This window comes from Miniopterus schreibersii (assembly GCF_964146895.1).
Source record: "Miniopterus schreibersii genome assembly, chromosome: 21".
Taxonomy (NCBI): Eukaryota; Metazoa; Chordata; class Mammalia; order Chiroptera; family Miniopteridae; genus Miniopterus; species Miniopterus schreibersii.
In genome coordinates, this window is record NC_138123.1 from 12,673,470 (window position 1) to 12,742,348 (window position 68,879).

A 68,879-nucleotide genomic window follows, 5' to 3' on the forward strand; every position below is an offset into this window, starting at 1 on the left:
TTACAGGACTTTACAGAGGACATCAATTAAGTTCTATAAAGGCAAGAGCACACTTTAAAATTTAGTATTTCGTATCATGACACTTTGTCTCAAAAGCGATGTGCCATTTGTCCTCCCGCCAATATTAATATATAAATGTGTTTGTTTTCCTTACCCTTAGCAATATCGGGCGTTATCAAACTTAAAAATTTTTGTTAATCTGACAAGTGTAAATAATATTTTGTTTTAATTTGTGTTTCGATAATTAAGAGTGAAGGTGACTAAGCTGTCACTGTCCATTTACATCTCCTTTGCAGAGATCTACCTGGTTATATCTTGTGCCAATTTTTCTTAAATATTGATCATTTTATTTTTTAATTTACAAGAATTATTTTTATGGTAAAGTAAATTACTCTTTGTCACGTTTTAAAAATAATTGCTTTAAAAATAAAGCCTTGTGACTTTGTATATGTTTTTATTTTGTCAAAAAGAAATGCTTTAATATTGTCAGATATATTGATTGTACTGATGACCCCACCCTTTCCTCAACAATTTGGCATGCCGTCTGCAATATCTCATTGGTTATTCGATGCACATCTTTTTGACATTTTAACACCTTTGAAATCCAATTGTCTTAAAGTTGATAGCATTTTATTACTGCTGTCGGTGAGGTAAAAGAGTTGCCGTTGCTTGTCTAGGCACAAATTGTTCGTAGTTGTTAATATTTTCATCACGTCCACTGCCTCATGCTATAATTAAGGGAAAGAAATTCAGTGGAACTTGGTTCAGCCCAGCCAAGTTGACACATGGCAAAGCCACTCGCCACAGATCATATGCTTTTTACATACAAATCGGTGAACTACATTTACTGAATTCTTAATATTTGCATCATGCCCACAATGTACTCCACCTGCTATTTATGAACTATTTGTATGTATTCCTGGGCTCCAGTGAACATAATTTTATTTACAATTTTTGTAGTGACATTTATTAGTGAGATTGGCTGTAAGATTTTCTTTTTGTTGCTATCTTTATCAAGTTGTGATCTGATATAGCAATATTATGCTAATTTTATTAAAATATTGAAAGTATTCTGTCTTAAAAATTTTTAAAACAGGTCTTAAATAATTTATTTCATATATCTTTAAAATTTCTAATAAAAATGCTGAAGCCAAGGACATAAATAAAAGTGATGAAATAAGATGCATTTCTGAACTAGTAAATGTGGAAGATGTAGGTATATAAAATTTCTATTTATATTCAATGAATATTATGGTCATTCCAAGGATATGGAACAATTTAAACTCTCACAAAAGAGAAGTGGAATGCCATTCAGTTGACTCTCCAATTTCTAATTTTCAGAGTTCTGTGGGAGGTACATGAGATATTTAATCATATATATTAATCCAATATGTATATATATAACAGATTTTCTATATATGGAGATATACATGTTTGAGAGACAGAGAAAACATTTATATTTTATCTTTTCCTGGAAATCAGCACACAATATTAATAAATAAATGCCCATTAAGTGAATGTTATAACTTAATGGCTCATTGCAACTACCATGTAAGCATCTCTTATGTATGAGACACTTTCCATACATTATCTCAATTACCATCATATACAGGTGAGGAAACAGAGAGATGAAGTGCTGTGGCTGAGAGCATGAAGTTGTAACGTGGTGGCAGAGCCAGTGCTCAAACCCAGGCCCATTTGACTCCCCAAAGGGTGTTATTTTGCCCCACAGTGCTGCCTCTAAATATTGGACCCTATTGGTAGCTGAATAGATAAGAAAACAAGACTCGATTATATGCCACCTGCAAGAGACCCACCTCAGATCAAAAGACTCACACAGGCTGGAAAAAAACAAACTTCTGGAGGACTTTAAAGGAGAGATCGACAGCAACACAGATCTTCCAGACAAAAATCAACAAGGAAACAGTGACTCTAAATGACACACTCGATCAGATGGATTTAATTGACATTTACAGAACATTTCACCCCAAAGCTGCAGAATAGGCATTCTCTTCAAGTGCACATGGACATTCTCAACGATAGACCACATGTTAGGACTCAATACAAGTCTCTACAAATTCAAGAAGACTGAAATTGTATCAGGCACCTTCTCGGACATTTACACCATGGAATACTATGCAGCTGTAAAAACGAAGGGTCCCTTACCCTTGGAGACAGCATGGATGGACCCGGAGAGTATTATGTTAAGCGAGAAAAGCCAGTCAGAGAAAGACAAGTGTTACATGATCTCACTCACATGTGGAATCTAATGAACAAAATAAACCGATGAACAAAATAGATCCAGAAACATAGAAGCATGGAACAGACTGAGGGATCTCAGAGGGAAGGCGGGGTGGATGGGTGGGTGGGTGGGGAGAGATTAACCTAAAAACTTATATGCATATATGCATAACCCTTGGACACAGATAGCAGTGTGGTGAAGGCCTGGGGGGAGAGGTGCAGGGGAGAGGGGATCAATGGGGGAAAATAGGGGACATTTGTAATACTTTCAACAATAAAGATAAATTTAAAATAATAAATAAATAAATAAATAAATAAATAATAAAAGCCTTACTGCAGTCCAAGAACATACTTTGGCTGCCAGTAATAATCTCAAATATCAATAACTAGGTATAGATTTCTGAGACTATATGTGAAACATCAAAAGCCACAATATTCTTGTTATTTAGGTACCTACCCATCACTGAAAACCAAAATAATGCATTATGAAATACCAAGGGAGAGAAACTATGCTTTCAGTAAACATGAAAGCAACATGCATATGGCAGAAATGCCTACTTTCATGGGCTAAGCTAGGTACTTTCCAAAGAGTGCTGTTAAAAATGAAAGGTATACATTCATTTCTCTCTCACATGTCAGATAAGAGAGCATTTCTGTTTTCTGTCTCAGGGTTTCACCAGAACTAGAGGCAGGTTTCAGATTAAGATCAGATGCTCTCCAGGGAACATGAATGTGTCCATCATTCAGTTCTGAGTCAAATCATCAGCATATCACAGGCTCTTAAACTTGCGTGACCTCTGACGTGCACCGAGGCAGGTACAACTCTGCTCCCTGCAGTAGTGGGAGAAACCTTTAGACACTGGACATGTGTCATATTCATAGGAAAGCTGCGGGAGAAGTTTCTGCTTGGCTCCTGTTATATTCATTTGTTTTACCCAAACAAGTTGATTTATTTAGGGATTTACTAATTTTCCCTGGCCAAACATGTTGGTCAACCTTGATCTGAGCCAAACAGAAGTAGGCCATGCAGTTTACCAGGAACAGAGACAAAAGGAAAACTTACTTGAAGTCGGGTAGCTTGACTAATCACATAAGGAATTTGTTCTACACTTGCACACACCCTTCATCAGAAATTCTAGGCACTCAGACTTAAAATTAAGAAAAGAAAGGCAACACTTTCCATTATAGTTTAATCAGTTCATTGGAAAACATCTCATAATGAGAGCTAGATGTTCATCTAAATCAAGTCTACATATATTTATCAAGTGTCTATTATGTGTGTTTTTTTTTAAAAGGGAACCAAGTAAAAAGAAAGGAAATATGTCCTCTAGAGTGAAGAGTGGAGGTGTGTTTGGTCTTCTTTCCACGAAGCCCTGTTTCCAAGAGCCCACATCAGACTGAGCTTCAAATGACTGCATCTTCCAAAGTTCTGCTCACTAAAGAGATTCACTATGACAAACAAGTTTATCTTTAAAGCTAGAGAAGAGAAAAGGGCCTAGAAAATGTGGGTGGAGAGGAGACCCCTGGCTCCTGATCAGAGGGCAACCAGCACAGGTGCTGGCTCTGTCTCCCCAAGGACCCAACATAAAACTGTGAGAGACGCAGGTACAGATAGAGGATTCTCAGGTGTGTGTGAGGGAATGGACCACGCAGCCCGAGGGGATGGCCAGCGAGGCCTCAGCCTGGGGCCCAGAGAGCCAGACCAGAGCTGTCAAATCCTAACTTAGCTTCTGCCCCGCACCGCCTTGGGCAGATCACCATGGACGCACGAGCCAGGCAGCTGGGGTCTCAGGACAGGATTAGGCAGCGAGGAGCCCAGCTGGTCAGGCAAAGCAGGTGTTGAAAGCAGGTGTCAACCAACCCCTGCGCCCACTCCCACTCCAAACACCAGGGCTCCTGCACTCGAAGACGACTGCTTCTTCCCAGTGCTGCAGGGCCCCTAAGATTTTTAAAGAGCAAAGGAAAAATATATAAAATATAATCTCAGACAGAAGACGGGAAATGCAAGAAGGAACACAGAGCAATGAAAATGGTAAATATTTGAGTTAAACCAATCCATATTGATTTCCTAAACTAATAATAGTATCTTGTGGGTTTGAAACATATAGAAAATTTTAAAGAATGACAACAATACCATACAGATCAAAAGGAGGAAAATGCTACCTGCATTGTTTCGGAGGAAGACAAAAGTACCAAGTCACAGGCTCTGAGTGTAGGACGAATGCTGCAATCTCTAGGGAGCCGCTAATAACAGTATGATGGGACATGACCAGGAGGCTAAGAAATGGAAGGAGGGCTGGAGGGAAAGAATTTTTAAAAATTAAGTCAGTTGCCCAGCCAGGCGTGACTCAGCGGTGGAGCATCGCCCTAGGATCCAGGAGATTGGGGTTTGATTCCCAGTCAGGGGGCGTGCAGGAGGCAGCCAATCCATGACTCTCTCATCATTGATGTTTCTCTCTCTCTCCCTCTCCCTTCCTCTCTCTGAAATCAATAAAGATATATTAAAAAAAAGAAAAAAAAAGTGGGCAAGAGACTTCAACAGGCCCTTCATGTGAGAAGCTATCCAAATGATCACTGAACATATGAAAACATATTTCATCACTAGTGATCAGCAAAATGTAGATTAAAGTCATAATTCAGTACCATTACACACTTTGTGGGGTGATAAAAGAAAGAAATAAAAATACCAGGGAGCTGGTAAGGATGTGAAGCGCCAGGAAGGCTCATACATTGCTGGTCGGCATGTGAAGTGGTCTAAGCACTTGGAAAACGTTTAGGCCCTGTCTTTGGAAGTTGGATCTGTGCGTGCCTTATGACCCAGCAATTTTACTCTTGGCATATTCACGCACGAAGAATCTTATACAAGAATGTTCATAGCGGCACTACTTGCATGTAGCCAAAGACTCAAAATAACTGAAATTTCCTTTAATAGTACAACAGATAAGCAAATATTCAGCAATGAAAATGAACATCCACAGCTGCCACTCACATCAATGTGGCAGAATTTCACAACTATAATATTGAACAGAAGAAGCCATACATAAAAGAATAAATACTCTTTTATAGAAAGCTCAAAACAAAAAAAAAGACACTAAACAATAGTGTTAAGTTTGGCTTAGTGGTTACATTAGGTAGCAAGGAAAGACGCAGTCATTGGGAGAAGAATACCGTTTTTTGGTATTGTTAAGTATAGATATTAGAACTTCAAGAAAAGCCCCAAATAGATAGACATCTATATCTTCCAATCCAGTGAAGAAGAAAAAATAAGAAACAAACCCATAATAAAATTTCTAATAATGGAAGAAAAGAGAGAAAAAAATTAGAAAAAGTCAGAAAGATAGAAAACATAAAATAATTCAGCAGAAACAAATCAGATCAGTAATTATAATCAATGTAAATGTACTTAATTGTCAAAATGCACGAAAGAATGAGCAGGTATAAAGAGCGCCTGTATCATGACTTAATATATACTATATCATGGCAAAGAAGTTAATTCACCAAGAGGATATAATAGTTCCAATTTTTATGAACCTAATATCATACCTTCAAAACCAATAAAGTGAATTTTGGCAAAACTACAAAAATGATACAATGGTCATTCTATCATCACAGGGAAAGAGTCTCATGCACTTTTCCCAGTAACTGAAAGGTCAAACAATTGAACAAGCAAAAAGTAAGGAATAGAAGATTTAAACAACACAATTAATAAGCTATAATCCTGCACCCTGTACAGCCCTACACCCAACAGTTGTGAAAAAACAAGGCATTTATGAAAACAGATGATGTATTAATTATAAGTCTCAACCAGTTTTACCATTGGCCTGATAAAGACCACCTTTTCTGATCTGAACACAATTAAATTTAGAAAACAATAATAAAAGCTAAAATGAACAAAAAATAGCAATCATTTGGAAACTGAAAATAAATAGGTCAACGAAGAAATCACTGAAAAATTTTAAATGCTTAAACATAAAAAATGAAAAATTACTCATGAATATTTGGGGCATGTAACTAAAGTGGTCCTTACACAAGTAAAGTGCTGCTTACATGGATATTTGTGCCACTGAACTCACACATTATAAAAGAAGCGAGGCTGAACTTTGTGAGCTGAGCAGGTGGTTTCTTTAAAGAAAAAGAGTGGCTTGCTAAAAGAGGTTTAATCTTCTTTGAAAATCTTCAGGCCCTGCACTGTGATTTTCCTGCTGGGACTTGCAGCAGACTTCTTAGAGCATCCGAGTCGGCTCAGATTCTCTGAGCAGCTTGGAATCTGCTGAGGCACCGGACCAAGCACCAGAACTGTTTGCATTGCAGTTTGGACCAGCTGAAGAACCTTTTTGCTCTCGGCACAAATCAGAGCTGGCAGCTTTCTCAGCCGCTTGGCAAGTGTATTAGGGCAGAATAACAGGAAATTATAAATTTTACCTCCAGAATTCAAAGAGGCTCAGCAAGTATTGTACCACCTTCTCTGTCATTCTGGGCAAAAGATGGAATATCTTTCATGTGACTTGGGTGAAAATATATTGACACTCTAACCTACTAAAGGCATAACTTCTGTCATGTGGCAGGATCTTGTATTTTTGTAGATTTTTATTTTCATGTGCTATAAATATGTGCTGTAAATCCATAGCATCTTGGGTGCCTGCTATTCCCTGCTTTCTGGATCCTACTGGCATGTCATCATCAATGCAGTAAATTAATGTGCTGTCTTGAAGAGTAAGGCAGGCAGTCATGTGTGACCCAGAACACGAGCTAAACATCCTGAGCCAGGATAGTAAACATGAACTGCTGTCCCTATCAAATGCAAGCAAATGTGTCTACTATTTTCTTAAATTATTTACATCCATTATACACAACCACACTTTCCTTCATGATTCCAATTTTCTAGAAGTTTTATTTATTTTTTTAAATTTTATTTTTCAATTAGAGTTTACATTCAATATTATTTTATATTAGTTTCAGGTGTACAGCATGTGGTTAGACAATCATATACTATTTTTTTTAGATTTAAAAAAAATTTATCTTTACTGTTGAAAGTACAGCAGCATCTCGGTTTTTGAACGTCTCCATTGGTGAACATTTCGGTTTGTGAATGCTGTAAACCCAGAAAGAAATGCTTCGGTTTTCGAACACACCTCAGAAGTGGAACCTGCCACATGGCTTCCGCTGAGGGCTAGATCCTGAGGCCCAGCTGTCGGCTGTTGATCCCTCAGTTTTCTAACGTTTCAGAACTCCAACGGTCTTCCAGAACGAATGACATTCGAAAGCTGAGGTACCACTTTATTACAGATGTCCCCTTTTCCCCCCAATTGATCCCCTCCACCCCGCATCCACCCCTCCCCTATCACCACACTATTGCCTGTGTCCATGGGTTATGCATTTAAGTTCTTTGATTAATCTCTCCTCTCCCACTCCCCCACCTCCACCTTCCCTCTGAGATCCCTCACTCTGTTCCATGCTTCTATGTCTGATTCTACTTTGTTCATCAGTTTATTTTGTTCATTAGATTCCACATATGAGTGAGATCTTGTAAAACTGAATCAGAAAGAATCAGAAAACCAGAATAGTCCAACAGCAACCAATGAAATCAAAGCAGCAATAAAAAAACCCCAGCAAACAAAAGCCCTCGACTGGACAGCCCCACAGGGGAGCCTTACCAAGCATTCTGCTTCTGATTACAGCAGTCCCTTTAACATTTCCTGCAGTGCTGGTTTGGTGGTGATAAACTCCCTCAGCCTTTTTTTTTTTTTGTCTGGGAAGCTCTTTATTTCACCATCTATTTTGAATGATAGTCTTGCTGGATAGTCTTGGTTTCAGATCCTTGCTTTTCATTACCTTGAATCTTCATGCCATTCCCTTCTGGTCTGTAGAGTTTCTGATGAGAAATCAGCTGACAGCCTTATGCGGGCTCCTTTGTAGGTAACAAATTGCTTTTCTCTTGCTGCCTTTAAGATTCTCTCTTTGTCTTTAGTCTTTGGCATTTTAATTATGATGTGTCTGGGTGTGGGCCTCTGGATTTTTCTTGCTTGGGACTCGCCATGCCTCCTGAACTTGTGTGACTTTTTCCTTGACCAGGTTAGGGAAGTTTTCTGCCACTGGTCACTTTCTTCCCCTTCTGGCACTCCTATGATGTGAGTATTACTTTTCATGATGTCCCACAGTTCCTCCTGTTTTTTAATTGTTTTTTCTTAAACTCTCCTCCTGTTTTTTGTTTTCTTTTTGGATCTCTGATTGAATGCTTTTTTCTACCCTGTCTTCTAATTTGCTGATCCGATCCTCAGCTTCCTGTAATCTGCTGTTTATCCCTTCCAATGTAGTCTTTATTTCTGCTATGTTATTCTTAAGTTCCTTCATAGTTTTCATATCTCTTCTCATGCTGTTCAGGCTTACCCCTTGAACCTGTCTCCAAGCTCCCCTTTCTTTGACTTTTCAGTGAGCTAACAGGCTCTGTTCTTTTCTATAATGTTTCTAGAGAACCAAAGCAGAGCACTGCCTAGACTGTCTCATGTTAAAGTTCTTATGTAGAAAGCAGTGGAAACTGACATTAACTTAAGCAATATGAAAGAATTTATTTGAGATTCTGGAGAGCAGCCAACATTAAAATAAAAGATGAGCCTGGCTGGGTGTGACTCAGAGGTTGAGCATTGACCTAGGATCCAGAAGATCACAGTTCAACTCCTGGTCAGGGCACATCAAACCATGTTGTGGGCTCGATCCCCAGTCAGAGGCATGCAGGAGGCGACCAGTCAATGACTCTCTCATCATTGATGTTTCTCTCTCTCTCTCTCGCCCTCTCCCTTCCTCTCTATGAAATCAGTAAAGATATATATATATATGATGAACAACGAATCCTTGGAGAGGACAGAAACCAGTCCAGTTTCAGAGATCTTACCCTTGGGAAGCCATGGACTTGCAAATGACTCAGCTAGCATCACCTTTCCTCCTAGGGTGTTTCTTTCAAAATCAAATTCTGGGAAAGAAAATGGATTTATTTAGGAGTGCCTAAAGGAAGTGATACTGGGCAGGGCAAAACAACATATTGTATAATACAACAATATAATAACTTAATACATTCAAATACAAGCCCAGCCCTGGCCAGATAGCTCAGTTGGTTTAGAGCATGCTCCCAATATGCCAAGGTTGTTGGTTTGATCCCTGGTCAGGGCCACACACAAGAATCAACCAATGAATGCATAAATAAGTGGAACAATAAATCAATATTTCTCTCTCTCTCTCAAATCAATAAAACAACAACAAACACAATAAATACAGTACCATTTTTGGAAATATGAAAAGTCTAGAAAAATGGGAAGTTGGGAACCTACTATGTGTGTACGAAAAGGGGCCACATGCTAACTTGACAAGTTCACGGAAGGCCTGCATGGAGGCCTTGCAAACTCCGAGACCTAAAATAACCATAAAGGATGGTCTGAAATTAAAACTTGAAAAAAAAAAAATCCTCACCCAAGGATATCTTTTCCATTGCTTTTCAGAGAGAGTGGAAGGGAGAGAGAAACATCATTGTGAGAGAGACAAATCAATTGGTTGCCTCTGAATGTGCCCCAACGAGGGCTGGGTATGGAGCCTGCAACCTAGGTACATGCCCTTGGGCAGAATCGAACCATGGACCCTTCAGTCTGCAAGCTGACTCTCTAACCACTGAGCCAAACCGACTAGGGCTGAAATTAGAATTTTTTAAATAAAAGAAGTTTATGGCAAGTAGTCATGTCCTAGGCAAAAACCTTCCTTGACAAAAGTCAATTTTTACTTTAACTAACCCAGTCTATTCTCTTTTGCATCTATGATAACATTCCTTTGAAATGTCAAGGTGACTCTCCTTTTTCCAGACCCCTCAGGGCACAACCAATGCACCAGGCTGAGACCATAAATCTCATTGTTATTGTTATTATGTTAATTGTTGACTGTTAACAATCTTTTTTTTTTTTTTTTAAATATGTCTTTATTGATTTCAGAGAGAGGAAGGGAGAGGGAGAGAGAGAGGTAGAAACATCAATGATGAGAGAATCATCAATCAGCTGCCTAGCCCGCAACCCAGGCATGTGTCCTGATCAGAAATCAAACCCTGATCGCCTGGATCCTAGGTCGATGCTTAACCCTGAGCCACGCCCGGCCGGGCTGTTAACAATCTTGTACCCACTTATGTAAAAGATTTGTCTATCATTTTACTTTCATCCAATCTCAGAAGTTTCCCTGCTTTGTTTCTCCCACCTCCCTAATCTATCACCAAAGGATTTCATGTAACCCCTTTATGCCTCCTTTGATTGTAATGTATAAAATAAGGTGCAAAACTGACATTTTCTGGACCATTTTCTCAATCCCTTGAGATTTTGCTTCCTGGTAATTGCTGTCAGTTTCACTCAAATGAACTCATAAAAATTCTTACAGGTTTGAGTATTTCTGACATCCACAGACTTTTATTTTAAATAATTAATTAGATAGATTCTTCTTTATTGGAAATGTGGTAGGCAGTTAGACAGATATGAGCAGGGCAAGGAGGATGGGCCAGGTACAGAAGGTCACCAGGGCGAAAAGCCCTGGGTGCCTAGCAAAGGAAAAATGTAGGGTGGCACCTCACCCCCAGGGTGACCTTTCCTCCCTTAGCCTATTCTTGTTTGGTCTTGCAGTTTGGACCCCCTGACCTTTCCTCCCTAGAGATAACATCTAGGCCTCAGTTGTATTTCAGCTCCACACCCAGAAAAGCAACAAAACCAGACTCGGTCGGGGTGCATGCGAGAGGGAACTGATCTATGTTCCTCTCTCACATCAATGTTTCTCTCTCTCCCCCTCCCTTCCTTCCTTTCCCTAAAACCAATAAAAACATTTAGATAAATAAATTTAAGCCATATTGCTTGATGCTTTCCCTAGGAACACTGAAGTGTGTGTGTGTGTGTGTGTGTGTGTATTTACAGGACTTGAAAAGACTGTTTCCCATCACTCTTTTAAAATATTTTTGACAGCTTTATTGAGATATAATTCACTTATTTATAATTCATTCATTTAAAGTGACCAATCCAATAGTTTTTAGTATACTCAGATATGTGCACGTATAATCACAATTTTAAAACATCTTCACCACCTCAAAAAGAAATCCCAGGTTTTTCTTTTTTTTAGCTATCACCCTTCCATTCCCTCTCCCATGTCCCTCAGCCCTAAGCAACTGTGAATCTTTCCATCCATACACATTTGCCATTCTAGACATTTCAAAAAAAACAACATGGAATCAGATACGCTATTTTGTCACTGGTTTCTTTAACTTAGAATAATGTTTCCAAGGTTGACCCATATTGTAGCACAGATAGTATTTCATTCCTTTTTATTGCTACATAATATTCCACTGTATGAACATACCATATTTTAACCACTCATCCATTGACAGACATTTGGGTGGTTTCCATCTTTTAATTATTGTGGTTGTGCTGCTATGAACATTTGTGTACAAGGTACAGGCCTAGGAGTGGAATTACTGGCCATATGGTAATTCTAGCTTTAAACCTTTGCAACCGCCAAACTGTCTTCTACAGTGGCTGCAAGGTTTTACAGTGTTCCTACCAGCAATGTAGGAGAGTTCCAATTTCTCCCCACCCCCACTAGCACTTACTTTTTATTATTGCCACCCTAGTGGATGGGAAGTGATATCTCATTGTGGTTTTGCCTATCCCTTTGTACTTTCTCAAATACCACCTTCCCTCTCCAGTGAAGACTGAACATCATTTTCTCCTGCATCCTAGCAGTGGTTGAAAAATAGATCTGTGAACTGGAATGTGTACACTTCACAGTACCACTCTGGACCCTACAGGTATCTTTTAAATATTATAATACCCCATGGAAACATGTCTGCTTCCCCCCTCCAGGGTTTCTGTAATAACTACATAATAAAGTAAATGTGAAAACAATCTCTTTAGGACCTATATTTCTTCTCTTTATTATATAATTTTTCGATACTCCAAACCAATTTTTTCTTAAAGACTTTTTTTTTTTTTTTTTTAATAGAGATAGAGGAAAGGAGAGGGAGAGAAAGAAACATCGATGTAAGAAAGAAACATTAATCAGCTGCCTCCTGCATGCTGACTACTGGGGATCATGCCAGCAACCCGGGTGTGTGCCCTGACTGGGCATCAAACCAGCAACCTTTAGGTTCATGGGATGATGCCCCACCATCTGAGCCATACTGGTTGGGGCCCCTCAAACCAATTTTGGTATGTGATTTTTTTTTTTTTCCTGTAAAAGTGACAAACACTTATAAACGGAATAAAAAACAGGTGGATCTGAAAGGCTTAGAGATTTATTCGGAGTCACGTGTGAGCAACTGGAATGCAACAACAGGAGGGGTGAAGAACACCACTCCAGGGGTAAGGTCTTACTGGAAATCTTTACCTTCCTCTCCCTGCCTTGGGGTGGTAGTATTCCTTTAAAGATAACAAAAACATGTTTTGCCAAATACCAAAACTATGTGTATACATCTAAAACAAGAAAACAAGGAGACCGCCAGGGGTGGAGATGCGTTTTGCAGGTTTTCACTAACGTGGAAAGGTATTTCCTGACAAAGGAGTGGCTACAGTTGGGACACCTGGAATATGTGCATATATGGATAAATGCATATGCAAATCGGTGCTGGGAAAGTGTTCCTGGGACTCACCTCCAGTCAGTACTCTGAGAAGTCATTGCAGGTTATGAAGCTGAGTCTTCTAGTCGTTACATTTAAGGGAAGCAGCAAAAAGCAGTGCAAGTAACACAGCGGTAGCTGAATGAGTGAACAGGCGCGGTGGCCAGAGAAAGAAAAGAAATATGGCTGATCCAGGGTTTGGAAAGTTGAGGTCTCGGAAACTGCTGTTCCAGCAGAGTTAGGAAAAACACCCTTCTCCCAGACTATGGTAAAATAAGCGTTTGCTCTAAAAATGTTCATAACTACTGGCTTCCTTGGATCTAGAGGGAGTCACGTTAAAATGATTACATTTACAGCACAGCTGTCTTCCCCCCCCCCCCATGGTCTAGTCATCTCCAACAGAAGAGTGGGTGGGCGGGGGATACTGTCGATTATGTCAGGAGGGTCAGACCTCACACACGCTGAAAAACAACAGTTCAGCCCAGGAGCCTCTTTCATCCACAAGGAATCCACATATTCGATCCATTCATGTATTCAAAGGGATGCACAGGGATGGTGGGTGGCGGTGACTTTCTTGCTTCAGAGTAGGAAACGGCCCTAGAGGTTGCCCACACATCGAAACCCTTCCTACAGTGCTCGTGCCAGGGGCTTGAAATGACTGCCATGCTCCGGCCAAGCTGTCTCACTTACCGTCCTTCTGTTCTGGAACAAGCAAGGAGAAATAATAGGCGTGTGTAACAGGTGCCTAGGATATGCAGGTGATTTAGAGATCAGGTAACAAAAGATACTTGTGTTTCCCCTACCAGGCCCAGGTCACCCAACTCACCAGCCTTGGCCTGAGTCTGCACCTGCAGGATGCTGGGCTGCCACTTAGTAGCGAGTCTGGATGATGGGAAACCACCGCCCGACGAGCGCTCACCGAGGCCAGGAGGGGGCGGTGCTGAGACGGCGGGGGGGGGGCAGGTCCGACCCGGCTGAGGACAGGGCGGTCCCTGCCCGTAATCAAAAGCTCACAGTGTAGCGCACACCTGCTGTTACTACTAACTTCTCTCAATCATTATTATTATTATTTTTGGAGAGAAAGGTATCAATGGTAATATTTAATTGAGCACTTACTACGAGAAAGGCGCTCTTCTATGGGCCTTAGCAGTAACTCACTGAGTCTTGAAATGACCGACGAGGCGGGTACTATTCTATCCCTATTTTACAGATTAAAAAAAACCACCTGAGGTCTACAGATGAATTACTTCTTCAAGGTCACACAACCACTGGATGGCGGAGACGAATTTGAACGGGGGCAGCGGGGCTCCAGGGAGCCAGGAGAGAGGAGCAAAGCTTCCTCTTACTGATTTGCATTTTTCCGTCACTATAGATCCTGGAGTCGCCGCCAGGAAGGGAAAGTTTCAAAACCAACTCGGGAAAGTTCGACCTGGATGTTAAGAAGACCTCCCCACAGGCGCTCACGGGGATCTCGCTCTCGCCTCCCAGCCTGGCTGGAGCGCAGCAGGACCGGCTCCGCGGGCGAACTACAACCCCCACTAGGCACCGCGCGGGAGGCTGGGTCCTCGCTGAGGGAACGCGAGGGTGTTTCCAAAGGCGCCTTAAGCAAAAATTCACGCCCATTGTCCGTTGCTTTTCCACCTTCACACAACCTCACCTCCGGGAGGACAGATCGTGTCCCGTATTAGCAGCGCATGCATTGAAGCGTGTAAAGTCGCTTCTGTCGTCAGGCACGGCAAAGGGCAGGCCCGAAGGCGGCTGGCGGGCGCGAGGCCCCCTCCGGACCACGCGCGGGGCGGAGCCAGGGCGGCGAGGCCCTGACGCAGGCCGGAAGTGTGCGAGGGCGGAGGCACGGGCTGGAGTGGCTGCGGCCGTGCGCTTCCGGCTCGCGCGTCGTCGTCGCCAGGTTGAGAGAGTCCGCGCGGAGGCCCTCAGTCTCCGCTCGTCTCGCCGCGGGCCGTGACGACATGAGCAACAAAGAAGGTGGCGTCCTCGACAGCGCTGGGCGTTATTTACCCCGAGGGGGAGGACCTCCAGGCGGCGTGTCGGATTTCCCCCTTCGCCCCCGGGGGACGCCGCGACCCTGGCAGGCAGGGGGCGGCGGCCCTGGCGCCCGTCCCGCCCCCGCTGGCCCCGTAACACCTCTCCTTTTCTTAAACGCACGAGCTGTTTTTTTAAAAAAAATCTTAGCTGGGTAATTACTCCACCTTGTGCCAGATCGGGGAGCCTATATTGGTGGTGGCCTGGCCGAGCGAGCTTAAGGTTTGGGGGGAAGAGGCAGGGCTGGGCAAGGCCCTGAGGCGCGGGCCCTGCGGGCGCCTGGTGCTAACGGAGGGAAAGGGGGTGCCTGCCGACGGTAGGGTTGGACACCCCTCGGTGATGGCAGAGCCTCGCCAACTTTTTTCTCCTTCTCTACATAAGGATCAGGAGGGTTCAGGAAAAGGAAGCATGACAATTTCCCTCATAACCAGAGAAGAGAAGGGAAGGATGTTAATTCATCTTCGCCCGTGATGTTGGCCTTCAAATGTAAGTTCTCTGTAATGCCAGCTGCCCGAGGAGGAGAACTGAGGAGGTGGTGGCGAGGCTTGTTTGGCCGTTGCGTGCCGGTGAAGACGGCCTCTGGGAATTTAAGGCGTGCCTACGCGAATGGTCCACTTCTCCCCGTTTTGGAAGGGGCCTAGGTCTGTCATGAAGGTCACGGTTACAAAAGTCTTGGGTTTCCTCCCCATTACGGGCCCACAGGTAAACATTGGTTAATTGACACGAGACGTTGCCATATAACCAAAAATTATAGTGTACCCGATACATAAATATATGAGACACACATTCACCCGCGCTGCTTAGCGACTGGGAGAAACACATCACTCGGTGGCTTCGTGGTTGTGCGATCGTCACACCTGGGTGGTGCTGTCCGTTCTGGAATTGTGTGAGCTGTGCTCCTGTACTACTCCCAGTGCAGCACCGCAGACACGGAGTTCTGTTACAAAGTTACGATGCTATGACGTCACTAGGCAATAGGAATTTTTCGTCTCCATCATAATCTTAGGGGGCCCCCTTTGTAGATGAGGTCTGTTGTTGACCAGAACGTCATTATGTGGCACATAACTATGCATCAGGTGTGTGTGCGTATCAGGTATATATAAATATACACATATATGTGTGTGTATATATAAAGTGTGTGTATATATATATGTATATAATCTGTTTAATTTCTTAAGTGTGTATTGGTTTTGTTTCCTCAACTAGACTTTTGAAGACGGACTGTGTTTTTGTTTTGACTGTAGCACTTTGCACAGAGTGGGAACTCCTGTCTATTGGTAAATCTTGGATGGATAGATAGATAGATGTACATTCATAGTTTCCCTTTTCTCAGTGTATTAACTTGGTCAGGTGCTTCCTCATTTAAAAACAGAACAAAAACAAAATTCTTGTCTTCTGTCCAACATCCTGTACTTTGTAGTTTCTGTGGTTCAGGAACCTGAGAGGGGCTTAGCGGTTGATTCTAACTTGCTGTCATCTGAAGGCTTGATTGGGGCTGGAGGATCCACAGCTATGGGCAAGTTAGGGCTTCTGCCAACAACCGGCTCTCAGATCCTCTCCACATGGACCCCTCCGTATTGCTGCTTGAGCGTCCTCATGTTCTGGCATCTGGCTTCCTCCAAAGCAAGGAGGAAACCGCGATCCCCTTATGTCCCAATCTCAGACATCATACACTGGCACTTTTGCTACATTTTATTTGTTAGAAATGAAGCAGTTTAAAAAAACTTCTGCCTCATATTTAAGGGGCAGGGAATTAGGTTCCACTTTTTGAAGGGAGGAGTTGCATAATTCATGGCCATATTTTATTTATTTTTTAAAATATATCTTTATTGATTTCAGAGAGAGTAAGGGAGAGGGGGAGAGAGAGAGAGAAACATCAATGACGAGAGAATCATTGATCGGCTGCAGCCCGCAACCCCGGGCCCGGGCATGTGCCCTGACTGGGAATCGGAGCCCGATCTCCTGGATCCTAGGTCAATGCTCAACTGCTGAGCCACGCTTGGCTGGGCCATGGCCATATTTTAAAACAACCACAGCACTTGCAGTGATCTTCAGAGATGTAAGACAACTAGTTGTAATTGAGTAGAGAGGATATTAGTTACAGCTGTTTACTCTGGAAAAACTACAGTGGGCCAGGTATTCCCACCCTTACAGTCTGACATACCCTATACAGAGCTGCTTGTGTCCAAGCATATTTTGCTGTTTTATGTTTCTGCCAGCCTTTCGCACATAGTTTTTTAAGCTTGGAATTGCTTCTAATGTGGTGTGCTCATTGTTTATCGGGTGAACTATGGTTTTGTTCAAGACCTAGCTCAAGTAGTGTCTTCCCTTTGAAACCTTTCTGATTTTTCTTAAGCACAGTCGATGACAGACATTGCATTCATTCATTCATTATCCATCCATTCATTTGCGAAACGTTTACTGAGCATCTATGTTCTAACATGTTCCTAGTGAACAAGAAGCGAGGTTCCTGCTTTACTGAACCTTTTACATACATTATGGGGTGACCACATTTTACTTGATGGTGTCTCTGTCTCATACTGCACTAAGCTCCTTGAGGACAGGCACTGTCGTCTTTATCTTTGTATTCGTACTATCTAGTTCACAGTGGTCATTCATGTATTCATAATAAATAAAAAAGACATTTGCGTGTCTTAAAATATTGGGCAAAATCCTAGCCCAATTATCTCAATAGTAAAGGATCAGATGTATTTAGATCCTTGTCAACTATGAATTTGTTTAATAGTTATTCAAGTTCTGGATTTTTTTTTTAATTCATGCAAAATATACTTCCTAGGTGTTCCTTATAGGACAGGCACTTTGCCAGGTCCTTGAAGTAACAGTACTTCAGAAATAAAGTGGTTGTGAAGAGTTAATTGGCTCAGGGGTATTTCAATGACTAGGGCTTGAAAATTCAGAAAGTTGATATTAAAAGTTATAAGCTTTTAATTAAAAATTCCAATTTTGCCCCGGCCTGGTTGCTCAGTTGGTTGGAGCATTGTCTTGATATGCCAAGGTTGTGGGTTCATCCCCTTTTGGGGCATATACAGGAATCAACCAATGAATGCGTAAATGAATAACAAATCGATATCTCTCTCCCTCTCCCCCTCCCTAAAATCAATTAAAAAATGTTTAAATTCCAGTTTTTTGCGGGGGCGATATTTATATTGTATGTGGTAAGATAATTTGAAAAAAATATATGCAACTTAGGGAAAAGTAGTTGGAAGTAATTTTTTTAATTTTTTTTTTTTCCCCCCAGAGAGTAAGGGAGAGGGAGAGATAGAAATATCAATGATGAAAGAATCATTGATTTGCGGCTGCCTCCTGCATACCCCCTACTGGGCATCGAGCCTGCAACCGGGGCATGTGCCATGACTGGGAATCGAACCCCCATCTCCTGGATCATAGGTCGATGTTCAACCGCTGGTCACACCCGCCGGGCTGGAAGTAATTTTTTAAAGTAGTTATATGTGATAATTTTGTGATAATCTCATGTTTAATAGACCAGATATTTTTTACAATATATACATCTCATTTTAAGGCTCTGAGTGGTAAAACCCAGTTAAGGCATACTTCTATTTAAAGAAAATATTTTGGTTACTAGCAGAATCTTAGATTTCCCAGTACTTTAAAAATAAATGATTTTGTTCTCTTTATCGCATAACAGTTGCTTTGTCATGCATAATAACAATATTGTCTGATAGGCTTTAATTACAGAATATACATGCTTATGGTTGTAATAACGTATTCTTAGCATTTCAGCAAGAACTTGACGCAAGACATGACAAGTATGAGAGACTTGTAAAACTTAGTCGGGATATAACTGTAGAAAGTAAAAGGACAATTTTTCTGCTCCATAGGATTACAAGGTGAGTAAATATCTTTAAAATGTATTACAGTTGGATATAATTTCATATGTATTGTATATGTTGTAATACTTTATACCTCACTGGACAGTAACTAGCTGTTAGAATATTCTGTGACTTATTTTGTCAACATTGGGATCAGAAGGTGTTAGCAGCAGGCAGAGTTTAAGAATAAACATTTTCCTTAATAGCTGTAGGTAGGTATCTTTCTCTTCATCAGTAAGGTTTAGTAGGTTGTGCCTTTCAAGGAATTTTTACATCTCATAATGTATCTTTATTGTCCTTTGATTTCTGTAGGGTCTGTACTGACATCTCTCTCATTCCTGATGTTAGTAACTTGGGTCCTCTCCTTTTCCTGATCTGTGTGGCTCAATTTTATTGATCTGAAACTACCAAGTGTTGGCTTTATGACATTGTCTATTCTCCTGTTCAAGTTACGCTGATGGGTTTTCCCCTTCATGTGCTTGCTTTGGACTCATTTGCTCCTCTTCTTCTAGTTTCTTAAGGTGGAAGCTGAGATCAAAGAAGGAACTTAATTTGCCCTGGCTGGTTTTGCTCAGTGGTTAGCACATCAGTCCACGGACTGAAGGGTCCTGGGCTTGATTCCGGCCAAGGGCATGTACCTTGGTTGCAGGCTCCACCCCAGTTGGGGCATGAGTGGGAGGCAGCCAACTGATGTGTCTCTCTCTCTCTCTCTCTCCCTCCCTCCCCCCCCTCTCTTAAAAGGCAATGGAAAAAATATCCCTGGGCAAGGATTAAAAAACAAAAAGAAGGAACTTCTTTTCCAATATAGACATTTAGTGCTATAAATTTCCCTTTTAAGCCTCTAAGTACGCATTAGCTGCATTCCATGGATTTTGATAAGTTGTTTTTCATTTTTACTCAGTTCAAAATACTTTCTTTCTTAGGGAGACTCTTAGGCTCCGTGTAGATTTCTCTTTCCTGAACTGTCACTTGGAAAGTTTCCAGACAGTAAGACAAGACAATCCATAGGACACGTGTCCTTTTTCTCACAACTCTCTCAGGGATCACTGCCTATTGTCCAGTGTCTGAAAACTGTTGTTTTGTTTGTATTTTTTCTTTTTAGTTGTTTATGGTGGGAGGATAATGTCTGCCCATGTTACTCCATCCTAAAAGCAGACATCTCCTGCCCAGCCGAGCATGGCTCAGCGGTTGAGCATCAGGGCGTGCAGGGGGCGGCCGATCGATGACTCTCTCATCATTGATGTTTCTATCTCTCTCTCTCCCTCTCCTTTCCTCTCTCTGAAATCAATAAAAATATATTTAAAAACAAATAAATAAATAAATAAAAGCAGACATCTCTAGATGTCATATTTTTATGAACATAATTTTTCTTAGAGTTATGATTATAACGTACATACAGCTTTGTATACTTCTTTTTTCACTCAGTAGTATGTTATAGCATTTTCCATGTGTTTACATAGTTTTAATAAAATCTGTTGTAGTTCTGGGTTAGTAGCCAAATACATACAATACTTACTTAGGCCTATATTAATTGATAATTAGATTATTTCAGTTTTTCACTATAAAGCATCTGGCTGATGTTTTAAAAGTTCCCAATATCTTGATTACAGTGCTCCTGATATGGAAGAAATATTAACTGAATCAGAAATTAAATTGGATGGTGTCAGACAAAAAATATTGCAGGTGGCCCAGGAGCTCTCAGGAGAAGACATGCATCAGTTCCATAGAGCCATTACAACAGGTAAGTCTAGGTTCTCTTCAGTGCTAACACTCCTTTTTAAAATAGTGTGTTACATGATTTATGTGTGTTGCATGAGTTTTAATTGATACTTGGTGAAATATTATCAGCTTTTAAAAATTGGACTACTGAATAGTAATGTAAAGGTAATCCAAAACATTTAAATGGCTTTATTTTTCTAACCATGCAGTTTCAGTCATTATAGATTTTAATAAAGTCTGTTTGCTACCAACTGTTTTCTCAGTTACTTTATTTTTGAGTGTGTAGGGTGAATTCAGACGGTATATCTGATCTCCCAGCAGTGGTGGCTCTAAGTTTCGGCTTTAGTAGGTTCATAAAGGAGATGATCAGAGGCATTGGTGGGAAGATGGGTAAAAGCAAAGCTTAAATAAGCCTCCAGAGGAAAACATGAAGATAGCTTCATGAACCTTGTGGTAGGAAAAATGTATTTATTTAATTTTAATTTTTATTATTTTTTAATCCTCACCAGAGGGTATTTTTTCCATTGCTTTTCTGAGAGAGTGGAAGGGAGAGAGAGAGAGAGAGAGAGAGAAACATCTATGTGAGAGAGACACATCGATTGGTTGCCTCCTGCATGCACCCCTACTGGTGCCGGGGATTGAGCCGACAACTGAGGTATGTACCCTTCGCTGGAATTGAACCCAGGACCCTTCGGTCACAGGCTGACTCTCTAACCATTGAGCCAAACCGGATAGGGCAGGAAAGATTTTTTAAAATAACACAAATAAGCATTAACTTCTAAAAAAAAATATGACCAATTGAGTTTCATTAAAATGAAGAAGTGCTGTTTATCAAAAGATCATTAAGAAAGTGAAAAGGCAGGCTGAAGTCTGAGAGAAGAGGTTAAATGCATATGTTGAATAAAGGACTCCTACAGAATATATGAAGAATTCCTGCAAATAAAAAAGACAGTTTAAAAATGGACAAAAAACTTGAACAGAGGCTTCAAAAAAGTAGAATATTTTAATAAGCATATGAAAAGATTATTCAGCAGAGTAACTCACGTGAGATACCATTCACTCACCAGCATGACCAAATGATAAATACTACTTTAAAAAACTGGCATTATCTAGCTAAAAATATGTGCCTACTTTATGATCACTTCTCGGTATGTACCCAAGAGATGTGAGGCTTGTGTTACCAAAAGATATGTGAGAAAGCTCATTAACAGCTATAGTCAGAATATCCTAAAACTGGAAAATGACCCAGATGCCTTCAGCAGGAGGTGGATAAATTGTAGTGTAGTTTTACCAGGTAATACTACATAGCAATAAAAAAATAATAAACATATGCAGCGGTGAATATGAATCTCACGTATGTTTTGTTGGGCAAAATTAGCAGACATACGGAGTATCTGCTAATTATCCCACATGTGTGACTTTCGGAAAGAGGCAAAGTTAATCTAGGGAGGTAAAAGGCAGGATAGTGGTTGCTTCTGGTTGAAGGTTGGGGCAGAGATTACTGACTAGAAGCATGAGGGAACTTTCTGGAGTGATAGAAATGTTTTATGTATTTATGTGGGTGGAATTACGTAGGTGTAAAAGTTCATTGAGTTAACCATCTAAGGTTTATACACTTTACTGTTTGTAATTTATAACTCTTTTTTTTTTTTTTTTAAACAAAGAAAAGTCACTATTGATTAATGAGATCTTAGCTCCTTTTCCAGAGCAGTTCTTAGTATCAGGAGGTTACATCAGTAGCAGTTCTCTCGGTGGCAGCCTTACACCAGGAAGGAAGCACTGCTGTCTTGGGCAGAGTTTAGCTAGGGCATTAGTAAAGCCAAGCAGTCTTCCTTCAGATTGTCCCACTTCATGGATCTTTGAGGAGTCTTATAAACACCATGTTTTTGTTTTAGGCCTGTGTTTATGATATGTAACTTTTCTCTGAAGATTAGCTGCTCATGGGTTAAAAATGTAAAGATTTCCTATATCTCACTTTTTCACAAGTCTTTGAAGTAAAAAAAGGTTCTTTAAATTGAAGCAGTAAGTATTTTTTTTTTCTTTAAGGAATAAATCAGTTAAATGAAGGAGGTAGGTATCTGGGACTTAAAAATCAGCTGACAGATATTTTATTTGATAAAATACGGTTATTTATACTTAGAGTAGCATTAACAATATGATGCTTATGAATAGCTTGCTGCTTGTAATTGTTAAATGCTTGTTTTGGTGTTACTCCAAATAGTTGTTCTTTTGACTTGAAGATAAAACAATTCTGGCACTGAACTAAAGGAGTTCTGCGCTTTTCCTCATTAAGCCGAGTGCTAATGGCACGCAGAGCATTTCCCTACGGGATACTTGTGTGAGCTCAAACATTGTGCATCCTCCTAATAATTGAACAACAACAAAAAGTTAGGTCTGTTTTCTACACATTTCTTATCAGAGTAGATTACAGATTGTCCCAAGGGATGGTTAAACAAATGAACGAATCATTAGTTGCTTGAAATAAGTCACTTAAAAAATTTTTGTGCCCTGTTGTGTTTTGTTTTGTTTTTCTCTCTTGTTGAAAAATTAACAGTTGGAGGAAAATATCCTCCATGTCAAAGAAAAACTATATGTGTATATATAAACATATGTATATGTTTACATATTTATATACATTTATATACATTTCTGTTTCTATCACTGTGAGAATGATAAAAATTGTCATTTAAGTTTCAGACCTTTTGGTGTATGAAACTAAGTTCAGACTCTTAGCTGATTTTAATTCTCTTATCCAAGAATGTGAATGATGGGTTAAGTGCATGTTTTGGGCCAGTTAGATATATTTTAAGCCATCGTTCTTCTTCTTTTTTTTTTTTTAAAATCCTCACCCGAGGATATTTTTCCATTGCTTTTCAGAGAGTGGAAGGGGGAGTGAGAGAAACATCGATGTGAGAGAGACACATCAATTGGTTGCCTCTGCACGCACTGACGGGGGCAGGGACCAAACCTGCAACCCAGGTACGTGCCCTTGACAGGGAATCGAACTCAAGACCCTTCAGTGTGAACTGCTGAGCCATGCTGCCCAGGGCTCATGACTAATAAGTATATATATCATATTGCAAACTTCTGGGATGAATGCTATGACTACTAGAAAATGTCTATTGGCATTTTCTGGGTTACAAAAACTCAGTTTGTAAACACTCTTTTTAGGTAAATGTCTGGTACACACTACTTAGACTCTCCAAGTATATGAAAGTGTTATAGCTCAGTTTCTCTTTCCACCTTTGAACATTCCTGTAGCAGTGGGGGAAATAGGGTAGCATTCAGCTTGGTGCACTGTTGTGGTGTTTAAAATAAAAACAGACTTCTGTGACTGTTGGCAAGTATTATATTATTAACCATGATGAGTAGTAGAGTTAACTAATAATACAGATTTCAGCATATCTGGTTTTATCTCAGAAGCCAAACAGGCACTATGATTCCAAGGTACTGTATTAGTTTGCTAGGGCTGCTATAAAATGCCACAGACTGGTGGCTTAAACAGAATTTTATTTTCTCACAATTCTGGAGGCTTGAAGTTCAAGATCAAAGTGTTGGCCGGGTTGGGTTTTTTCTGAGGCCTCTATCTGGCTTAAAGATGGCCACCGTCTTTCTGTATCCCCACATGGTCTTCCCTCTGGGCATGGGTGTCCCTGTTGTCTCTGTGTGTCCCAATCTCCTCTTACAGAGACCCCAGTCAGGTTGGATTAGGACCCACCCTAATGGCCTCATTTTAACTTACCTGAGGTACTAGAGTTTAGAGGGGGTAACAATTTGGCCCATGACATTCTTTTTGGTTTGTGCACTGCAATCGAGGGACGCTGCAGAAATGATGTTATTTTTGGTTGGGGGCTGGGAAGTTGCTCTCAGTTAAGTGCCAGGTGGAGTGAGGGAATTTGTGTTGTGCAGCAGAGCCGTGGCCCTCCTCTGTCACCCTGCGGAAGAAATGCGCTGTCTAGGGAGCAGCACATAGCATATGGGAAATTGACTGGGCCCAGAGATAAACAGGTGTTTCATTGAGCTCATTGATACAGAGAACAAACTGATGGTTGCCAGAGAGGAGGGGGCTTGGGGGCTGGGTGAAAAAGGTGACGGGATTGGGAGGACAAATTGGCAGTTACAGAATAGTCGTGGGGATGTAAGGTACAGCACAGGGAACGGAGTCAGTAATATTCTAATAACCATGTGTGGTGCTAGATGGGTACTAGGTTTTGGGGGTCATCACTTTAAGATATATAAATGCCTAGTCACTATGTTGTACACCTGAAACTGATATAATACAGTGTGTCAACTATTATTGAAAAATAAAAATAAAACAAAAAAATAATCAGGTGTTTCATGCAGGGCATGTTCCTAGGTCGCAGTAATAGGCATTGAGCTGGGTTTAGGGAACTTTGTCTTATTTGAGACATACCCCCTGGTGGAGAGGGAGCAGCTGTCTCTGCATGTAGGGAAGTGTTGGGGGGAAGGGAATCTGTCCTGGGTCTTAGTGAACAACCAAAGGACAGCCACACAATGCCAACAAGTGGTATCACAAACTATCTTTTCCCCTTCTATCCCTTTTGTCCCCCAGAGGTTAGAGGAGAGGAGAAGAGAGGAACAGAAATTTGATGAATGGTGGGGAGAGCTGGAAGCTGCAACAGAGGCAGGTCCGTGAATACCAGCATAGGCAGGATCCCCGGTCACCTGTCATTTTAGTGGAGGAAGTCTTGGGAAGAGTTTGATGGTGGTCCCAGTGTCAAGTCATGGCTCAGACAAGGGCATCATTTAGCAGGAGAAAGAAGTCAAACAAAAGATCTTTCCAGCAGCATCTAAAAGTCAAATAATTTGGGTTTTCAGAATGAACTGATGAAGAATTTATGTAAGAGAAGAAAAGAATATTTAGGAGTTGGGGTTTTGCCCTGGCCAGTGTGGCTTAGTGGTTAGAGTGTTGGCCCACATACTGAGAGGTAGTGGGTTCGATTCCTGATCAAGGGCATGTACTTGGGTTGCAGGTTTCATCCCCCATCCCAGTCGGTGCACATGAAGGAAGCAACCAATCAATGTGTCTCTCTCACATCAATATTTCTCTCTCTTGCTGTCTCTCTCTGCCCCTTTCTTCCACTCTCTCTAAAAATCAATGGAAAAAAAAAATCCTCGGGTGAGGATTAACCAAAAAAAAATAAAAATAAGAATTGGGGTTTGTATTGATTTATATAATAACTTACATTCATGTTCAAAATATTTTGACTATTCCTTCAAGGGACTAAGGAGTTGACAGTGTGACAAGAGTTGTTTACGGGGTTACTATGGTGATGAAGGGAGCAGGGAAGAGAGCTTGATCCTTGCTATTCAGCATCATCTTGGGAATTTAGAAGAGCCCCAGGCTGCTGTTAACTGCTGTTAACTTTTGCACTCATTTAGGTTTGCTTTTAGTAGATAGAATTTACTCAGTAGGTGAAGTAGAAAGAGATGCTTTGCTGTCAGACAGACCCAGGTTTAAGATAGATGTAAGATAGATCCCCTTATGTCTATCACGTTGGGACAAAGTATACAGCCTCTTTGAATTTCAGCTCTCTCCCCTGTAACATGGAACAGTAATAGCTACCTCATGGGTTGTTTTGAAAATAAAATATGATTATATAAAGTATTTCTTACTTTGTTTGGCATCTATATGTTAACAAATGTTTGTTTTCTTCCCTTCTGGAATTTAGCAGAATTAATCTGTGTGCTAAATTCTATTTTCATTTTGGATAAAAACTCAGTAATACTGATTTGCTCAACATTCACTCCTCAGTGCTAAAGTAAAAGCCCTGCTCAGATAGACAAAATCCAAATAGACTCCAAGTCAGTGGAATTGGTCCGGCCGGCCATGGCTCAGCGGTTGAGCATCGACCTAGGATCCTAGGCGATTGGGGTTCGATTCCTGGTCAGGGCACATGCCCGGGTTAGGGGCTGCAGCCGATCAATGACTCTCTCATCATTGATGTTTCTATCTCTCTCTCTCTCCTCTCCTTTCCTCTCCCTGAAATCAATAAAGATATATTTAAAAAAAAAAAAAAAAAAGTCAGTGGAATTGAATTTAATTTTACTATTGGTAGTGCAATTGCACATACTCCACAATACTGAGGTCTATAGATATAAATATTTTTGATGTACGATTTATGTATTTGAGGTTAGATTTTTAGTAGAGTGGTCTATGAATCAAACCTAGATCTTATTTTACTTTAACATTTTGGTGACCTGATAAAGCTTACTTTTGAAAAATATCAGGTGGCATTCTTTTTTCTTTTTTTTCTTTTTTTAATATGTATTGATTTCAGAGAGAGGAAGGGGGGGGAGAGAGAGAAACATCAATGATGAGAGAGTCATTGATCGGCTGCCTACTGCACACCCCCGACTGGGGATTGAGCCTGCAACCTGGCCATGTGCCCTTGACCGGGAATCGAACCTCGATCTCCTGGATCCTAGGTCAGTGCTAAACTGCTGAGCCACACCAGCCAGGCAAGGTGGCATTCTTATAAATCATAAATGCTATTTTAAAAAACAGATAATTTACAAAACATAAAATTAACCTTTTTAAATTATATAATTCAGTGCTTTTTAGTATAAGTGCAAGATTGTTATTCTTGATATCCAGCTATCACCATATCTGATTTTTATCACCCCAAAAGAAACCCCTTATCCTATTAGAGTCACTCCTTATCTCCCTTTCTGAACCCTAATACCACTAACCCTAGGCAGCCACTGACTGACTTTCTGTCTCCATAGATATCTCATATAAATAGAACCATGCAATATGTGGCCTTTTGTACTGGCTTCTTTCGCTTAGTGTAATATTTTCTTTTCCCTCCCTTCTTTTCTTCCTCCCTCCCTCCCTCCCTTCCTCCCTTCCTTTGTTTTTATTGATTTTAGAGAGAAAAGAAGGGAAGGGGGAGAGAGAAACATCAATGTGAGAGAGAGACATCGGTCGGCTGCCTCCTGCACAACCCCCGCTGGGGATTGAGCCCGAAACCGGGGCATGTGCCCTGACCGGGAATCGAACCATGACCTTTTGGTTCATGGGATGACGCTCAACCAACTGAGCCACACCGGCTGGGCTAGCATAATATTTTCGACGTTCATCTGTGTCATAGCATGCTCATCGGTACTTTATTCATCCTATGGCTGTGTGCTGTTGTATTGCACGTAGATACCACATTCTGTTTATCTGTTCATTAGTTGATGGATATTTGGGTGGCTTCCACTTTTTGGCTCTTGTGAATAAAGCTGCTATGAATATTTACCGACACGTCTTCATGTGAACATGCGCTTTCAGTTGTCTTGGGTGTACACCTGGGAGTGGAATTGCTGGGGCATATGGCAGACAGTTTTTTGAAACACTAAAAGCCCGGAAAGAAAGTGGAGACATGAAATTTGAACTTATAATGGAGGCTCTTGTCTTGTCTGTTCACCTGTATATATGGTTTTGATGGAGACCTGGACGGGATATATATTAAGTGTTATAGGAATATGTAGAAATAACCAGGAGCCTTTAATCGGGTTTCCTTGTGTATGTTCTAGAACGAGGGGAAAATAACAAATTACATAAAAGTGGCCTGCACTTCTCTCTTACTGGCAGCTGTTTCTGTAAATAGTTCTAACTGGATCTCATCCAAGGCGAAAGCAGAAGGGGAAGGCGTTGTTTGATGGGCTGTGGCAGTAGGTTGAGATTTTCACCTTGGGGATTAGTCACTGAAAGTAGCGGATGTCCTTTTCATCAAGTCGAAACATAACTTGTTTAAACATCCTTTTACCTACATGTGACCCAGAAATGCTTTTTAGTGTTGGGGCCAGATGTCCTTGAACTTTATGTTATATCACAAAACCTTATTTCTATGGAGTAGAAATGGCCACCTCATCTCAAATCAGTGTATTTTAAAAAAAGGGGAAAAGTGGTCAAAATACTGAATGCTGCTAAGATTAAGACTGAAAAAAAGTGTCTCTTAGACTTATTCTGTATGATAATCTTAGTTAGGGCTGTTTTGGTGAGAGAGGGGCTCAGGCTAGATTGAAGCAGGCCGAGAACGTGCGATGAGGTTATGAGGAGGTGTAGCAGCGACTGCAGAACACTTGGCTCTGAAGTGGAGGGGAGATGGGGCTGATGGGCAGGTGAGAGGCGAGCTGGTGCAGGGTTGCCAGAGGCATCCTGGAGAGAACCTGAAGTGGATTGCCCAGTACGTGGAGGAGAATCCGGGTTAAGCCTCTTGCTGGGATTGCACCTTGATGCTGGGCCAGGGGCAGGGACCCGCCTTGAACGATGGAGCGTGTCCTCCGCAGTAGGAGTGAAGGAGAAAGCATACCATTTTCTAATTTTCCTAACTCCCTTTGTGTGCATCAGGTCCACACAGGAAGCACAGGGATTTAAACAGGGGAAGTGTAATATGAAGAATTAACTGTGTAGGAGATGACCTGATAAGAGGAGAATTGAGCTCTAATTAAGAGTACTGGAGTGTCAGCTAGGGGAGCAGCCACTACCCCAAGACAGGCAGAGCATCCAAGGAAGGAACAAATCTGGAAGAGTCCACCCCTCATTCCCCTCCCTCACCTGAATCGTGGCCTATTGGCAGATAAGTTTATTGAGGTGTTGAGCTAATGGAATTCTCTGGGAAGCTGTCCTTGGGGAGGTGCCGTGCCATGAAACTCCTTGTCCAAGGTAAGATGGTGTCTCCGTGGGAAGCTGCTCTCTGTAGTACACGGGAGGCTGCCCCCATCCCTCCCCATTGGGAGATACCCTGTGCTCCTTGCCACCTTGAGCTGCTGGTTGCCCCACACTTACAAGGCTGCTAGGAGGGGCACACCAGAACCAAGAAGGAGCTTTTCCTTTCTTTGCTGGCCTCCCAGTGCCCTCTACCAACAAAGTGATATCATGCCAGCTGGCAAAGGAGAAATGTTTTAGGGTCCCCCTCCATTATCAAAATAATAAAGCTGAGAGACAGTAAGTTGACAAATGGCACATCTGTTGACCTTTTAGGTTTTTTCCAGTTTTTGCTTTTTAATGGTTGTAATGATGAACCTCCTTGTACATGCTGTTTGTGCTCATATCTTCTAGTTTAGCTCATTCGTAAGAGCTAACCGTACCCAGCATATTTAGAAATGTGATGAGTGGTCCTTGAGTTTCACTGTTTGCATGAAGTATTTCTGGAAGGAAATAAGAAATATAGATTGTCTTTAGGGAAGGGAACTGAGTGGTCACCTAGTCATAAAACTAAAATTTCAAATATTTTTATTATAAATATAAAAGATGTTATCTGTTTTGTTAAACTCAACTCTGTTTCATTTCTCAGCATGTTGTGGTGTATTAAAGTGTCCTTTTCTATCCTGTCTGATTCTGTTAGCTGAAGGTACCCATTTTCTGACCCCTAACATCATTTGCAGCTCAAAATGAATCAGGATATTTTCATTTAGTTGTTTCCTCTTTTTGCTGTCATAATCAGGTCATCCATTTCCCTTTCTGCCTCTGACCCTGTGTGGCATTTGTGTGATGATACACAGTGGTCAGCCTCCTCAACACTTGTAGTGCAGCCTGATTTTTAGTGTCAGTTACTAGGAGGTTGTGTGAGTAGCTGGACTCTGTCATATGAAGTGCTACAGAGACAAATACTGATGATTCTAAGTTTAATTCTGAGTTTTCTTTCCATAATCAGAATCCATTCTCCTCTTGTATTTACAATAAAGCCGTCACAGAGAAGACTAAGGCAATTTCTTAACCTGACAAAAATGATAATCGTTTAAAAATACTTTTTCCCTGTATCACTTTAGAGGTTACAACATAGGAAAATAATATTGAAAATTATGACTATAGAATTTAGTTGTTTTAAAACACTTGAAAAGGTATTTATAGTACTTTGTTTTTTGCTTAAAACAACAGAAATTTATTTTATTTCCCAGTTCAGGAGGCCAGAGTCTGAAATCAAGGGGTCAGCGGGGTTGGTTCCTTCTGGAGACTTTGACGTATAATCTACGCCTCTCTCCTCGCTTCTGATGGCTGCCCACAATCCTTGGTTTATGGCAGTATCACTCCAGTCTCTGCCTCTGTCCTCACTTAGCCGTCTCCTCTGTGTGTCTGTCCCACATTTTCCTCTGCCTTTCTCTTATAAGGACATCTGTCATATTTGAGGCCTACCCTAAATTCAGGATGATCTTATCTCGAGATCCTTAACTATATCCTCGAAGACACTTTGTCCAAATAAGGTCACATCTACAGGTCCCAGGGTTAGGACTTGGTATAGTACTATTTTTTACCTTTATCAAATTTATTTTTAGTTCGATGTGAATTTTGTAGAATTTTCTTTAATTTTTTTATTGAACTTATTGGGGTGACATTGGTTAATAAAATTACATAGGTTTCAGGTGTACAATTCTGTAATTGAGTGTTTACCAACCAAATAGCATTTCCTTCTTGTACAAAATTGTATTCCTCATTAGCTTTTTTTTTTTTTAACCTGAAAATTACTAAAGCAGAAAGGAGTTATCTGTTCTTAGCTCCATTTTGAAATGTGAGGAGAAAAACAGTATTTGTATTTTCACACTTGAATCTATGTTATTTAAAGTGTTTCTTTAAAGTGTTTTTTATTTAATAGAATTTTAAGAAGGATCAAAATGATCTTTAATTCTGTCTCATTTGATTGTTTTGCTGCTTACGGGATAAAAAAATAACCTGTATAGTTTCTATTAAAGCCTATCAGAATTTTTATAAAGCCCTTTTTAAAATTTAAAATTTTTTTCTAAAAATGTTTGACTTTTCTCTGTAGGGAAGAGAGTAGATTTTTAAAACTAATGACTCATGAATTAGAAAGAAGAAATTGAACACATCGGTATTGGAGCCTTCTGTGTGGTTCAGTCACAGAAATGTTCACTGTTCACTGCTAGTCCCACCATTCCTCCCCAGCTGATTCTTCGTGCTCTGAGTATCAAAGCTGGTGCCACTGCTGTAGCAGGCATCCACTAAGCTCGTTTAGCTAGGTGGTGGTCCATTTGAAGTTTTTAGTTTTTATTATGACATTCTTGTTAATTTAATGGTTGTTCCTCAGTAATTTTCTTGGTTGGTTTTTCAGGACTACAGGAATATGTGGAGGCCGTCTCTTTTCAACACTTTATCAAAACACGATCACTTATCAGTATGGATGAAATTAATAAACAATTGGTGTTTACAACAGAAGACAATGGGAAAGAAAATAAGACTGTAAGAATTTAAAACCGCATTTCACATTTATTCCATCATTTATGTAACAGTATAATGATTGTAGGAGATTTACTGGCTTAAAGCGGTAGGAATACTGAGATGGCAGTGTACTTTCTAAAGGGTGGTTTCATAGATTCCCAGCTAGGGAAATGGCCTTTTTGAATATTTTAGTTAGTGGATAGAACAAGAACAGTTGTGGGTATGCTGAGGGACAATAAATCCTACTCTCTACCTGATCAAATGCTTACTGTAAGTTCAGTTTTGGTTTTACTGTATATTACTGTGTGCCCTTTATAAGCACTATATCATTTCACTCTTTTGTTATCTTTATAAGGTAAGAATTATCCCCCTCATTTTACAAAGAAGAAAACAGGCTTTTAGAGAGTTTAAGTAACTTATTAAAAGCCACACACTAACTAATAAGGGTGACAGCCAAGCTCTGAAACCAGGTGTCTTGAATGCAAAACTGTGCCCTGTGCTGGTGTTTCTTGGAGTGCTGCAGGGACCCTGTGCTGGGGTCTGCCTCAGCACAGGGTGTTGTGAAGGGTTTGATTGAAAGGTTTTAAATCAGGCAGTGTGTAGCACATGACACAATTCCTCAGTAGTTGTCATTATAAAAGTTAATATAAAGTTGTTATATAGTGAGAGCTGTTAATCACTTATTCAGTCTTTGATGCTTGTATCTGAAAATTAGGTAGGTCTTCTGAATTAAGAAAAGAGGAACTTGTGCAGTTTGACTTTTAAATAAATACTATTTTCCCCTGGGTTTCAAGATACAATATTCAGGCAGTGAGGTGAGATTTTGAATATTTGATATTTCCTGAGATATTAGTATACTGAAGATAAAATTAAAGTTTTTTTCTTTTTTATCTTTTTTTCCGTGTTTTAAAAATTACTCAGAAGATGCAAGAAGCTGTAGAAATAGTGTTTTCTTGAATATTAACTAAAATGTTAATATTGAAAAGTGAGAGACTTAGTTTGGCATGACAGATATAAACTTACTTTAAGGAAGCCATTATTTTCTCAATTTTTAAAATTATATGAAGTTTATTAAGGAGGAAATTCATTTTAAGAAGTAAAATTCCTTCATCATTTTGATTTATTTAATGAAGACTGAGTTATAGAAAGAGGTCAGGTAACCCTGCTGGGCCTACTGCTTAAATATATTACGGAAGTTACCACAGCTTCCTTTCAAGTTTTCTCTAATTCAGAGTGGAAATATCAGGGCAAACAGTAAAGAGAAATGAGAGGAAATGCTTTTTTTTTTTCCAGGGATTTAGGTAGTAAGTTATTTTAAGATTATGGTGTCATAACATTCATACATACTTTTCAAATTGTTAAGACCACACTCATAAATAATGTTTCCTTTTAGTGCTAAAGATTCTTGGTGCTAAAAATTGTGGGAATTCGATAGCTGAAGATATTTTGCTCTCATGTACCTGTTGAGAATATTGTGAAAACCATTTAATTTTTAAAAACTTTATTATGAAAAATTTAAAACATAGAGAAAATAATAATGCATGAACACCTATAAAACAATTACCTGGATTCAGTCATTGTTAACTTTTAGCTAGATTTGCTTCATCTAAATGTTTTTTGCTAAGCCACTGTAGATTATAGGTGTCACGATATTTCCTCCCTAAATACTTCAGATCCATCTTGAAAATCTCCATTTTAAGTTGTTTTCTTTTTCCTGATTCCCATTATCAAGCAGTAAAGCAGAATTTATTTCCTTGATATTCGGTATTTTTTTTAAACATTCTTTTTTCCTCTAAAATCAACTTTTTAGTTATAACCAGGGCACTCCTTCTGTGTAATGATAGAAATAAGAACATTAGTATTTTTTTAAGCAACGTGATTTTTATAAATGACCTATGAACTGCAGCCCTCTTCCCCCTACTACAGTCTACCTACCCTTTCTAAGCAGGTGCCAGTTCTCTAACAGTTAATAGAAACAAAACCAGCAGGCACCAGTATGCCATGATGTAGTTTTAGAGGCACCAGAATAATTGGGAAGCTGACTTTTGGACACTTAACCCAGTTCTGTCAATAACTAGCTGTACTACCTCTGGTGTTTCTGGGATCTCATCTCTTATACTTTACACTGAGAGGATTGGACGAGATGGTCTCTGAAGAGCAGCCCAACAGTACTGAGTGATCTCAGTAATACCTAAATTTGACTGTCATTTCCTTGCCTAATTCTCAATGACTCTGTTATCTATAGATACGGTTTAAGTACCTTAATGTGACTTTACACCCCTATCTTTCTAGACTCATCCTGTACTACTTCTTGCTTTTAAACTTGACTCAAAAGCAATACCTCACTAGTTTCTTAACTAAGACCATACAGTTGTCACCTGCATGCCTTTGCAGCTAGCTCCCTCTGCCTAAATGACCTCCAGTGTCATTGCAGCATCACTTAAGTCTCATATAGACTTCTAATAACAATTTAGGCATCACCTCTTCCAGAAAGAATCTAATATGTGGTGAGAAATTGGTGTGGGGAAAGGAGGTTTACGTGATGATGGTAATGGTGATTGATAGCAGCTAACATTTATTGAGTATTTACTTTGTGTTGGGTACAGTGCCAAGAACTTGGTAAATGTTATCACATCCTTAAAATAAATGTCTGAGGTAGGTACTGTTGTCCCATTTTACAGATGAGGAAACTGAGGTTTAGAGAGATGAAATGACTTGCCCAAGGGCATACACCTTATGAAGCAAGGTCCTGGAAGAGGTGGGAGGAGATGGGCCCAGGTCATTTGGAAGAGTTACCCTCAGACAAGAGGAGGGACCACTCATCATCTGAGACTGGAGGATAGAAGGTACAGATGGGTGTGGACATAAGTAAGTTTGTGTTTTCTTTTAGGCAGAAGGTAATTCAGAGAGCTTGTGCCACGTGATCTGGCAAATGACCTGGCCATTGAAAGTAGGCAAGATTGTTTGCTGAGAGGCTTGGGATTGAGTAGGGGCTAAGGAGCGTGATTAAGGTTTGAAATAGTGTTTAAGGAGACTGGAGAGAGAACCATCTAAGAAGTAAAAGGATTGGTGACTCATTTGTAGCAGTACAAACTACAAATATAGATGTAATCGTTATTATTTTCCGCTCAGTGGGACTCGGCCACTGAAATAAAGGACTAACAGAAGTAGGTTTTATTATTGATTCAGGGTCATGCTTTTGCTGGGTTCAGTAGAAAAATGGGAGTCTAAAGGAACCGAGGAGGCTGAGCTAGAGAGTAATAAATGAGGATGGTCACTGCTGAGTAGGGATAGAAGAAACACTAGAAGGGGACTCAGTGGCTTAGGAAAACTTGAATTGATCACAAACTTGGAGGGCTTTGAGATTTGTTATTTAAATAAGTTAGTGATTGTCATGCAATAAAGTAATTGGGCCTTGTTTAAGAATGGTTTATTTTGTATGTCAAGTGAAGTTGGAAGTAGTTGATTTTATACTGATACAGTATTAGTTTTCAAAATTACCTTGAACTAATTTAATTAAACTCCCCAAGGCATGAATTCCTCTTGTAACATCACAAATGGTCATTAAACAAAATAGATCATTTTTAGAGAAGATTAGCATGGCTGATGTGCTCGTGGTTTTGTACCTTGTCGTTAATGTGATACATGCATGTTCATTCTTTTTCACGATGTATTTTCTTTGTGTGTGTGTGTTTTGTTTTTTTTACCAGCCTCCTCCTGATGCTCACGATAAAGAGTTTGGTACTTGGAGACTGAAAATCACGCCTGTTGATTACCTTCTTGGAGTGGCCGATTTAACTGGAGAGTTGATGAGGATGTGTATTAACAGTGTGGGGAATGGGGACATTGACACCCCCTTTGAAGTGAGCCAGTTTTTACGTCAGGTTTATGATGGGTTTTCATTCATTGGCAATACTGGACCTTATGAGGTTTCTAAGAAGCTGTATACCTTGAAACAAAGTCTGGCCAAAGTGGAGAATGCTTGTTATGCCTTGAAAGTCAGAGGTTCAGAAATTCCAAAACATATGCTGGCAGATGTCTTCTCAGTTAAAGCAGAAATGATTGATCAAGAGGAGGGCATTTCTTAGAAATAACATTACTCAGTTATATCCTCTTGAACTCCTGAGAGAGACCAGTTTGTAAGACTGTTATTTAGTATTTTATTTGACTTTATTGTGGCTTTTACATAGGAAATTTTCAGTTTTATTATTTTAAATTATATATAAGCTGTACATAAAATTATCAAAATGAATCATTTTCTATATCTTACTCATGAAAGTTTGCATACAAATGTTGCATATATGCCTATTTTAATTGTTGCTGGCTAAATTAATCACTTTGTACTGTGAACATACTTCAGAGTGCATTTTCTGCCACCTGTTTACTTTATGTGAATTGTGAGTGGTAATAATTAGTGGAAACCATTTATAATTTAAGTTGGTTTTATGTGTAGAAAAGATTTCTTAGTTATACATCTGGACTTGAGCTTTTGGTTTAAATGTCTTGGTAATATTGTGCCAGGCCTTCAAGATAGGCTTATTCCATAGAACAGAATTAAAAATTACTAAGTTGTCAATATACTTTCATTTTATGTGGCATTGTGGTAAGAATTCACATTATATTCTGGCTAACTTAGGCCATTTTGAATCTCAATGACACAGCTTTCCAGAAAAATTGACAGATACCCAGATGTTAGTTTGTACAGTTAACTTTTGTCCTTTATCACAGAAAGTTTGGTAGAGAATTGGAGTTAATATTGTAATGTTTTCACTGGTGTTTGAGTTGAATTATATACTTGTACATACAACTGAAAAGCTTTTAGTAGTTATTATTTAGCAATTTTTTTGTTATCTATTATGTTGATATTAGGCATGTTTGGAGGCTTTCCTAGTCTAGCATCTATAAGAAATTACATTTAAGTAATTATAATGAAGTCTTGAAATTTTTGAAATAGTAAGTTAATCCAAACCTTTATAGTTGTCCAGTTGTGTTCATTGATAGTATAAAAAGTTGCCAAAGAAAATTTATCCTGTTCCATTCAGCAATAAGACAGTTGTCAACTAGTTGGGAATAGCAGTGGTGGTCTCTAGTTGTATTTAGAATTTGAATTTGCTACTGAAATTAGTTCTAGATCATCCCCTGTGGTGTGAAACTGACCTGAGCATGACACTGTTGGCTGACAACCAGACATTTCCATTTGTTTTTTTTTGAGTTTTGGGAATCTAGATACTGGATTATATTTTTGGAAAGATTAGCCGCTCTGCTTGTGAGGGCTAATTCTTTGAAAGTGTAATTTTCCCCAAAAAATTATGTAAAGGAGAATAAAACACCAGCATGCCTAGTAAATTAGGTTGGTTGGTTGGTTGGTTTTGGTGGTGGTGAGTTTTTTTGTTTCCCTGTTCAAAGATACATCGCTAAATGTAGTCTCATTACATATTTTGTTTTTTCTGCCACTTGAAGTTAAATTATGTTAAAAGTAAAATAATGGATTGATGAATATCTTACAAATGTTTAAAACTGAAGTCTTTGAATAAAATATTAAAACAGAAAGTTAATCTTATTTTTTGATTCTATTGAGAAATACTTAATCAAACTGTTGTGTATAATTTTGGGCCCAAACAGGAAACCTGATACAGACGTGCTTAATAGGGAGATTTATTATTTCTTAAAGTAGGTCCAGAGGTAGGGAGAGTTTCGGGAGAGACATTTCTTCACGTCTCATTCACGCAACCTGGTCCAGAGGTTCACGTTCCCATTCTCTAAACCAGTTAGTGGACAGGAGAACTGGTTCACCCTGATTACTCGAGAGAAGGGCAAACACGAGAAATCAAGTTAGGGTGTTGCTGGGATCGGAGGAGGGGGCGATGGCAGTTAAAAGTCGCTACTCCAGGTAGGTGGGTGCTGCTGTTGGTGCATTTCCACATTGCATGTTACACTAGTACAGAGGGTGTTAGACCAGGATGATAGAGGATCCCTGAATATATCCCAAATGTCTTGTTTTAAAATGGTGGTTCTGATAGCATTGTCTGTTATAATGTTTTTCATCTTTATTATAACAAGAACCTGGTTCTAGGTCACCTGGCAAGTTGCTGACAGAATTCTGAAATAAATTTGGGTTTTTGCCTTTATAAGTAACTCCTGCATATGTTAAATCAATGGTTTTTCAAAACACATTGCAGAGCCTTAGGACTTTTGGAAGGTGCGTCAAAGAAAGATGCTAAGAATAAACATTATTAAAAATTTAAAAATAAATAAGATTGGCAGAATGGACTTAGAAACTTGGTCCAGACTCTGTTATCTACACAAGACTTTCACTTTAGATTCAAAGACACAAATAGACTAAAAGTAAAAGAATGGAAAACGATATTCTGTGCAAACAGTAATCAAACTGGATCAATTAGACTTTAAAACTAACTTTTTTTTTGCTTGAGACGAAGGACAGACCTGTAATGGTAAAAGGTTTGTCCTTTGTTAACAATAGAGCCCAAAGTACATGAAGCAAAGGCTGACACAATTGAAGGGAGAAATAGATAAATTTGTTGGAAATTTCAATACCCCACTTTTAGTAATAGACGGAAGAACATGACGGATTAGTAAGGAAACACGAACAGCAGTATAGACCGGCTGTGTCAAACATACATACACAACTCTCCCAACAGTGAGAGAAGGCATTTTTCTCAGTGCACTTGGAACATTGTCCACAGAATGTCAGGCACAGAACAAGTCACAGTACATTTTAAAAGATTGAAATCATACAAAATATGTTCTCTGACCACACATTGGAGTGAAATTAGAAATTAATAACAGAAGGAAATTGGAAAGTTCACAAATAGGTGGAAATTAAGCAGCGTACTCCTAAATTACCAGTGGGTCAAAGATGAAATCACGGAAATTAGAAAATACTTTGAGAGAAGTGAGAGACTCAACGTGACTTACGGGACGCAGTGAAAGCAGAGCTGAGTGCACTTGATAAGCGTTATGTCCCTACATTTAGAAAGGACCGTTTCCGCCCTGGCTGGCGTGGCTCCGCCGGCTGAGCGCCATTCCCTGCACCGAAGGGTCGTGAGTTCGATTGTCGGTCAGGGCACGTGCCAGGGCTGCGGGTCCAGCCCCCAGTCGGGGTGCGTGCGGGAGGCAACTGGCCTATGTTTCTCGCATCGATGCTTCTCTCCCTCGCTCTGAAATCAACAACGTATCCTCAGGTGAGGATAAAAAAATTTATTAAAAAATAGAATTATTTCAAGTGAATAACCTAAACTACCTTAAGAAACTAGAAAAATAAGCCCTGGTCAGTGTGGCTCGGTTGGTTGGGCATCCTCCCATGCACCAAAAGGTTGCAGGTTCGATCCCTGGTCAGAGCACATACAAGAAGCAACCAGTGATGTATAAATAAGTGGAACAGCAAATCGATGTTTCTCGTTCTTTCCCTCCCTCTCTCTAAAATCAGTATATACATTAAAAAAACAGCAACTATCTTCTCAGTTTCTGCTCAGTTTCTTTAATTGTATAGGACTGTTCAAGTTTTCCATTTTTTAATGGTAATTTTTTAGTCCATTTTGTCTCCATTTTCAATTTTTTTTTTTATTACAAAGTGGTGTTAGTATTATTTTATTATATTTATATCCTGGCTCTATCTGTATCCATAATACATACACATTTGTGTCATCTCTGTATATGTATACTTTTTAAAAAAGTATTTTTTTTAAATATGTCTTTATTGATTTCAGAGAGAGGAAGGGGGAGAGAGAGAGAGAAACATCAATAGTGAGAGAGCTGTCATTGATCGGCTGCCACCTGCACGCCCCCCACTGGGGACCAAGCCTGCAACCTGCGCATGTGCCCTGGCTGGGAATTGAAGCCCGATCTCCTGGATCGTAGGTCGATGCTCAACTGCTGAGCCACTCGGGCTGGGCGATTATGTTTATTTCTTACTGGTCTGCTTTTCCTGATAAAATCCTCTCTGTAACCCACCTCAGTGATCTTTTGAGTAGGATAAGCAGTTTGGTTCACCAAGTGCTGCTTTAAGACACATGACGGCAGCATCCAGGCAACACGAGAACACAGACTCCAGGTCCAGAACTGTCCACATTCTCAGTGCAGGGGCTGCCTTGTCTGCCTGATACAGCGCCACACGTACCCGCAGGCGTGCCTCTGGACTCCTCTCCGTACTTCTGTGTGTGGAGGTAACATCGAGCAGGCAGAGTCCTGATGCAATTAGGATTACAAATATCAACTATCACCTCGCGCGCAGTTGCAGAAACAGGGACTTGGTGACAACGCGTGTCTTTTCCCCCTTGCTTTGTGATGCACCTGTTCTGTGTATTGACCCTTTTCTTCCTCTGCTTTTACTTGGCCGTTTTATACTGGGTGTGTTGGGGGTTAACCCTTTCATTTAGTCTTCAACTTACAGGATGGCAGAGGCGGTTGGACTGAACCGGAAGAGGAATGGACGTTAGGGACGGATAGTGATTGACAGGATATCATCTCCCCGCTGTAGGAAGAGGAAACGCCTCGATTGCACGGATAGTTGCTGCAGCGTGTTGGGCAGAAGCGTGGTCCCGTTTGGAAGTTTGAACCTCACTGGGAGGGCGTGAGTAAGTGCTGAGTACCCAGAGGAGTGGCCTGGGCCGGCCACTGCCTGCTGATCCTCGGCACTAGACCTGCCTTCCCAACGCTCACTCTGTCGTAGGAGCCTTGGAAGCCACACTTCCTTGACTCTTGCTGATGGGTTTTATTTGCAATCGACCAACGAGAGGTACATGTACTATTTGGAAAACAAAAGAGAACAGATGCCACCATTGTTCCTTCAGCATCAGAGGGCAGGTGCGAGGGTTTGCTCACATGGCATACGTGAGCTTTTGCAGGAACTCCTGGGCTCGCTCCATAATCACCTGCTTCAGGGCAGCGAGCAGCTGAGATCATCAGCTGTGGTTTCCTGTCATTCCTGCAGCAAGGTTCCCTGAATTCACTGGCAGCTTTCCCTGACCTTCCTCTCACCCAGCCCCTCCAAGGATTTGGAAGCACCTGTACCCAAATCCTTTCCTGCATCTGATACCTAGAATGCTTTCTGTTTTCCCAACTGCTGACTAATAGAGGCGGTTTTCAGATATGAAATGCACATGGTTTTTAATGCATACTTAAACTCAAGTTTTCACTTACGAGATGGGCTAAGATTTGAAGATTGATAACACTGTTGATATAGAAGAAATGGGCATCCGCGCTGCCAATGGCAGTGGAAATTGATACTGATATATAAAATTATTGATCTCTATGGGGTATTTTGGCAATATGTCAAGTTCATTCATACATTTGTGAAATTACATGTTCAGAAAGACTCGTTACAGCCCTAGCCTGTTTTGCTCAGTGGACTGAAGGGTCCCAGGTTTGATTCTGGCCAAGGGCACGTACCTCTGTTGTGGGCTCGATGCAGGAGGCAACCAGTTAATGTGTCTCTCTCACACTGGTGTTTCTCTCTCCCACACTCTGAAAAGCAATGGAAAAACTATCCTTGGGTGACGATTTAAAAAAATAAATTCAAAATAAATTTTAAAAAGCTACTCATTACAAGTATTGTTTTGACTATAAAAATGTTTGAAACGTGAGTCCTCCTGTGGAGGACAGCCGTACCATTAAATGCTGTGACACCACTGAGAAGAGTGGGACATCTCTGCATGTTCTGTATGCGAAGAAATCCCAGTTATTTTAACTGAAGGTGGCAAAATGCAAATCCCCCAATACTGTGTGAAAACGCTAAAAAAATATCTATCTGCCCGTATGTTTTTGTGAATGTGCAGAACGGCTCCAGAAAAATCCACAGTGAAGGTAGTGCGCGCTGGGCGCCTGCCTTTCAGATGTGAATCGGATCAGTGAGCAAGGCTGGAAAAATAGAAGGTCCCTCTCCGGGCTCTGTGACACGGAGCCGGAACCCGAGGCAGCGCTGGCGTGAGTGCTGCTTGTGTCACACGTGCGCCAGGCTCCTCTGAGGTTTGAGGGGTGAAAGCTGGGGGCTTGTGGGTGGTAGAGCAGAGAAGCCAGAAACTTCACTTGTAGTCAACAGAATAGCTGCTGGACTCACTTTTTGACCCTGAATTTGATAAAATAGACATGAAGCCTTATTTCCTGAGTATCCACAGCTAGTGGCTTACAAACACACTTTTACTTTTCATATCTTAAGGAACTCTGAATCCAATTCCTGCCCTCCCATTCTCTCTCGAGCCCACTTGGACTTTTGTCCCTAAATTTTCACCAGAACTGATCCCCTCCAGATGTCCTTCGTTTTGTTCAATGTGCAACCTCTGCGCTCACTTACTCGACCTGTCAGCGCCTTTGACAGAGGTGAGTGTTCTCTCCCCCTTGGTACACTTTTTTCCACTTGCTTCCAGAATGACCCTCTTGGTCTTCCTGCTGAGTCACTAGCTGCTCTTCAGTTTCCTCACTGATTCCTTCTCACCCCTTAACCTCTAATGTTGGAGGGCCGAGGGCTCAATCCTTGGACCTCTGGAACTCCGTTTACTCCCTTTGTGGTCTTGAGCAGTCTCGCGGATTTGACCCTGTCTGCAGGCTGCCAGCTCCAGCCCAGACCTGTCTTCTGAACCCCAGATGCACGTGTCCAGCTCCCATCCAGCACCTCCACATGAAAGTCTAATCCACGTGTCGAAGTTAATGTGCCCAGAACTGTGCTTGTCTGCTGCCCTCAAACCTGCACCACATGCTGTCTGCTTCTCAGTTGACTCAGCATCGCCCCTCCAGGCGACCAGGCACAGTATTAGCCATCCACTCCTCTGATGGACTCACACTCCATATCCAATCTGTCAGGAATTCTGGCGGCTCCGTTTGAAATAATCCGGAATCCAACATCTTTTATCGCCCTGGTCCAAGCCATCACCATCTCTCCCTCAGGTCACTGCGGACGCTTCCTCCTCTCTCCCTTGCTCCTCTGTTCAACACCCATCTTCTTGCCATGGCCCACAAGACGACACGGCCTGGGCCCCCTTCATTTTAATCGGATCCTCTCCAACTCACTTCACTCCAGCTTCACTGGCCTCCAGCTCTTGGATCTTTACAAGGTCTGTTTCTTGTGCCTGGTTTGCTCTTTTCACCAGATACGTGCACATTAATTCCCTTAGCTCTTTTAAGTTTGTGTTAATATGCCACCTTCCTAATGAGGCCGACCTCGACCTAATTTGAATTGTCATTTGCAACCTACTCTCAACCCAAAAGTGCTGCCTTACACATTTTCAGAGGGTGGCATTTCGTGGAATATAATATGAATGGTATCCTTGAGACTGTGGAAAGTTGCATTCCCTTATTACATAAGTAATGTATCTTTCCGTGAATTAAGCTTATTGTTTGTCTCCCTTAACTAGTAGATGAGCTCCCCAATGAGAGGAGTGTTTGTCTCTATTCACTGATGTATCTCTAACAGATTGGACCATCGTGGCAGGTAATGGCTACTAAGTGACTATTTGTAGAGTGGATAGACAATTAGATTATTTTCAAATTTTGACATTACAAATAGTACTGTCGTGAAAATCTGTGATGGTGAATTGTATGTGTCTACTTCACCGGGTCGTGGGAGGCCCAGACATTTGAGGGTGGTTTTGGATGAAGCTAACATTTGAATGGGTAGACTGAGTAAAGCAGATTGCCCTCCCCGAAGGGTGGCCACCTCCAATCAACCAGGGACCCGAGTAGAACAAAAAGACTGGAGAGGAGGGAGTTTCCCCATCTGGCTGCTGAGACCTCTCTGCCACTGGACTCAGTCTGAAATATAATTTTCCTGGGTCTTGGAGCCTGCTGGCTTTTGAGTTGAAATTTATACTCTCAACTCTCCTGGGTCTTAAGCTTGCTGGCTTATTTTGAGATTTTTCAGCCTCCATAATCGCCTGAACCAAGTCCTTATAAGAAATCTCTCCACACACACACAATGTTGATTCTGTTTCTCTGTAAAACCCCGTCCAATACAATATTCTCAGCTTATCTCCTTGTAAGCGTGTGTAAGAATCTATTAGACTATGTAGATTCTTGGTTTTAGACTATTGCATGCTCAGTTTTATTGCATTTACCCAAATGCTTGTACCAGTCTATGCTTCCTTTTGCAATTGTGTAAGAGCTTGTGTTTCCATGTAATTTTATGACCAATCTGATGGGTTTTAAATGGTATTTCTTTGAATTTTTATTTCCCTAACTGCTATTAGTTTTATTTGTATGAAATTGTGTGTAAGCCAAAAACTAGTGAATATTGGCAATGTAATGTGGTTTAATCTAACAGCTAATATCTCTACCACTAAAACTTTTTACCATTTATATCTCTTCTCTTGTAAAGTCCTTATTCATATACTTTTGACATTTTGATATTAGCTTGTGTTTCCCAAAACCCCTTGTGGCCTCTTGCTCTTTTTGTAGTTCTTTATAAATACCTTCTCCTGGTCTCTGATTGGGAGTATGTTGTCTTTTCTCATACCCCTTCTTAAATTCTTGCATCCCAGGTTTCTAAGATCTAAACGGCGTGGACTATATTTGTGTGTGTCTCTTCCGAGAGCTGTGGGCAGCGCCCTCTGACTTTCTTCCAAGGTTACTGAGGGGTAGCCTCGCCGGGTCCCCTCCCCAGCTCCACCCTGTCACGGTTAATGGGAATTCCAGGTGTCACTCTCGCTCTGAGTATCCGTACGTGCTCCAGAGGAGAAAGGCCTCTGTGATTACTTTTCAACATGAAAAAGAAAGTGCATGTGCCTCGCACTTATCTGCCTCAGTGGCCAGCGCCCAGCCCCATCCTGCCCCTGCAAACTGAATGCAATGACAGATGCTCCATCTTTAATGCTCATTAGAGCGCCATCAGGTCGCAGCACCGTCCTGGCGTTGCTGGAACCGAAGCACAGAGCAGTGACGAGATGGACTAAGTTCCATGGAAAATATTGCTCAGGTCTCCCAGTTTCCATTACAGTCTATCCGTACTTCCCTAAAGCCATTTACACAGCAGAATGCCTGCTTAAAACACTGAAAAGAGGCTGAGACAGACTGAGAAGCCTGTTGAGTCTCTGATCCAAGGAGAAAAGCCAAGAAGATCCTGTCTTACAGAGGAAGAGACTTGACTGGAGCCTGCTTTGTTACAGATTTGCTTCCTGGCACCATGTAATGGCACAAACACAGGTAGGGGCAGGTACACAGACATCACACACATGTGCACTCACACAGTTTCCATTGCTGTAAACCTGTGTCTGGGTTTCAATTCTTTTATTTCCATTGGGTAGGATATTAATACTGGGAGGGACATTAGAGATCATATGGTCTCCCCTTTTCAACTAGTGTACAGTAGAGTAAAACATACAGGGTGGGGCAAAAGTGGCTTACAGGTGTTCCTATGGAAAATGATACAATAATTGATTAATAATACAAGAATGAACTATTTTGAGTACCCACAACTGTAAGCCTACTTTTGCCCCACCCTGTATATATTTCCCTGCATAAGCATCTTTTTACCTCACCTCATTTATGCCACCACATTTTTGAGAGATTAAAGAAAAAAGGAGATGCTGGTGTATTTATACACATGAAACCGAGACACAGGCAGTGGGGGCAAGCGGCTTTGCCACTTTTAAACATTATTGTAAAATCCTCACCTGAGAATGTTTTTACTGATTTTGGAGAAAGGAAAGGAGAGAGAAACGTCGATCGGTTGCCTCCCACATGTACCCCGACCTGGGCTCCAACCCACCAAGAATTGAGTCCTCAACTTTTTGGTGTGTGGATGATTCTCCAACCAACCAGGCCACCTGGCCAGGGCGCAGCTTTGTCACTTTTAAAAAGATGGGTTGAAATGACCTCTATCTTGAATCTAGGCCTTTTGACATCCATCCATCCAGAACTGCTTCTGTTCCATTTCCTAGTGTTAGCCCTTAACGCAGAACTAAAATCTGTTAACATCACTGAGATGTGAGTAGGGAAACTGTTCCGAAACCATCTCATTTTTGAAAATCTAAAGCCTAGGTTTTAATTCCGATACAGATTTCATTCAGTGGCTATAAAACCGAATGTTCAAGTTTAAAATTCAGTGGTAAAATGTTTAAAGCTGAGTTCAGCAGTTGTATTATAATCTGTATAAGAAATGAGACTTTACTTACAAGACATGCCGAGCTGGGTGCCTTATGTCGTGGCCACTCCCAGAGAAAACTTCTAGTCATCCCATCGCAGGAGGTCTCATTTGGTCTCTAAGCTCAGCAGGGGGACTATTTGGGCCTAGTGGCAGCAGAAACCCTGAATCCACTGAGGCTGGTCTCCTGGAAACGCAGGTACCTGCTGCTTAACCTGGGCCCAGCCACTGTTCACACCGATGGGCGATGGTCGCACTCCAGGGCTCATCCAATGTTCGAGGTACCTGAAGGCCCTGTCACCTAAGGGTCTCCGTTCCTGGGCAGTTTTTAGATAAGATGTACCATAGTAGCCTTCTGCAGACATGCTACTTCAATTATGATTTATTTTATTTTAAAATTACATTAAAACGATTGCCCTAAAATGTCATTCTGAATTATTATTTAGTTGTTCCAAGTGCTAGTGTTTTCAAAAGTGAGAATCCTGCTTAGTCTTGTCCTGAATCCCCAACAAGAATTTAGGGGCCTCTGCGATGCTGAGGCTTGGCGGTGGCCCTCAAAAGAGATGCGACTGTGTCACATCCCAAGGGTATGGTCCAAGAGAGAGCTCTTTCCAAAGGGGGTCAGCTGCGAAGGGGACAGTTGACAGTGGAACCATATTGTGAGGACAGACGTGGGTGCCTAGTAGCCCTTAGGAGAGACTCCAGGAGGTGGCACAGTCAGGACCAAGGACACTGCGGATGGCGACAGAGAAGAGCAAAGCACCGAGGTTGTCCCGTGAATACTGATGGAGGCCACACAGAGTTCAACCTGAGACCGGGAAGTGGAACCTCAGTGTCCCCTCTGACATCTGCCAGCAGCGCCGGCCTTTGTGTTAAAAGGAGGCCGACCAGGGAGCAGGCTGAAGATTGAGGCCTGGTTTCCTGTGTTTGTGCCCCAGCCCCCCTCCTTGTGCACACCCTCCACCCTGGGTCAACTCTGCTCGGCTAAGGTGGGCAGCACTCATCCCCGGAGAAGCAGCTGCTGCTGAGGCCACGGGACACCCAAGGCGGGAGGCGGGAGGCCAGGCCCCGAGGGGACACTTGGGGATCAAGTTCACATAAACCACCCAGTGCCTATCAGCCTCGTGAGGACAAAGTCGAATTTCACAGTTTTCTATCACGAGGCAGGACTTGGATAGAAGAGGGACTCGTGATCTGGTTTTAGACACAAGCCAGGGTGGCCACAGTGGGATGTTCCCCTCTTGGGGCGTGTGTGGGAGTTGGTGTGACCGTGGCCATTTCCTGGGAGCTCCTGCCATCTAGTGCCTGGCGGGAGAGGCTTCCTTTATAAAGTTAAATGTGTATTGACTGTGAGGAAAAGAGAGAACCAGCAGGAGGGAGTGGGTGTGCAGACCCACGCAAGCTCCAAGGTCTGCAAAGGAGACACGGCGAAGGCAGCGAAGCCCTCCCGTCTCTGCTGTCCCAGGCTCCCGTCTGTCTTCCTCTCTGCCCGGCCCTTCATCGCAAGAAGGCGGGTCACGCACGCCCTGTCCAGAGCATGCTGGTTACACTGACTGAATTCCTTCTAGAATCCAGGAGACATCATGCCTTACTTTAGAGAGAGTCCTCTACCCATGATTTTTTTTTTTTTTTTATATCTTTATTGATTTCAGAGAGAGAAAAGGAGAGGGGGAGAGAGAGAGAGAGAGAAACATCAATGATGAGAGAGTCATTGATCGGCTGCCTCCTGCATGCCCCCGACTGGGGATGGAGCCCGCAACCCGGGCATGTGCCCTGACCGGGAATCGAACCCCGATCACCTGGATCCTAAGTTGACACTCAACTGCTGAGCCACGCCCGGCCGGGCGCCCTTGATCTTTTTTTTTAAAATATGTTTATTGAATTTTAGAGAGAAAGAAAGGGAGAGGGAAAGAAAGAGAGAGAAACACCGATGAGAGAGAAACACCGATGGGCTGCCTCCTGCACACCCCCTATTGGGGACTGAGCCCACAACCTGGGCATGTGCCCTGACTGAGAATAGAACCGGTGACCTCTTGGTGCCTGGGACAATGCTCAGTCCACTGAGCCACACCAGCCGGGACCCAGGATTTTTATGACAGTAAAAATAATGCATGTTCACTGTAGACACTTTGGAATGTACAGAAAAGTTAAAAGGCCCCACAGTCTCTGCACCGGGGTTGTGGCTTGTGTTAGGGGTGCCCTTTGGAGATCTGGTTTAGGGGAGAAATCCTGGCTCTGGAAGGCAGGTTATTGGAAGAAATGATAAAGGAGCTTGTAAAGGAGCCAAGGTGGGGATGCCCTGCCCTGCCGCCCACGCACCCAGGGCTGCGCCACGCGCTGCTTCGGCAGGAGCTGAGGCTTCCCTGCCCTGTGCTGTGCAGTCAGCGGGCCGCAGGCTGGATCCTGGGCCTTTTGCGCACCGCGGCTGGACTGGGGTGACCTGAGGAGCAGGCGGGGACGCTCAGGCGGTTCCCACCTACGTGCCGAGGCAGGAGCCCTGGCACATCTGGTATCCTCTTTGACTGCATCTGGCAACTCCATGCCGGGAGGTCAAGCAGAAAATGATAACCTGTTTAAATAACAAATCCATTAAGTTATTTTTAAGCATGGAAACGTAAAGAAGACAACAGGAATGGTTTATAACCTCCCAGCTTAGCTAACACCTCTGTGGACATTAAAAAAATGACAGACCCAGGCTTAAAACATGCAAAAGAGCACAGGAAGTTTCAAAGCAAAAAATGCACAGCCCTCCCTCTGCCCGAAGGCAACCGTTTCTATGTTCCTTCCAAATGTGTGTGCATAAATGCTGAGTAGATTTTTACTATTCATTCTGCTGCTCCTTTCTTAGGCTTATTCCCACATGGGCACAGCTAGTCCTACAACTTGTTAAGGGTGCATAGGGGTCCATGAGTAAGGTGCCATCATTTATTCAGCTTGCTCCCTGCTCACGGGCACTCAGGCGTCCAGTGGTATTTCACTCTCACGATGCTGTAATGAACACACGCTCATATCTGTCTGGGAATATTTTTTGCTGGAATAATCCATAGGGTATTCCTAAGGGTGGAAGTGTGAAGTTACGCCAGATAGAACCACACTTTAAAAAGGAATTGGCAGCCCTGGCTTGTGTGGCTAAATGGTTAGAGCGTTGGCCCGTGTACCAAAGGGCTGCAGGTTCGACCAGGTGTAAGGGAGGCAACCGATCGATGTGCCTCTCTCGCATCAATGTTTCCCTCTCTCTCCCTTTTCCTCCCTCCCTAAAAATCAACGGCAAAAGTATCCTCTGGTAAGGATTAACAAACAAAAAAAGGAATTGATAGGTTTTTTCCAAATTGCCCTCTGAAAAGGTCGCACAGATTTATACCCTCTCCAAAATGTGAATGAGGTTGAATGTCTTTATATGTCAAATGGCGTTTAGTATTTCTTTTTATGTAAACTACTTATTCATATTCCACTGGGTTCAACATTCTTCCTGATCCGGCTGGGTTTTATAAATAAAAGAAATTAGCCTTTGTCTATCATTGTGTTTTGCAAATGTTTCCCCCAATTTGCTGCCATTGTTTTAACTTTGTGTTTCGTTACTGTTTTGGTTTGGTTCGGTGTGGTTTTTGTGACAGAGAAACTTTAACATTTTATGTGGAAAATTTGACGGAGTGTCCGTAGGCTTGGGGGTTTTCTGTCTTATTTTCAAAGGCTTCCCCCAATGCAATGCAATCAATCAATCATCAACCAACTCACCTCTGCCTTTTTTTTAAAAAAAATGTCTTTATTGATTTCAGAGAGAGGAAGAGAGAGAGAGATAGAAACATCAATGATGAGAGAGTCGTCATTGATCAGCTTCTTCCTACATGCCCCCCTCACTGGGGGTTGAAAGTTCCAGCCTTTAATTCTATGCAATAATTGATTAATATTGTGTTTGTTTTTTTAAAAAAATATATCTTTAGTGATTTCATAGAGAGGAAAGGAGAGGGAGAGAGAAAGATAGAAACGTGAATGCTGAGAGAGTCATTGATGGGCTGCCTCCTGCACGCCCCCGACTGGGGATGGAGCCTGCAACCGGGCCTGTGCCCTGACCAGGAATCGATCCCTGATCGCCTGGATCCTAGGTCGACGCTCACTGCTGAGCCACGCCCCGGCCGGGCAAGATTGTGTTTTAATATCATGAACTATACTTGTTAAATATTTAGCCCTGCCTATGTGGCTCAGTGGTTGAGCATCGATCCATGCACCAAGAGGATGCTAGTTCGATTCCCGGTCAGGGCACATGCCCAGGTTTCGGCTTGATCCCCAGCAGGGGGTGTGCAGGAGGCAGCCGATCAATGACTCTCATCATTGATGTTTCTCCGTCTCTTCCTCTCCCTTCCTCTCTCTGAAATCAATAAAGACATATTTAGCCCTGGCGGGTTTGGCTCAGTGGTTAGAGCATCGGCCTGAGGACTAAAGGGTCCTGGGTTCGATTCTGACCAAGGGCATGTACCTTGGTTGCAGGCTCGATCCCTGCCCTGGTCAGGGTGCGTGGAAGAGGCAACCAGTTGATGTGTGTCTCTCACATCGGCGTTTCTCCTCTCCCACCCTCTAAAAAGCAATGGAAAATATCCTCGAGTGAGGGTAAAAAACAAAAGCATATTTAAAAAAAAAAAAGGTTTCCTCCTGTCTGAGTTCTGACTGAGGTGCTAATGTAATGGACATCAAATACCAAAATGAAGTGAGACCGAGCCCCACCTGGGCGCGATGAGAAAAGATCTAAGATGTAAAAGGGGAGTCAGAACAGACCTGTGCACACCCACGTCCACAGTAGCACTATTCCCAGTACCCCAAAGGTGGAAGCCACCCAAGTGCCCATCAGGGGGTGAAGGGGTCTCTACGTGCAATGGAATATTACTCAGCCTTAAAAAGGAAGGGCGTTCTGACACCTCCAGCTTGGGTGCACCTGGAGGACATCAGCTCACTAAGCCAGACACGAAAGGACAAACTCTGTGTGATTCCACTAATAAGGGGTCCCTGGAGGAGTCAGACTCATAGAGACGGAGAATGGAGCGGTGGTTGCCAGGGGTTGAGACCCAGGGGCATGAGGAGCTGTTTAATGGGCACAGAATTTCAGTTCGGGAAGATGGACAGGTTCTGGAGGTGGATGGTGGAGATGGCTGCACAGCAATGGGAATGCACTTAATGCAACTGAACTGTACACCTAAAAATGGCAAATTACATTATGTATGTTACAATACACTTAATGAAACAAAGGGGGCCCAGAGTGTAGCTAGAGGAGGGGGAATGCATGTCACACCTGCCTCCACACCTGCCTTCCCTTCCCGAGGCTGCGGAAAGGAAGCTTCATGGGGCACTTTGAGAGCTGGATATACGTTTGCAAAAGCTGGGGCACCTCTGCGATGGGGTCTTACACTTCTTGGGAAATGCAGAGGGTCAGAGGCAGGTTCACCAATCAGTGGTGGAGTCGGGGTGCTGCTGTCTCGGGAATATCAAGTCGAAGATTTCCAGTTGACCAGAGTGGGCCCCCCGGGAGAGAGCTGTCTGGAGCCGTCGGTAGGCCCTGCCCAGGAGAACCACCTGGCTGCGGCTCCGCAGCAGCGTGGAGCTGCGGGGTGCACGGGGTGGGCTGCGAGGGGGCGGGGGGGGGGGGACACATTGCTGACAGCCTGAGCATGAGCTGAGGGGTCTCAGCCATTGGGTAATTAAAACAAAAGCAACAACTTGTAAAACTGCTCCTTAGCATCAGTTTGCTTTCAGTACCCATCAGGCCCGGAGCGCAAGAAGCCACCCAACCAAACAAAACCCACTCCCCGTCCAGGCAGAGCTCCAGGCTGCAGCTAGTGAGTGCCGGGGAGGGGGGGGCGCGGGGGGCAGGAGACTGTCACACCTTCCCCAAGGCAGGCAGGCGCTAGGCCTTGTTAGTCAGCAGGGAGAAGGGCAGGACTTTGAGGTCAGAAGGGTTTCTCAATATCTGGGTCTGGACACACGCAAGTTACTAAACCAGTGTTGGTTCTGTGAAGTAGCAGCGTAGGAGCATCTGTTAAAGAAGAGGGAGCAGAGAAGCCCTGGGATCTGCCCAAGCCTCCAGGCCCGGGCTGGCGAAGGAACCCCCACAGATGTATTTGGAAGGCGCCACGGGAGGCGAGCTAAATAAATAAAACCAAGGTGTGTGTTGATCTTGCTTCACATGGTGTTCAATCAGTATCCCTTGTTTTTCTTGGAAATACATCTTCACATATATTTTCTATCTGAGGCCATTTATTTCCATGTCTCTGTAAAGACCTGGACTATGGTCGTGCATATGTTTTAAATTGTCTATGTCACATCCCCTGAAGTAGGGGTCAGGAATCTTAGATTCTCGTCTGGCTGGGTCTCAGTCTTCTCATCAGGAAAAAAAGAAAAGCACCTCTTGCCACGTCACAATAATTTTAAACCAGATAGGCAGCAGGGGGCTGTTTTCTGGGGAAACAATTTAAAAATTGTTCAAGTACAATTCTAGTGTTAATGTTCTAGCCTTCTCGCCTTGTGCGTGGGGTCCACAGGGCCGGGGGTCATGCGGGCCAATGCAGGAGAGTGCACCCCAAGCAACAGGAGCCCCAAGGGTCCTGAAAGCACAGGAGAGTGGACGGCCTTTGTTCAGGGGATTAAATATCCAAATTTCCGTGTGTTTACAGTGGCCACGCCCATTCTGGCCAACCTGGTGTGATTGACAGGCCAGTGCCTGCGCCAGTCATCCCAGCTTCACCGGCCTTGCGTCTGTCTTCCCTTTGTTGGCCCCCCGGGGAGTGTAAAGTCGCAGCTTCCTGGCGAAGCTGTCTAAATGACATGCCTATAATATCTGGCCTTCCCTTTGCGCCTTTCCTGTTATTAATAATCAGCCAGCTACAACGGTGTCTGTGAGTTTTCTGCAACATTTAGAGCAACTACAGAAGGAAATTATAGAATCTTTTCCCCTGAAGACCATGAGGAGAACGGATGCCCCTTGAGCAGATCTAATTTAATTTTGCAGACCTCATAAAGTTTGGGACTCTAGATCCCTATGAAAGGACAGGGAACTGGACAAAAATAAAATAAAAAAAAAACACTCTGCTCTGAATGACTCCATGATATACAAGTCGAATTCTATGGGGCACCTCCCATCTTTATCCTGAGAAGCACTCAGAAGCCTAATCAGTTTTTAAAGGAAAGAACTATTTGTACATAAACTTGGAGGTACAAACGGTTTAACAGGAGAATTGGCCTATGGTGCTTTCAGTCTCACTTAACTTAAAATTTTGAGTAAGGAAAGTTCTAGAACCTCTAATAAGTATACCCATTCAAAAACAAATTCATTCAAGTTCATGTCATCTAGAAAGATTCTATTTCTACCCTTTCCTTCTGTTCCATGACTCCTCATGGACCGCCTAGTATTTGGGGATCTTGAATCAACTGCTGACCAGGACCCTTAGTTGCACAGAGACCTTTTGTTCTAATGCATTTGTTTGTTGTCAGGGACTAAAAACTTTATTAGTAACCAAAAATAAACATGGGTTCAGGGTCCTAAGGAAATTAGACAGAGGTCCTTAAAGAACTTGGGTCTATCCTGCTCATCTTTTTAAAAAATATATATTTTTATTGATTTTAGAGGAAGGGAGACGGAAAGAGGGATAGAAACATCAGTGATGAGAGAGAATCATTGATCGGCTGCCTCCTGCACGCCCCCTACTGGGGATGGAGCCTGCAACCGGGACACGTGCCCTGACCTGCAGTAGAACTGAGACCTCCTGTTTCATGGGTTGACGCTCAACCGCCGAGCCACACCGCCCGGGCTGGCCTCATCTTTTTATCTCTGTTGGCTGGGTTTCCACTGACCTCTCTATGGGGGAAACTATCGCCTTCTATTTCTCTTCTTGGATTCTCATGGCCAGGTATGGAGTAACCAACATTCACGCTTTGACAGGAAAGAGATGGTGCATTGAATGTGCAAAGGCCCCACGCCAGCGTGAAAGACCTGATATGATTTCTCCGGTCCATGTGGCTTTTGGAAATCTTCACTGAGCTCCCAGGCAACTGCACGGGGACCTCTAACACAGCAGGGAGATGCTTGTCGCCGGCAGGAGGCAGCCACGCCACCCAGAGCAGCACCCGCCAAGGCCGTTTCACCTAATGCGCTGGACCTCGGCCAGGCCCCAGCTTCCACAGTGACGAATAAACATGTAATGTACATGGACAAATGACCAGTAAACGTCAACATCTGGTTTTTATCTTAACTGTGTTTCTTTGTCTTGTCACTGTGGAAAAAAATCCCGGAAAAGTCTTGAAAGCTAATTAGCTCCAAATTTACTTTAGCAAAGAAGGGCCAAAGAGTTTTGATGACAAATTTTTCTTTGTTCCAGCTGCCAAACTGGTCTTTGACCCTTCAATTTAACATGAGTGATTATTTATTTGCACATAAGTCCTTTGTTTTGTTTTTTTTTTTCAATTCAGAGGTCTCTTTCCTGGAAGAGGCACCTGGCTTCTGATTCCTATTTGCAAAGAACTTGCCATCCCAAATAAGCTTTAAAGTGCTGTACAAAATAGCTCTTTCAATAGTGTATACTCTATCGGTATAATATTTTAAGTACTATATCTATTTCCTTTATTACATTTCTAGGCATTGTAAGAGGAAAGTGTGTTATAATAATAATATGTGTTGTTTTTGGAGTTTACATTTTCCTCCAAGTCAATGCATTTATTAAACAGCTCTAAGTTCCTGCCTAGCTTACATATTCTTACTAAACATACACATACTTTCCTACACTCTTGTCTTTTTTGTTCTATTTAAAAATATGCTATTTTGATACAGGCAGAGATGAAAAGTGAATAATTTAAAATGAGCTTTTAAGATGATCACTGATTGTCCACTGCTGTGGAAGAGCAAAAGTTCACTCAGTTCCTCCCCATCCTATTACAATCACAGAGCTTCTGGTGGGCAGTTTCATTTTTTTAAAATCAAATAGCTTCTTAAAAATACACACACACACACACACACAGATATTTGAGAACTATATATATATATATATATATATATATATACACACACATAATTATATGGTGTATATATGAAGGAACCACTGAACCACACACATTATATACTTATATTTTATTATTTTTAAATTTTATTTTATTTCTATTACAATCAACATTCAGTGTTCTATTAGTTTCAGATGTACAGCATGGGGACTGGACATTTATACACCTTGTGAAGTGATCCCCTTGATAAGCTTGGTACCCACCGGGCACCATACACAGTTATTACAACATTGTTGACTATATTCCCTCTGCTGTACTTCTTTCTCTATATTCTACAGCAAGAGGTTTTTAGGGGGAAATGAACAGGCCCGAGTGAAGGACAAGGGATCTCAGTGGCCCTTTCAGGTTCCTGATCTAAGGACAAGCCAGGTCCGCCCCCTGCCCCAGCGGGGAAGGAGCAGACCCCTGAGGCTGTTGGCGGTTCCTCCCCCTCGTCCCCTCTGCACCGAGGCCCCGCAGGCCCCGCAGGCCCCGCAGCCGGCTGCAAAGCGCCAGGAAGCAGAGCTCTCTGCTGGGCCTTGTCAACCCCGCTGCCCTCTGGTCTTTGTGGAGGGCCTGGGATTGCAGGTTCTGGAGCCCGGCCAGGGAGCTCGGCTTCCTTGCCAAATCCACGCAAATAACAACCAGAAGAGGAGCTTTTTCCTTTTTCTAGAGTATGGCGTTGCGTGTCACGCGTCCCCCTGTAAATATTGGCATAAACAGCTTATTTCTCTTGAGGGAGCGTGCTGCGGCCTGTGGCCGCTGGCAGAGCCTGGACCGCGTCCTGCGGAAACCAGGGAGGACAGTTCGGTGGCTGCAGAGGTTCCATGACAGGCTGACACCCTCAAGCAAAATAGGAACATGTGGTAGCACAGCCGGGAGTAAATTTACATTGCTGTGGCTTCAAAACCAATAAAAACGTACTTTAATCAGTAAAGGAAATTTTAATATTTTAATTAAAATAAAATTTACTGGCTCTGGCTGATGTGGCTCGGTGGTTAGAGCGTTGGCCTGGGTACCGGAGGGTCTCAGGTTCGATTTATGGTCTAGGGCTCGTATCTGGGTTGCGGGTTCACCCCCCACTCCCGGTTGGGGGGCGTCCAGGAGGCAGCCAGCCGATGTGTGTCTCTCACTTCGATGTTTCTCACTCTGTCTCTCTCCCCTCCGTCCTCCCTTCCACTCTCTGAAAAGCAATGGAAAAAATATCCTCAGGTGAAGATTAACAAAAACAAACAAATTTCCTGCCAGGTAACTGAAAACCAGGACAGTAAAGGGTAGTGTGACACTTTATCACATCGTAGGGGACGCATGGGCTTAGAGGTTGAGTTCTCAGTAATTGTTAAGAAAACACAGTGCTTCGGGCGACTTCTGGGTGTTATTATTGGCAACTGTGATGGAGAAACTGCCTGATTGAATGCTGAGCCTAATTATATTCAGTCCCCACAAAGCTGTAAACCTATAATGCGTGACTTTATCATTTCACAGTCTTCAAAGTGATTTCCACTATAATGATCTAGTAAATTAATATAATTAACTGTTAATCAGTGGATATTTAAGTTTGAATTTTCTTTTTTTTTTGCCTCCGTTGAAATATTTCCTTAGGATAAATTTCTAGGGCTACAATTCTTAGATTAAAGAGTGGTTCATATTTATTCATTTTTCTTATTTGAACATTCCCCTCCCCCCTTTAAGTGTTTGACTGGTTTTCTCAAAATTGAAAACTCACTGAAATAGTTTGGTCATAAAGAAAAGCACCGGATAGAGAATGTCCTCACTCCATCTATCTTTAGGACCCCTCTTCCCTGTTGAGGCGCTGGTGTTGGCTCCAGGAACAGCTGATGAATAGAAAGTTACTCCGTCAGTAACTGAGGAATGTGGCTTTGAGATTAGGTCAAAACAACAGGTCTTTATTGAGCATCTACTGTGTACAATGAACACAGACCAAAGTGCTGGAAACTTGGACTTCAATGAACTCACTGTCTCCACTAGTCCAGGGGCTGTTTTTTCAGAAGTTTCCTCCTCCCTGGGCCACAGGTGGCCCCTCATCGAGGAGCTAGTCTCTTGCAGGTGGCACCTTGACCGAGGTGGGACCGGAGGGTGGGAAGCAGTGTCTGGAGCAGACACCTGGACACGTTGAACAGGACACAGCGAGCCTCTGGAAGGTCTGCCAAGCTCACGGCCTTGTCCTGCCCTGAGGTAAGGTGAGACGCTGGTCCTCTCATCTCCATTGCGTTCAGTCTGAATGGCCACAGGGGTCTGCAGGAGGGCGTGTTGGATATACCGCAAGAAGACCAGGAAAAACCCTGTCCCTCGCATGAACCTCCCTAAGGGAAAGCTTGTGGGGAGCGATTGTGACGGTGGCACCCCACATAGCATTTTTAGTGGCGCTCTGCCACCTAGGGGTCATTTTGGAGAAGCTCTCTTTCCCTTGATTTTTAAAAGGATTTTGATGGATGCAAAGACATTTTTACCTGTCAATCCGTGTTTTCTTTAAAAATGTTTCAGAACAAAATACAGTATCACAAAGGGAAGTAACCACTTCAAGCACTAAAACTCAGGGACGCTCAAAGAGAGCTCTTGGGACGGGCACACTATATTTTAGTTTGTTTCTTCTATACTATTTGGATTTTTATTGTATGTGTGTCTGATACCCTATTTTAAGTATGATACTGTACTTTAAGTTTGTAGGCTGAAAAAAGTCTTGTGAAAAATATTAGTAGGAAAACTCAACAATGAGAAAACAAACAACGCAGTTAAAAACTGGGCCATCCCTGGCCGGTGTGGCTCAGTTGGTTGGGCACCAAAGGGTTGCCGGCTCGATTCCTGGTCAGGGCACAGGCCCGGGCTGCTGGCTCAACCCCTGGCAGGGGGCGTGCAGAAGGCAGCCAATCGATGTTTCACTCTCACCTCAATGTTTCTTTCTCTCCCTCTCCCTTCCTCTCTCTCTAAAAATCAATAAAAAATCTTAAAAAAAAAAAAAATCAAAAACTGGGCCAAAGACCTTAACAGACATGTCATTAAAGAAAATATACTGGTGGGAAATGAGCATATAAAAGACACTCCACATCATATGTCATCGGGGAAAAGCAAATGAAACAACCACGAGATGCCACCATCTCCCTGCTAGAGCAGCTTCGGGCTGGGGGCAGGTCTGGGGAGGGAGTGACTGGAGCCGGCGCCTCCTGGAAGGGACGCGCTGGCTCTGCCCTGCTGTCGTCCATCTCTCACGTCCAGCTTTCCCTGCTCCGCTTCCTGATGCGACTGTGAAAACAGTGGCGCCCACGTCTCAGTGCCTGTTCCCTCCTCAGGCTTCAGCGGTCGCATCTGCACAGGTGACTCTCCCCTAGCCTTCCTCCTGAGCATCTGTCCTCATTGTTGCCCCTTGCTAGTGGTTTCCGACCACGTCCGCCTCTATGTGAGACTTGACGTCAGTGGTCCCGTGATTTCTTCATATTGTCTTGCGCTCGGGTCTTCTCCTTTCAATCCCTCCCACCCTCACCTTCTCCTTGACGTTGACCCTGCCCCACTGCCTGGGCTCCTCTTTTCCATTCAGGTCCGGCCTTTCCCCAAATCTGCTTTGTACAGATCACTCTTTGCTCCAAAATCTTTAATGGCTCCTTCTTGCCAACAGGAGGAAAAAAAAAAAATCAAAAGTCCTAGTCCTGGCGTTCAAGGCCCTTCCCAATCTGGCCTTAACCTCCATCTGTAAAGCTGTCGCCTGGAATCCTTACCTGGGTGAGCCCTCAGCTCCAGGAGTTTCCAGCCAACAAGCTGCCCGGCTCTGCTCCCACTCTTCCTTCCCCTCGCCTGGGAACCCCCTCTCCTCTCCCCTCTGTGAAGAAGGTGTCCCCACAGGGCTTTTCTGGGTCCCCTGAACTCCCCACTCACTTTGTTTACCTGTCCCTGCAATGTGCTCCAAAGAGCCTGGGCTTCACCTGGCTGCAGAAAGTGTTCTGGGGAACCCAGGACTTGTGGGTGCTCTGCCCTTTGCCAGCCACAGCTGTGGACAACTCTCTGCACCGCCGTTTCTTTCTTTTTATTTTTAAAACAAAATTGCAGTGATTCCTTCCTGCTTTCTCACATGGTGGATGTAGCCACGAAAGAGCTCAAGCATGAGAAGATGCTTTGAAACCTCAGGGGCACACAGATGTCAGCCGTTTTCCATCACCTTTTCAGTCACGCCATGGGCCCTCACCTGTCTGTCTGTCTGTCTGAGTCTCTTCCTTGCTATAACCAGTCAGGTGTAAACCAGACGACGCAGCTTTCAGCTTTGCTTGGCAAGGACAGTGGCCAGGGGCTGTGGCTTCTTAAACCCCAGGACATAAGCCTGCCAGCTGGGCGCAGGGGCCAGGCCCCTTCTGCTCAGGTGTCGGGGTGCCCGGGAGGAGCGGATTCCTGCCATCTGTCAAGGCGTCTGGCTCGGGCTCAAGGACACAGCTCGGTTCCTAAGCTGACAGCAGGCACTGCACCCAGGGGTGAGCCTCAGGTCCTCGGGCATGTGTGACACGGGTGGTTCTCCTCCCCCGGTGGCCCTGTGAGAACAGCTTACACCTCCCGCACTTTCTGTCACTCTCAGGGGCCCTGGCGGGTGCAGGGGTCCAGTCTCTGCTCACTGTGTTTGTCACCCCGGCCAAATGGTCGCCGTTGTCGAAGGCTTTTCTCAGACTGGCAGTGTCCACCCCCATGGCTCCCCCAAGTCCCTCATTTCCTCATTTATGTTTTCCCCAAGTTAGGACTAAACGTGACACACTGACTTAACTGTATGTCAATATGACAGCCTTTGCGCCAACCCTACAGGCTTATTCTTAGCTGGTCCTCACGGTTGTCATGCTCACAGTCCTTGACTTTAACATGCAAAGAGTGGCCCCGGCCAGATGGCTCAGTTGGTTGGAGCGTAATCCCACACGCTAAAGGCTGCAGGTTCGATCCCTGGTCAGGGCGGCAACTGATCAGTGTTTCTCTATCACATCAATGTTTCTCTCTCTCCCTTCCTGTTTCTAAAATCAATAAACATACCCTCAGGTAAGGGTAATAAAAATAAAATGCGAAGAATGGCAAGACGTGGAAGAAAGGATTGCCCTTGGTCCTGAATCTGGTCGCTGCATAAACCTTCCCCCCCTGCCTTATCCCACGCCGTTTGTTTTGTGTGGGGCAATCTTGTCCCTTCAGGCAGCCTGTTAAAACGTTTTAAATTAATGCATTTCATTTTTTTAGAGCAGTTTTATGTTTGTAGAAAAATTGGACAGAAAGTAGAGTTCCCATGCAGTCCCCGCGCCCAACAGTTTCCTTATTAACATCTTGTGCTGGTTGGTGTGGACGTTGGTTACAGCTGGGGAGCCAATATCGACACGTTGTTATTAACTGAAGCCCATAGTGAACACTAAGGTTCCCTCTTGGTGCTGTAAGTTCTGTGGGTTTGCCAAGTGGGCAATGCCATGGACAGCATCCTATGGACAGTTTTCCTGCCCTAAATTTCCCCTGGGCTCCACTTGTTCATCCCTTCCCCCACCCGGGCAGCTGGGTAACTGTGATGTCCCCGCAGCGCCTGGCCTGGACCGTGTATCCAGGCGTTGCTAATTACATACATGTAAACTGGCCGATGCAAGGCTCACCCAAGGGTGGACCTCTGTGTGGGTGGCGGTGCACGCTCCTGGTGCCTGAGGCGTTGCCTCTGGACCCACCGTCTCCAGGAAATCAGGGCAGATTCTCAGCCAGCTCCTTACGAGCAGGAAGGCGGGAAGCCTCCGGATGAGGACGGACTCCCTGTAGGCAGCGTCTCCTGGGAGGGCCTGGGGTTTGGCCACTGTGTGCTGCTTTGCTGTTTCAAGGGCCCAGGAGGAAACGTCAGCTGAGCTCCTGGCCTTGGCCCTGGGCCCAGGGAGCAGCTGGGACTGTCCCCGCGCCTGCCCTCCGCTCAGAGCTCCCGCAGGTGCACAGGGCCCTCGAGTGGCTCCTGGCAGATGCTACAGGAATGAAGTGAAGCTCTTTCTAAAAAAAGAAGAAAACGCAGCAGTGAAATTAGCAACAGCCTCCAACAGCACTGGCTCGCTCGGCGTCATTTCTTCTTGGTGTCGTTTCCTGGTAAGTCACCTACAGACAGTGGGTGATTTTTAGGGATGACTTCCTTTGAAGTGTGAATGGATTGAAATGTCTTGCCGATCATGGTAAAGTCTCCTTATAACGCTTTTCTTAAAAAATATATCTTTGCCTGGCCAGCATGGCTCAGTGGTTGAGCATCCACCTAGGATCCAGGAGATCTTGGTTCGATTCCTGGTCAGGGCACATGCCCAGGTTGTGGGCTCGATCCCCAGCAGGGGGCATGCAGGAGGCAGCCGATCAGTGACTCTCATCATTGATGTTTCTCTCTCTCTCTCCCTTCCTCTCTCTGAAATCAATAAATATATATATATTTAATATATTTTCAATAAAGATATATATATATATATTTAATATATTTTTATTGATCTCCTGGATCATAGGTCGATGCTCAACCGCTGAGCAACACCAGCCTGCTTCCTTATAACTCTTCATGTAAACTTCTACTGGGCCATCCTACCTCCCAGTTGGGTAGTGAAATGAATAGCAGGAGCACAGGCAAAGGGAAGGGAGGAACTAGCCATGACTGACGGCTACTCTCTGCCAAGCGCTTAAATAAATTATGTCCGAGCCACGCATAGGCGTGTGAATGGAAGGAAGCTTTGACACGGCTGAGTGTGAAACGTCCACCTGGCTGTGGAATCCACACTCGTCACTTTTACGGGGGGGGGGGGGGGGGGGCAGCTGCAGAGCTGGCGGTTCTGTGTGAACTAAAGTGGTTATAAAGTCAACTCAGCCTCCAAGCAACCCCCACGGGCGGGTGGAGAGGGTGACTCAGGAGCAGGGGAAGCCTAGGGTGAAATCGGAAGCGATTCCCAGTGATCATCACAGGTCTGTAGTCACCCCCCCCCCACTTGGACAGTCACATGGCCTCAGAGTCCCTCCTTCTCAGCCCTCCCCCAGGGAAGTCCTTGCTGGGGCCATCTCCCCTCCAGTCCCCGGGCAGGTGCGATTGCCAGTTGAATTATATCTTGAAGGGTTAAGAGCCTAGAGGCCAAATAAGTCCTAAGGCACTGAGACAGGAAGTTGCTTAATATTGCCTCATGCTTTTAATTTATCTCGGGATGTTTCCAGACCTCTAGGCTTCCTTAGGTACCACATATTCTTACTTTACAACTTCAGTTCCACCTCCTCATCTCTCCTAGGAGGCTGGTGGAACTTTAACCACCATTAGGTCTGGATGGCTTTTCTCTCTTTCTGCTCTAAACACACCCTCGGAGGTCTCAGGCCAGGGACTTGGAGAGGCCAACGCACTGGGAAGAGAGGGATGGGTAACCCTGTCCTCAAACTCCTCCCGAGAGACCAAAGCCAGTGGTGCTTCACCACCTCCCCCAGTCCTGAGGGGGGGGACCCCAGGCACCTGGGGACAACAGTCGGGAACCCAGGTGCTGCCTCCTGCTGCATTTCTCACCCCTGTGGGTTCCACACTCCAATCATTTGCCCAGTAATAAAAAGAATACATCTCTGAATAAATTCATATTTTTAATTAATTCCTTCTTATTGAATTTATTGTGGTGATGCTGGTTAACAAAATTATACAGGTTTCAGGTGCACAACTCCACAACACATCATCTGTGCACTGTATCGTGTGCTCACCACCCCAAGTCAAGTCTCCTTCCATCACCACTTATCCCCCCACCTCCTCCACCTCCCCTCCTCCACACTCCCCCACAGCCCTCCATCACCACATGGTTGTCCGTGTCCATGAGTTTTTTTCTTTTTTTTTCTTTTTTGCTCAATCCTCCCATCCTCTCACCCAGTCCCCCAACCCACCCTGACATCGTAAATAAAGCAATTTACACCCCAAATACACTGATATCATTGGAGAAAGACTCTTCCAATGATTGACTTTTGGGTTCAAATTTCAAATTGGCCAAACGGCGTGACCCTTCCTTCCCCAGAAGCAGCCTCACAGAGATGTGACCGTGACAGCATTTGCAGGGAAGACTGAAGAGCACGTTTCCTTGACTCTGTGAAGCAGGAGAGGAAGGGCCACCTGGGAAAACATTCTGTGGGTGGCTGAGCTCCAGGCCTTTTATTACTGAGACGCCTCGTGACTTGGACAGCTGTCCCCTGTGGAACTGGCTGCACGGCTCCCTGAGACTTGCTAAGCTGCATTCTCCGCAAATGGGACTCTGTTGGGCTGGGGCGTTTACAGGCCCTGGCTGGTCACCTGTGCGTCAGTTTGGTGGTGTGTGGGGGTGGGGGTGAGGGTGGGGGGTGTCACCTTCCCCCAGTAGGAAAAGGGGAGCCAGGAATGTGTGCTGATCAGACAACATGGAAATCAGCTGCGAGAGAATTGGAGCAGGACCACATCGAGGAGGCGGGCCGGAGTTCTCCCTGTCACCGACCATCAGAGAAGGAAACGGGAGGGCGCTGAGCTTTTCAATGACAATAAGGCTGCCCCTTATTGTAACGGTGATTAATGTTGTCCCCTGTGTGTGATGAGAACTGTGAGAGCAACAACGTGTTATCTGCTAGGGAGACAGTCAACAGGAAAGGTGGAGAGATGAGGGAAGGGACAGGCAGTAAGGCTGAAGGGTGAAGCTAATGGACTAATGTGAATCGGTGAGAGGGGGCACATGTCTCTTTCTTGCTAGAAGTTGGAATGAGTGTAGATATGATTTTCTATAGAGAACAAAGTCTACTTATTCAAAGCAGAGAGCAGGAAGGGGGAGGAGCACATGTTGGCTCTCCCACAATGAGTAATTTAATTGCGAATGAATCCCTGAGTGGAGAGACTCTTCTCAGTGGGGTTAGCATCCCTACATTGCTTGCGGTAAACCAAGGCAAGAACAGGTGAAAAATACATTGAGTGGTGGGTCTTTTTTTTTAACAATTTTTTTTTTTTTAATGTTAAATCTTTTTTTTTAAAAAATGTATCTTTATTGATTTGAGAGAGAGGAAGGGAGAGGGAGAGAAAGAGATAGAAACATCAATGATGAGAGAGGCATTGATCAAGCCCGCAACCTGGGCATGTGCCCTGACCGGGAATCGAACCCCGATAGCCTGGATCCTAGGTCTACGCTCAACCACTGAGCCACGCCCGGCCGGGCAGTGGATCTTTTTTAAATTTTTATTTATTGATGAGAGAGAGAGAGAAAGAGAGAAAGAAAGGGAGAGAGAGATTTGTTTCACTCATTTATGCATTCATTCTTTGATTCTTGTATGCACCCTGAAGGGGCATCGAACCTGCGACCTTGGCACATCAGGACGACGCTCTAGCCAAAACTGAGCTACTCGGCCAGAGCTGAGTGGTGGATCTTAATGAAGAATAAAATTAAGACACCCTTTCTCAATGGCTTTGGCCATTTGACCCTATAAACCATCCTGAACTCCAAATCTCTAGCAGACACTAATCATTGGCAGATAAAAATGAGCTCACCACCATCACATGTCTCAAATGAGGGCCACACTTTCCCATGTATTATCTCACTGTTAGAGCTTTTAGACAGTATCTGCGCTGCAGAAGGAAGGTTGTTTATAATATGTATTTAACCTAAAACTATGATAACATCCGTTGGCATGACCATTATCTGATGGTATTTGAACCTGGACCAACTTCCTATTTCCAGGCATTAACAAATGAGAGTCTTCACGTTGTCTCTTGTTATTTCCTGGGTTTAAGACAGATTTCTTTTCTCCAATTCATTCAAGTTTATTTTTTTAAAGAAAAGATCTTCAGACAATTAAATTTCCCAGAATTGTTTAAGCACTGTTTGTTCTCAATGAGAATATTTCCTCTTTAACTCGAGCTATGTAACTTGATGGGAATTCTTGTGAGCATCTATCATTGCCATGAATTTGCAGGAGAATTGAGAAATAAATCAACTAGCCTGTCAAGTATCAGAATTCCAACTTAGAGCATTTATTCTAATAAGCTTGGGCCGAGAACGCAGGATGAACAAGGCATGGCCTTTGCCCTCTAAGAGCTTACAATTTGGAAGGGGAGACGAAAAGGGAAGTTAATTATACAGAAGGCATGACTGTCATATTCTACCTTCTCCTCTGGGAATGACACTAATGGAAGGGGTAGGGGAACAATATGTGTGAAAATGCAGCAGTGTGGATGAATTCTTATCTAAGAGCAAGTCTCATTAAATGAAAGGAGGGAGTATATCATTGCGGTTAGGAATGTGGACTGTAGCCAGATTGCCTGGTTCAAATCCTTCCCCTTCCACTTGGTGCTAACCTCTTTGTGCCTTAGTTATCTGGTCTGAAAATGGGTGTGATCATTGGGTTGTTGCAAAAGTGAAATAAGTTTAACAAGTTTAAATTGTATAGAACAATGTCTGGCATTGTGGTAAGTGCCCAATAAACATTAGCTATTACTAGTAAACTTCTAAGAGAGTCTCACATTCTTCAGCACAATTTTTGACATTCACAGTCCTGGCAACATGTTCCCCCCCTAGCTCCTAGCTTCTTGCTACAAATGTACACCTTGGTATTTAATGCTTTTCGTCCATGCAGGTGCGATCTGTAAACATGCATAATTTCACTGTAGCTGACCCACTGCTGAGTCTGCTGGTGATGCAAGGATTCTAGGCTATGACCTCGGACTGCATTGGTGTCTATGATGTTACTCCATTTCTGCTCTCAGGAAGATTTTGGAAGGATTCATGAGGAAGAGCTTGCCAAAAATCGAAGTTAAAAATATATGATGTGAAAAAAATACGATAGAACAATGATCCCTTTGTCAATTTGCTCTGTTACCTTTCCTGTAGGCACCCTTTACACATCTCAATAGCCAGAACTGAAGTCCATGGCAAACACTGCTGAGTAACAGCCAGGACAGAAACAATAGGAAAAGCAGAGGGGAGCTAAAGGTGGTGTTTTTTGGCTCATAAGTAGCAGGATACTTAGTGCCTGACCCTCACCATGAGTAGACACACTTGGGGTTGACTGTCCAGCTTGTGTGGCCCATTGCCTGCCCCTCACTCCTGTGTCCAGAGGTGGTTTCCAGGAGGCTGTGTTTCTACTACGTGCTGATAAGGCCCCACTTCCTTAGCTACACTTGATGGCATGAGAGGCGGGCTCCTGATCAACTCTGGGCCTATCGGGATCTCTCTCCTAGGGAGTTAGAATTGGCTGCAGGAGGGTGGGGCTGTCCCTGTGGCTGGCTTGGGAACATGTCAACTCCGGAGGAGTGGGAAGCAGATGTGCAGAAAGAAGCTGGGAGGAGAGAAATCGCTGAGGTCCTGCTGGCTTTTCGGAGGACCAGCTTCACGATGCCTTTGGACTCTGTGAAATTGCCCCTGTATCCTCACCAAAATTCCTTTTGCTTAAGTTAAACTATATTGGTTTTGCTTAGTTGCAATTAAAAGAGTCCTAATTAGTACAGCATTGGGTTGGAATGAGAAAGCTATCATAGAACTAACGGAAGAGCTCTGTGGTGTTCATACCAGAGATTTGGAATCAGTGGGTTTATAAGTGAGGGTTCAGCTGGAGAAGCAGAAGCACTGTGAGTGTTGTGGAATTAGGAACATATTCTAGAAATTAAACCTCGCACAACTGTGGGTAAGGCTGGAGAAGCAAACGTCTAGAAGGGGGAGTTGAAGAACCCGAGAAAGCACTTTCATCAGAATGGCCGAGGCGAATCAGTTGGAGTTTGCAGGAAACCCGGGAGCTATGCATGTCCAGCTGTTGGAGTAGGACTGTGAAAGAAGTCTATGGAAGGTTGATATCTTGCTGTGTCTACTTCTCTATGGGGTGCAGAGAAGCATTGGGTGGTGAGCCTGGGGTTGCCAGGTGGCCGCCTGACTTTGGTTAAATGGAATCATTGCTGTGTTTCCCATTGGAAGGATTCCTCCCTTTGGAACTAACACCTGAAGGCCAATGGAACATAAAGTCGTGGGAACAGGAAGGAAAACTTTTGCTAGTGGATCACGAGGGCTGATAGTGAGTGGTCCACTCCCATTTCCATCCTGTGGTTCCTGGACTCCTGAATCCTGGCTATGGGAGAAATAGCACCATCTATTGGACACTGACTCAGAGAATACACATGGAGCCTCCTGGAGAAACTTGCCCCAGCCCTGCAAGGTATTGCCTCCTAGTTGACACTATAACTGAGTCCTCAAAAGGCTGTTCCATTGGTCTATCAAGCCAGTTGTTTCAGGATAATAGGGAACATGGTAAGACTAGTGAATATTGTGAGCATGGGTCCATCGCCACACTTCGTTCTCTGTGAAATGAGTTCTTTGGTCGGAAGTGATGTGTGGATAAGGCCACGGATGGTAGTTTTGGCAGAAACATTGTGTGTGAGGAAGGGAAATCTGTATTCAGTTGTGTCAATTCCAGTAGGAACAAAATGCATGCCTAACTTTATGGCTGTGGGTCAGACATCACCCAGTTCATTATGGGCAGCTCAGGTTGCCTGGTAATGTGGCAGCTTATGGTTAAAGGTTCACTCAGTCTTCACCAAGTCCCAGCAGTAAGTTAAAGTTGTTTCTCAACATGGGAGTTGTTATCCACAGAGGCTTTGCTCCAAAATCTTAAGGGCCTGTGATGTGATTCACTGCAGGGGCCTGACAAAGCCTCTCTCAGCATCTCTACCACCCCTGACGCTTCAGGCACTGTTGGTCTGCTGGCTCATATGGCTCAAGCGGCCGGGCAGCTTGCATGGCAGCCTGGACTTGCTGCAGAACCCTCTCTTGTTCTGGGTCCCACTTAGAACCAGCAGCTTTTCAGGTCATTTGGTAAGTGGGCTGGGGTATCACACCCAGATGAGGAATGTTTTGCTACCCAAACCCAAAGGGGACCATTAGGCATTGTGGCTCCTCTTTTGTCTGTAGGAAAGGCCAAATATTACAGCTTACCCTTCACCTTAGAAGGGCTGCCCACACCACTCAATCTCTAGAAGATCCACTGACATGGAATGCCCCTAAATTTTTGTCATATTTATTTCCCACCCTGTGACATGCAAATGTCTCATAAATCAGCCTGGAGTAATTACTACTTCTTGCTGACCAGGTCCAATCAGCACAATGTCATTAATGTGAGGGACCACTGTAAAGTCTTGTGGAAGGGGAGGTGACAGGTCTTGCTGGATTAGATTGTGACATGGGGCTGGAGAGTTGATATCCGCCCGATGTAGGACAGTGAAGGTGTCTGGCTGGTCTTGCCAGCTGGCAGAAAGCTGCTCTGGTGGTCTTCACTAACGGATGGAGAGAAAACATTTGCCAGATCAATGGCTGCATATCAGGTACCAGGGGACATGTTAATTTGCTCAAACAATGAAACCACACCTGGTATTGCAGCTGCAATTGGAATTGCCATCTGGTCAAGTTTATGATAATCCACTGTCATCTCCCAAGACCCATATGTTTCCTGCATAAACCACACAGGCAAGTTGAATGGAATGCATCCTTCAATTCCTTGACGGTGGCACCAATCTCTTCAGTCCCTCTTGGAATGCAGTATTGCTTTTGGTTAACTCTTTTTCTAGGTGGAAGCAGTTGTAGTGGCCTCCACTGGTCTTTCCCACCATAAAAGCCCTCAGTCCACAGGTCGGGGAACCATGGTGGGGATTCTGGCAGTTGTTGAGTATGTCTACCCAACTATGCATTCTGGAACTGGGGAAATAACCACAGGATGGGTACAGGGACCCACCGTGAGATGGATCTGAGTTAAAACTCCAATGATCACCTGACTTTCATAAGCCCCTACTCCGACTGGTGGACCATAGTGATGTTTTGCATTTCTTAGAATTAGTGTCAGTCCAGAACTAGTGTCCAGTAATTCCTGAAAAGTCTGATTATTTCCTTTTCTCCATTGCACAGCCACCCTGGTAAAAGGCCATCTGTCCCTCTGGAAGACAGGTAACACAGTAAATTTTGGGCAGTGTCTTTCCTCAAAGAGACCAACATCTCCTTCATTCAAAGAATTCTCGGTCTGTCCAGCCAGGCGTGGTTGAGGGTCGACCTAGGATCCAGGCAATCGGGGTTCTATTCCCATTCAGGGCACATGCCAGGGTTGCGGGCTCGATCCCCAGTCAGGGACTTGCAGGAGGCAGCCGATCAATGACTC

At 43.3% G+C, this 68,879-nt stretch overlaps 1 protein-coding gene across 1 annotated transcript; it reads left to right on the forward strand.

Moving 5' to 3' along the window:
• Positions 1 to 14,687: 14,687 nt before the first annotated feature.
• Positions 14,688 to 37,786, forward strand: TSNAX (translin associated factor X). Its single transcript, XM_081124185.1, has 6 exons — positions 14,688 to 14,845; positions 15,284 to 15,388; positions 18,657 to 18,771; positions 20,364 to 20,494; positions 31,548 to 31,675; positions 35,365 to 37,786. The coding sequence occupies exons 1-6, from the start codon at positions 14,830 to 14,832 to the stop codon at positions 35,740 to 35,742; spliced, it is 873 nt and encodes a 290-aa protein (XP_080980311.1). The 5' UTR covers positions 14,688 to 14,829; the 3' UTR covers positions 35,743 to 37,786.
• The last annotated feature ends 31,093 nt before the right edge of the window (positions 37,787 to 68,879 follow it).

Bases quoted from the DNA above. Each gene is read 5' to 3' on its own strand.
- TSNAX (XM_081124185.1), top strand. The intron at 20,495-31,547 runs GTAAGTCTAGGT...TTGGTTTTTCAG, and splicing joins CCATAGAGCCATTACAACAG to GACTACAGGAATATGTGGAG. The intron at 31,676-35,364 runs GTAAGAATTTAA...TTTTTTTACCAG, and splicing joins ATGGGAAAGAAAATAAGACT to CCTCCTCCTGATGCTCACGA.